This window comes from Enhydra lutris, unplaced genomic scaffold, assembly GCF_002288905.1.
Source record: "Enhydra lutris kenyoni isolate GAN:26980312 unplaced genomic scaffold, ASM228890v2 scaffoldscaffold18, whole genome shotgun sequence".
NCBI classification, from domain to species: Eukaryota; Metazoa; Chordata; class Mammalia; order Carnivora; family Mustelidae; genus Enhydra; species Enhydra lutris.
The window spans coordinates 23783116-23842647 of NW_019154102.1; the positions used below are offsets into that span (position 1 = coordinate 23783116).

Genomic DNA, 59532 nt, shown 5'->3' on the forward strand with positions numbered 1-59532 from the left:
GTGTCTGTCCTAGGCCGACCCCAGGGTAGGGGGGCTGCAGGTAGCAGGGCCTGAGGAGGGAGGTGTGGAGGGAGGAGGCCCACTGCCATTCTTGGTATGGTTCTTCTCTCCAGGGGCAGAGCTGCATCTGGCCTCACTCTGGGCAGCTTATAAGGCCTGGTGTGAGATTTGTTGATGCAAGTGCAGCAAAAAAGGAACAAATCCGCCAGCACCAGAGCTGTTGCCACTGGAGTCCTTTTGCATACATTTTTCAAATGATAATTCACTCTACCCAGCCCCCTTCCCCACCCCCCAAGGCCGATTTATTGAAAAAACCACCTTATATGGTAATATTGTTAACACACCGTCAGCTGGCCTTTTTAGGGACTCTGTTTAAAGAAGATCCGCCTCTGGGGTTTTATATTGCTCCGGTATTTATGCCAAAGACACAGCAGCCCTCAGTCACTGGGAGAAGGACCTCTCGTCCACTCGGTGAGTACTGCACAGCCTCGGGCCAGCCCTTCCTTTCCAAGGCCGCCTGGCCCCCTGGGTGCGGGAGGCGCCTCCAGATTGGCCTGGCTTCTGTGACGCGGGCCCAGATCACACGTGAAGGCACTCCATGGGCAGTGGTGCCTCCAAGCACACTGTTGCCTTCCAGGAAAAGGCATTTCTGGCCACGGGGCTTCTTGGACAGCCCTTTGATCAGGTGGCGGGTAGGATATAACACCAGTGGTCTCTACTCACCCTGCTCACCTGGGCCAGTGCAGAGCTATATGCTCGTGTCCTTTGTCATGACTCTGAAAATCTGAGAGGCTGTTTTAGGGGAGCAGAGGGGAGCAGAGCAGGGGTTTTTAAATCAAAGCCGACAATGGTCCCAGTGTCTGTGAGATGTCTGTGTTTGGAATAGGTGTGTATTTTCTTCAGTCCCCTTTTGGGTCTCACTGTCCTCTGCTCCATGCTTGGCTGAGATGAATGGCGAATTTTCTCAATCCCTGAAGGCTCCAGGGTCACTGGGGGATGTGGGAAGTCAGGGCTGGGGCAGGGGCAAGTGTCCTGTGGCATCAAGCTCTGTTAGCTCTGGCAGGAATGAATGAACAAATTTGAGAGCCATCTAATTCATTCTGAAGGCAATGAAGCCTAGGGAAGTTAAGTGTTGCCTAAAAGTCTCACAGGCAACTGTGAGACCACCCGCCGAAGCCATCATCCACTGCTCCTGTCCCCCACAAACACACACAAATATAATTAAGAGGGAAATGAGACCAGGGGCTATTTCCACTCTGGTGACCAGAGTCTGCTAACATCTGTTTAGGGCTGAGGCAGCTTGGTGCAGTGGTGGAGGCCTTGGAGTCAGACTGCCCAGCTGCCAGAGTTACTGAGTGACCTCAGTTTTCTCTCTTGTACAATGGGAGTACTAGTAATAACATCTACTCAGCAGCACTGTTGAGTAGATAATATGTTTAATTAAATGAGATAATACGTTTACAGGGTGCTCAGCTCAGTACCCTCAGGGCCTGGCCCTGAGAGCTCAAACTTTAAGCACCTGTAAGGCTTGTTAAAACATGGACCGTCCTACCCTCCAGCCCAGATTCTGATTTCAGTAGGCTGGAGTGGGGCTGGGTAATCTCCATTCCTAGTAAGTTCCCAGGTGATACTGAGGCTGCAGGTCTGGGACCACACTTTATACATACAGGGAGGCTGTAAGCACTTGCTTTTACTATCTGAACAAGTTTAGACTTTGAGGTTAGCCCTTAGAGCCAAAAAGAGATGGAACTTCCTCTGGTGGAGAGGGATGGGCACTGGAGAAATTGCAATGAGCAGTGGATAGGTCTGGGACACAAATGGGCAATATGACATCATGACATGAGGCTAGAGTTCTTTCCTCCTTCCCTTTGCTCATTCCAGCAACATTTATTGAGTACTTACTATGTGCCAGGCACTGTTCCTATTCCTTAGGGACAATGGAGGGGCTTCTGCCATCGCTGGGAAAGATGAACAAACAAACATAAAGACAGCCCAAGAGGAGCCCTCACCTAGCCCAGGAGTTATCAGGGAAGGCTTCCTGGAGGAAGGGGTACCTGAGCTGGGTCCTGAAGTAGGACTAGTCTCCGTGTCAGGGAAGCATAGTCTTTGGACTGTTTAAGTGTCTCAATTCCACCGAATTTAGATGTCAAGGCAGGAAGCATGGAGAACTAAGGTCAGAGGGGCAGGCAGGGCCAGATTCTGAGGCCTTCATACACTAAGGAATTAAACAATGGGGTACCACAGGAGGGTGACCGCGAGAGACCTGCCCTTCGAAGGGTCTGCTCTGGCATTTGTGAGAAGACCAGACTGGAAGGGGGCTAGAGCCCTACCGCAGCGCGCTGAGGGTCCCGAGCGCCGGGCCTGCGGTGGTGCCGAGGTAGAAATAAGAACCTGAGCGTTGGTTGGGAGGGAGGTGGAAGGGAGGTGGAAGGAAGGTGGGAGGGGTGGGGTGTTGGGCGTGGCCTCCAGGGGGGCGGTGCGATTCTCTGAGGCGGGATTCCAGGGCCAGGCTGGGGCTGAGGGACGAAGTACCGGTAGGTGGAGGAAGGTGCCGTGGGGTCTGGGGTGCAGGTAGTTGGCTCTGAGGGTCTGGAGCTCAAGAGGCCGGGTCTGGACTGGAGCGGAGCCGGGAGAGCGAGTGAGAGGCCCAGGTAAAAGAACATGCCCAGATTCCTGATGATCAGAAATATTACGAAACAGAAGTCATTTTTCATTTAATTAATTGCCTATCAACCAGGTCAAGATAGCTTAAAGTTGATTAGAGTTGCTGCTACAATTTTCTACCACAGGAGTGTTTTTCGTTAAATTATTTCTCTGTGCCAAGCTCTCTAATTGTGTGGATATCCGTGTGAATGCGGATTGTTATAGGCGGCTGCTTAATGTCATTTAAAGCCCTCACTGCAGAATATTTCTCCAACTATTGTTTGAAGTCTCACCATCTGAGAGGCCTTCCTCTTAGGGCTTAAACTTTGCACTGAAGTGAAAATGTCTTTGGAAGCCGGCATAAATTATCGTCCCTTCAATAATCATTGATTTGTGAAGTGGATGGTTCAGCTCCTTCCAATACGACAGACTTCATTCTGGGAGCAAGTTCTGATGGAGAGGGGTAAGAGAGAGATCATAAGAACCATTTTTTTTTTTTCTTTTTTTTGCAGTCCTTTACAGCAGGGGTTGGCATACTTCTTCTGAGGAGGGCCAGATAGAAAGTATTGTATTTTAGGCTTTGGAAGTCTAAAGGTTTCTGTGGCAACTGCTCAAGTCTGTCTTCACAGGCAGAGCAGCCGCAGTCAGTATGTACCTGAACAGGTGTGGCTGTGTTCCAATAAAACTTTATTTATAGGCATTGAAATTTGAATTTCATGTAGTTTTCTTGGGTTCTAAAATATTACCCTTTGGCTTTTTTTGCAACCTTTGGAAAACGTCAAGGGGGACCTGACTGGCTGAGTCAGTGGAGCACATGACTCTTGATCTCGGGGTCATGAGTTCAACCCCAATATTGGGGATGGAAGTTACTTTTAAAAATAACTAAAATGTAAGAAAAAAGAAAAAATGTCAAAATCATTTTTAGCTGGTGGGACACACAAAAATCAGTGTGAGTTTGCTGGCCCTGATTTACAATTTATAGAGAATTTCCACTTTACTTCCATTATTCCATTTGCTCCATCATCCCAGGAGACAGAGGTTATCCTTTCCATTTTACAGCTGAGGAAACTGAAGTCCAGAGGGGAAGACCAGGGAAGGGCCATGGGAAGGAGGTGTCTTGAGAGAGGAGAAGGGCAAGGAAAGGGGAATTGGAGGGAACTCTGAAGTCAGATCTTATCTCCTTCAGAGTGACAGATTGGGGGGCTAACATCTCTGCCCTCATACTTGCCTGAGGGTCGCCAGGGAGATGAGTGAGTGAACAAATTCTTTGCACCCATTATGTCTTTGGGTTTTGGCCACCTTGAGGGGCGGGGGTGGGGCCATGTTTCTAACTTTATGAAGTCCTCAGTGAAGACCAGATGTGGTACGTGTTCAAAGAGCCAGAACAATTTGATTGACTTTCTCAGAGCAGAAAGTGGTTGTGACCCCAGGAAACCACAGTGACTTTGGCCCTGGTTCAGCTGACATGCTCGAGCCCAGCCACAGATTACCAGCAAGCAGCTGAGGAAGGTCTAGAATTTCTCCTGGCAGAGACATTCCAGGAGAGCCTGGTTCCACAGTGAAAGCCTTCTTCCTGGGCAGCTTGGGGCCCCATGGAGGCCCCGCTCCGGGCCAGCAGCCCCACCCTGCCTTCACCTTTCTCACTTCTCATTTGGTTCTGACTTCAAAAAAGCAGATTTAAATCCACCTAAAGTGCTGCAGAACCACATTGTTGATTTGACAGCTTTAAGTTGCTTTGTGTCTTCTCTCAGCCACTGCTCTGCTTGGGAAAGTCCAACACTCTCTGTGTGAGGGGAGCTCAGGGAGAGACAAAAGGTTCATTGAAAAGCCAGGCAGGCTTGAATTATAAACCACACCAGAGAGAGAGATGCTGAGGGGACCCTTGAGAGAGACAGTCATGGAGGTACAGCCTTGCATCTTGGCCACCTTCTAGATTTTGGGGTTGTTTTCTTCTCACGGTGGACCACCTGCTAGAACAGGGAAGCACAGTTGTTTGCTGAGCAGCTTGTGAAGAGAAAGAAAACCGCCTCCAGGTGATTCTACATCAGGTCCATGTGAGCGAGCTGTCATGAGACTGGACTGTGGGGGCACAGGGATCCCAGGGGCAGAGCGGACCAGGTCTGGGAGGGGCTGCTCAAGTGGTGGGATTGTCACGCAGCCTTTACTGAGCACCTACTCTGTGCTAACACTGAGTTAGGTTCAGGAGCTATAAACATAAATCACAGACTATCCACATAAAACACAGACTTAGTCCTGGCATAGGAGGGGTGCAGAGGCTCAGAGAGAGAAATGAACACAGACACTTTTGTTTAGGGCTTTTGCTGCCAACAGCTCTAGAGAGACAGAGAGGCAGAAGCAAAAGCACCAAACATGGAGAAGTTAGGACAGCTTCACTAAGGTGGTGAGGAAGGTGTAAGCTTCAGGCTTTGGAACCTGTCCTAGTTGATGCCAGCCCTGCCTCTTCCTGGCGAAGAGACCTTGGGCCAAGTTCTTCCACTTCTCTGAGACTAGGTTTCCAAATCTGCAAAATAGAAATAAAAATATCATCCCTTGGGGTTTTTTGTGAAGATTAAATAGATAATCTATATGAAGAGCTCCACATTTTTCAAAATTAAAAAAATCATTTTTACCAAAAATGGAACCATGGAATATTCTGCTATGTTTCCCCTAGCAATGCACCTTGCACCTTTTCTGTCCCATTAAATATTCTGCTCTCTCCATTGCATGAGGGTTTCTGGCAGTTAGTTTACAAACCAATTTATTATGTTTCTCATTTTGGTTCTTTTAAGCTGTGATAAATCAGCTCTTAGCCAAATCTCTGCACCCACCCATGAGTGGTCCCCAAAGATGAACTCCTGAAAGTGCCTTTGTGGAGTCAAGAGATATGTACATTTTTAAGACTTTGGATAAGTTTTCTTGAGTTCCCCTTCTGAAAAGTAGTACAGTTTGACACTCATGAAGGCAAACCCACCTCCCACACCTTTGCCAGCAAGGGTGGCCCAAGAACTGGTTATAGTATTCCAGCCAGAGGTGCTGGTCAACAAAGTACTGCTTACCATCCACAGGACCCCAGGTCCTGCTCACGGAGGCTGAGCAAGAACAGTCACAGTTTGCTCATTTAGACTCACATGCGGAAACTCATAGTTACTCAGTGAAATATCGAATTTCATATTATTTGATTCGGTTCATGTCTCTGTTTCTTGAGATCTTCTTGGGTTTCGATTCTACCATGTGGCATATTTAATATTACACTCTTTTCCAGCTCTGGAAACTTGATGGGCCTGTGCTCCGTATTCTCATGCAATGCATTTATAAAAATGTGTGACAAAGGACCAAGAGCGGAGCCCTGAGGGATATCGCGGCCTCCAGGTTGATGATGGTCCGTTAAATTAACACCTTTCAGTGACAGTAACTCAGGCAGCTGTAAATATGCCTAACTGATCAATTGTTCAGACCACGTGGCTTTGTCAATACAGATATCACAGGAGACCTTGTCCGATGCCAAGATCAAGTTAAGCTCAAGGTCTCCCACCTTCTGCATTTCCAGCCCACAGTGGTCCTGGGAAGAAAAGGGAAGGCTGTTAGTCTGCCAACATTTGTTATTGGTAAACCCTTGCTGATTATAAGCAACTGCTTCTTTTTTTTTTATATAAGATTTTTTAATTTATTTATTTGACAGAGAGAGATCACGAGCAGGCAGAGAGGCAGCAGAGAGAGAGAGAGAGTGGAGGAAGCAGGCTCCCTGCTGAGTAGGGAGCCCGATGTGGGGCTCCATCCCAGTACCCTGAGATCATGATCTGAGCTGAAGGCAGAGGCTTTAACCCCCTGAGCCACCCAGGCGCCCCGAGAAATCACTGCTTCTTTAATAACGTGTTCTCTAACAGTGCCTTCTGGAAACCTGCCTATCTTGCATTCAAGAGTATCTGAGGTTTTAGAAATCCGCTTTCTTTCCCGTTTTGAACATTGGAACAAACTTTGCCCATCTTTCGTCTTCTGATGGCTCTTCATCTTCCACTTCTCTAACATGGTGGGAAGTTACGGATCTTCTCTGCCATCCAGAAACTGCTCAGACCAGAAATGATTCTGTTTTAAGCAGCTAGGTAAGGGTGCTTTCCTTCAGTCTCCACCTCGTTTCAGACCTTGATTTCCCCTTCTGTTTCTTTTCTTCTGCATGTCCTTCTCCTGTACACCCAATGATTAGTTCACTCATTCATTTTGATGACAAAGATTTAAGAACCCAGTCTGTGCCAGACATGGTGTCGGGCTCACTGAGGAATCACTGGGGAACATACCAGGGAGAGCTCCCTTTTAGCTTTAAAGTTGTGTTATGAAGCTTCCGCTCAGCCTTGACTTAGCCTTTCTGACCTCATATTCACAGGTCTGTGGCTCTGTCTCCTCTTCACTTTGTCCACCTTCATCCTGAGGCCATGGAGGGGCCAGGGTCACAGGTCTCTGTAGCATTTATCTCCTTCCCACCTGTGGTCAAATATTCTGAATGAAGCTCCCACGGGCCCTCCTCCTCAGGGGTCACCTTCCCCCTCCTCTGGACTGCTGAAAGTTGGCCTCCCTGAGCCCTAGGCTGGTGCCTTTCCCACTTCCACCCTTTCCCCCCCCACCCCCCCGCCCCCATTGGGGACTCCCCAGGCTGGGAAGCTTCCGTTTTCTCCAGGAGGAGAGGCAGGGGTGGTGCTTCCTGGCTGGAACCCTCTCTCCTCTCAGGAGCTTCCTCCCTGAGGCGCTTCGGCCCTTAGGACTGAGAATTTCACTAGAACCACTGCATCATTTGTCCCTTAATGGCATGTTATATTGTTGATTTTTATTATAAACGATATGCGAATAGAGTGTCCTTGGGAAAAAATGAAAACATCACAGCTATAAGCCAGTACCTCCTCTCCTGGGTCCCTGCCTCCTCCAGAGGTAATCAGGGTGCTCTGTCAGAGACTTCGTTTTTCAGACCTTTTTGCTATGAGTTCATATCCACAAAAAGAAAATGATGAAAAAAACAACATTGTTTCGTTCTTTGAAAAGAATTCATTGCAGAGCGGTCCGGGTGGCTCAGTCAGTTACCCGTGTGCCTTGGGCTCAGGTCATGATCCTAGGGTGGTGGGATCGAGTTCCACATCGGGCTCCTTGTTCAGCAGGGAGCCTGCTTCTCCCACCCCCACCCTTTTTTTGTGGACTCTCTCTCTCTTTCTCTGTCAAATAAATTAATGCAATCTTTAAAAAAATTAGAAAGAACTCACTAGATTGTTTTATAATATAAAACATTATACTCTGCAACTTGCTCACTGAGTAGAATGGTTTAGAAAACTATCCACTTTAATCCCTATAGATTGGCCTGGCTCTTCTCTTGACTTCAGTGTAGAATCCCATAATTTGGACCTTTGAATAGTTCCAAAGTATAAGTTTATGTGTTTCTCGAGTCAGAGTTCCAGTTTCCTCCACCTTTGCCAACACCTATTGAATCTTAACCGTACGATGGATGAAAATGGTCTTATCTCACTTGTGCTTCCCTGAGCACTAGTGAGGCCGAGCATCTTTACACAAACACATTTATTTTTTCACAGTTCTGGGAATTAGAAAGTCTGAGTTCAAGGCATTGGCAGGGTTGGTTTCCTCTGAGGCCTCTCTCCTTGGCCTGAAAATGGCTGCCCTCTTGCTGTGTCTTCACATGGTCTCCCTCTGGTGCGCGTCTGTGTCCTAATTTCCTCACCCGATAAAGCTATCCATCTTACTAGATTAGTCATATTGAACACCAGTCATGTTAGATTAATGAGTTCATTTTAACTTAATTACCTCTCTAAAGACCCTACCGCCAAATACAGTCACACTCTGACATACTGGGGGTTAAGATGTTAACGTATGAATTTGGGGAGTGGGGGGTGAGGGACACAATGCAGCCCAGGCCAACAGGGTTGAGGGAAGAAGTCCACCTGTCCGTTGTGGAACTGGGCCCTGGCTGGAGGTGGACTAAAGCTCCAAAACCAAGAATCCTGTCTCCAACATGATTTCGACAAGTGGCTGACTACTTCTCTTCCCCTCCTGCTCCCAAGGTGCTCCAGCCCCTGGTTCACTTGGCCACACTCACCATGTGTGAAGAGGAGACCACTGCGCTCGTGTGTGACAATGGCTCTGGCCTGTGCAAGGCTGGCTTCGCAGGAGACGATGCCCCCCGGGCTGTCTTCCCCTCTATTGTGGGGCGCCCTCGCCACCAGGTGTGTGCTCATCTGGAGCCAAGGCACTGAGCCACTAGGAGAAAGTGCCACAGAGTGGACACTGGACTGACTGAGCTCTCTGTGTGTGTGTATGTGTGTGTATTGTATGAATGTGTGTGTTGGGGTTGGGAGACCCTCTTCTGATTAACAGAATAAGGCTTTTCAAATATCAATACCCAGGACCAAGTGCAACACATTCCAGGGATGCAGAGATGGTGTTCTATGTGCCTCAGGTCTGTGGGATTGTTAGGTTTGGAAGAAAATTTTTAAAAATACACGCAAGTAAACAAGACCCTTGCCTTTAAGAAATGTATACTCTGTGAGCTAACTTGAGATCACAGGCTAGCATAGAGACAAAAGACTTCACCAGGGGGAGTGCAAAGGAGGGAGAGATTAAATGAGTGGAGGGACCAAGGAAGGACAGGCTTGGGAGAAAAGGGATAAGAGAGCATGAGGATCTCCACATATGGGGGGGTGGGTGGCGATACAGGAGCCAAGATTTGGAGACTTAAAAATGCAAGTATTTGAGGAGGACAAGGACAAGTCCTTTGTGCGGAAGTAGAGGAGGATGTGTATGGAAGGCCTAACTCTCTCAGAAAATGAGGTCATCTTAGGAGGGAGAAGAAAGCCGAGCCCTCAGGAAAGCCTTCACCTTCTCTCCTCACTGCCTCCACGGTCGTGGATGTCTGCCTGACTCTTGTCTCTTTCTGTCCTGTCTCCAGGGGAGTCAGATATCTGTCCTATGCGTGTCCTTCTTCAGAGACCCCTCCTGGGGCCTGGGTCCCCTGAAGTAGAGCTCTCAGCTAACTCCCTTCTCCCCCGTCTTTTGCATTGCAGGGTGTCATGGTGGGAATGGGCCAGAAAGACAGCTACGTCGGGGATGAGGCTCAGAGCAAGCGAGGGATCCTAACGCTCAAGTACCCCATTGAGCACGGCATCATCACCAACTGGGACGACATGGAGAAGGTACTGGCGACCCCCCTTTTAGTGTAATAATGCATCATCATGACCCTCATCTCCCACAGGTCTCTGCCCTGTCAGCTGCCTCTAAAATGCTTCTCGTGTCCTTCTTTCCTTCCTGTCCATCCTCATGGCTACTCTCTGTGGGGCTGCCACCCGCTCTCACTGGGCGCTTGCAGTGGTGTCCTGATTTGTCTCCCGCCTTACGGACTGGTGAATTCTTTATGCTGCCGCAAAGCTTGTCTTTCTAAACACATATTGTGTCACTCGCCTCCTTGGGAATCTTCCGTAGCTCCTCATTAAGGACAGTAGGTCCCTAACCCCCTGTCTGGCATCTGAGGGCCTGTCCCACCCAATGTCCAGCTTCAGCCTCTCAAGCAGCTCCCCCCAGAGGAGGCCCTGATGCCTTGGCTGCCTCTTACAGGCACAAACGGCTTCTCTCCCTTTCATTTTCCCGGTAGTGACCTCAGGTAGGTGCATTGATGCTGGGTCGTTATGCTGATTCTCTAATGAAAATTCTAAGTAGGACTCTCTAGGGGTTTCTGGAAGCTTGTGTGTGTGTGTGTGTGTGCAAGAAAACACAGAAGTGGGGGGCAATTTTTAAATGGCAGTTTGTGATCCACAAAATCACGTGTGTAGAATGTGAATAGAGTCCTTCTAATATTCTTTTCCTAAATTCTGCTGACATTTGTCTGAGAATCCTTGTTTTGGCAAGGAGTGCCTTTTGAAGCATACTAGAGTGCTTATCGAACAGACTGTGACCAGAAGTAAAGAATGTTGCCGTGAAATCTGTAATGCACCCTGCCATTCTCTAAATCCCAGACCCAGGCACTCTGGGTGTGAGATAAATAGAAACGACACCGTAGCTTTCGTTTTGCACCATGACATGGCTAAGAGCACAGACCCCAGAGTCAGTGGCAGGGAGACCTGGGAGTGAGTCCTTCTTTCCGACCCTCAGTTTCCTCATTTGTACAGAGAAAAGAAAAACTTTTTTCATTAGGTTACTTTGGAAATTGAATTAGGTACTCAGTATAATCCCAGGGCATGCAACATACTTCATGCTCAATAAATAGCATATATTACTTGTATGGACCTAACAGTGTCTAATTCAAAAATATAATAGACAAAATATTTTAGTATATGTTTTAGCATAGTAGTAACAATGTGTGAACTCTTTATTTTTTTAAATATGTTTTATTTATTTTAAAGATTTTATTTACTTATTTGAGAGAAAGAAAGAGAGAGTGAGAAAACATGAGCTGCGGGAGGGGCAGAGGGAGAAGCAGACACCCCTCCCCTAGCAGAGCTGGGAGCTGGATGTGGGGCTCGATCCCAGGACTCTGGGGTCATGACTAGAGCCAAAGGCAGAGCCTGATGGACCGAACCACCCACATGCGCCCCATGTGTGAACCCTTTAAAGAAATTCCTGAAAATATATTGTGTGCCTGGTGCACCTGGGTGGCTCAGGTGGTTAAGCATCTGATTCTTGATCTCCAGTCAGGTCAGGATCTCAGGTCAAGATCTCAGGGTCATGAGATCGAGCCCTGCCTGGGGCTCCATGCTGGGTGTGGAGCCTGCTTAAGATTCTTTCCCTCCATGTGCTCCTTACCCCACCTCAAGTGCTCATATGTGTGTGCACTCTCTCTCTCTAAAAAAAAAAAAATATATATATATATGTGTGTGTGTGTATATGTGTGTTAAATATATATATTATAAATATATATCTATAGATAATATATTTATATTTATATAATAAATAAATTTATGTATTTATATAATATATTTCATATATAATATTATAAATATTTAAATATACACATATGTATTTTGTATACTCTAAAAATATACATATATATGTATTTAATTATACTATGTGCTTGAAAGAAAAACACAATAGATGAAAGCTGTGTTTGTTATCATCTTGGGTGTCTTTCTCCCCTCCAGACTTTGAAACCAAGATCAAGGGGCCATATCTGATTCCTACCTGCTCTCTGCACAGTTAGCACCATCCTAGCCCAAAGCCAGGAGCCCACAATTATATGAGTACAATGGAAGCGGATGGCCCTGAGCCCCGCCTCTGAGGAAATCAGAGCCCTATGTCCCTGCCACTTGGCTGAACCCCTCTGAAATACAGACTCCTGTTGGGTCGTCTTGGATCACTGGACACAGTGGGGAAGAAATTACTTCCTCTAAAGCAGTGATTCTCAACAGGAGCAATTTTGCCTCCTGGGGGGCATCTGGCAATATCTGGAGACATTATTGCTTGTCATCGCTGGAGAGGTGCTGCTGGCATCTCATGGGTGGAGGCCAGGAATGCCAAACATCCTGGAATGCACAGGTCAGCCCCCCACATCGCTGAATTACCCAACTTAAAATGTCAAAGTGCTGCGGTTGGGAAACGCTGCCCTAAAGCCCCAGCCTGGCCAGTCACACAGGGGACGGTTCAAGCATAGCTGTCAGCTTCCCAGCAGGAGAGAGCACACACTCAGCAGCTGTCCTGAATTAAGAAAGGACTACTTAGAGAGGTGTGAGCAGAGTTATGGAACCAGAAAGGGGAGTTGAGGCACCCATGTAGTCAGAACAGAGGAGCACTCTTACACCTGTAAACCTGAAGGGTGGGGGTGGGGCAGTGTCACTGGAGCAGGGAGAGGGGCCGTCCAATAGGGGTGGGGCTCATGGAGGACCACACCGTTGCTTGGAGAAACACCCGGACATCTCTCCCTCTTCCCATCCTCTTGCTGGTGTCTTGCATCAGCCGAACATAGCCAGAAGCCGGGAGACAAGGAATACTGAGAGATGCGATTGGCCTGGCCCCCACCCCCAGGGGCAGAAGGTGGGAAGAGACAGAAGAGGGGGGAGTTCAAATGGAAATAATCCATATGCTAAGTATATTGGCCCCAGGCCTGAGTCCTGTCTGGGCCCCTGTTGGAAAGGAACATAATCTCTAAAGGTCAAGCAGAAATTGCCAGGATTCCTCTCCAGAGGTGAGGAGGTCTCCTCTCTAGAACCCAGCCCGTGCTATGAACAAGGTGTCATCTCCCCCACCATGAGCATGCCAGTTAGAGTTTTCTAGGAATCTCCTTGGCTCATTTGACTTTTGTCTCAACCAGATCTGGCACCACTCCTTCTACAATGAGCTGCGGGTAGCACCCGAGGAACACCCCACCCTGCTGACAGAGGCCCCCCTAAATCCCAAAGCCAACAGGGAGAAGATGACCCAGGTAAGAGGCCAGAGAGTCTTAAACATGAACACAGGAATGTAGCATGGATCCCTTCTCCCTTCCATGCATCAGGACGACAACAATTTCTGAGGACATGCTGTATACGTGGTCTATACCAGGCCCCGTGGGAGGCGGGAGTGGGGTAAATAAACACAGCCTCTTGCCTTTAATAAGGTTAAAACCATCCTGTGGGCCAAGAGGCGCTGTGATTTCTGCCAGATCCCCCTGTATCCGCATTGTTCTTTCAGATCATGTTTGAGACCTTCAATGTTCCTGCCATGTACGTCGCCATCCAAGCTGTGCTCTCTCTCTATGCCTCTGGCCGTACAACAGGTGAGTAGCCTGTAATCCCATCCCTTCCTGACTCTGGGGGGCAGAAGAGAAAGCTGGGCTCCCGCAGAGTTTCCTGCTCAGGAGAATCAAAGGGACAGCCAAAGTCCAGGGAAAACCCCGCATGGAGGTAACAGAAAGGAATGCATTCAGGTCTACCCGGTAGAGCTGGCAAGGATTTATATGAACCAAGCATGACCAGTACATCCAGCAGGGGCCGTTTTCCTCACAGCAGTCAGTCCCCGAGCTTACACACACTTTCCAAGAATACTGGAATATTCCTGCTTGTGAACTTGTGATGTGGCTATCTGTGTGCCCTTTGTATGGAAAGATGCTCAGGGAAACAGAGGGAACATCAAGATAAAGCAATTTCTAATTGGGGGGGGGTGCCTGGGTGGCTCAATGGGTTGAGCCTCTGCCTTTGGCTCAGGTCATGATCTCAGGGTCTTGGGATCGAGCCCCACATCGGGTTCTCTGCTCAGTGGGGAGCCTGCTTCTCCCCTTCTCTCTCTCTGCCTGCCTCTCTGCCTACTTGTGATCTCTGTCAAATAAATAAATAAAATCTTAAAAAAAAAAAAAAGCAATTTCTAATGGGGATTTGACGGCTTCCATGAACATAGCTCAACATTCATTCATTCAAGTATTCATTATTTGTTCGTCCATTCATTCATTCATCAGGTATTTTTCCATTACTTCCTACCATGAGGCAAAGACTACACCAGCCCATGGCTGCACACCAACAAGGAAGACAGCCCTGCCGTCACAGAGCTAACAGTCTAGTAGGGGGAGCAGGGCAAACACAAAAGATAATTTCACTGCTGATGACAAGGACAGCGATGGGGAATGTGTGATGGTTCTATAACTTATTTGTTTTACCGTTTCTCTACTGCTGGACTTTATGGTCGTCTCCAGTTTTTATTTTTTATTGCAAAATATGCTCTGATCAACGCCCTTGTACAAGTGTAAGCTCCTGATCCCTGGGCATTTATTTTGCTTCTGGCCCTTACTAAACCATCTTATTGTGCTAATCATGTCTCAGTTGGTTCTCTTGGGTCTTCCAGGTATACAGCCTCATCATCTGCAAACAATGACAATTCTGTTTCCTTTTGATAATATCTCTTTTTCTATTTCCTGTCATATTGCTTTGGCTAGAACATCTAGGACAATATTAAATAATAAAGCAATAATAATAATAATAACAATAATATACTGTTTCTCCATCAGTTACGATATGGCTTTTGGACTGAGAGAGATTTATTATCATATTGAAAAGCTCCTTTCCCTCCATGGTTTATCATCAGTAGAGAATGTTAATTTTTTTTTCACATCAGCTGGTTTTTATAGTCCCTTCCAGATCTAACATTCTCCATGCATGTACATATGGGTTAGTTTAATGCCAGAAGGATATGCAAATTATCCAGTCTCCCTTAGAGAGTCGGCAACTAAGATGCACATTGACAGATATGCAGTACAGTGAAAGTGGTTTTTTTTTAAGATTTTATTAATTTATTCTAGATAGAGAGAATGAGAGAGAGAGAGAGAGCTTGAGAAGGGAAGGGTCAGCGGAGAGCCTGATGCGGGACTCGATCCCAGGACTCCAGGATCCTGACCTGAGCTGAAGGCAGTTGCTCAACCACCTGAGCCACCCAGGCGCCCCAGTACTGTGAAAGTGTTTTAAGGAATACAAGAAGGGAAGATGTTTTACTTGCCTTCCAGAAGGCTACAGTCTCATTTGGGAGAATAAATGAAGTACACAAAAATTATTACTGATGATCCTTATGGTGGGTGAATTTTCTCAGCTGCTGGAGAAAAATATGGTAGTTGAAGACCATTTGGTGACTGGTCCCAGAAAGATGAAAGACAAGAAGTTTTCATAGGTCCTATCCCCTCTCTCCATAGGCATCGTGCTGGATTCCGGGGATGGTGTCACCCACAATGTCCCCATCTATGAGGGCTACGCACTGCCCCATGCCATCATGCGCCTTGACCTGGCTGGCCGTGACCTCACTGACTACCTCATGAAGATCCTCACAGAGAGAGGCTATTCCTTTGTGACCACAGGTATCCAGCCCCTTTCCTGATTTTGACTTGAGCTCAAACCAAATCTGATCTGGGACCAAACGTTCTCTGATGAAAAGTCTGTGGCCCCCATCCTCAAATTCTCTAAAGATAGATGGGGAGGATTCTAGGCTGGAACTGGGCCTCTGGACAAGACAGATAGTCAAGGTGGCCTTATTTATGGCAGAAGATTCCCAACTGAGATGGTCTCGGGATGGGAACAAGGCCTCCTTATGTGCCCTTTCACAGCATTCCTTCCTTCCCCAGAGACCTGCTATCTCTGGTTTTTACGGGGTTGAATGATAGTAAAAAATATGATGATGCATTTTGTTACTGAAGGGAATTTATGGTTTCTCTGAGGACACATGGAATAAATAAGGTCTGAATTTCTAAGAAGTTGTCATGGCTCAGTGCCCAGCCCAGGCAAGAGGAGACTTTAGGCAGGAGCTTTCCTAGATTCTGTAAGATCACAACAAATCCTCCTACGTCTGTACCAGGACTGTGCCCTGTAACGCCCTCAGGAAGGCCCGTAGCTTTGTCAGGGCAGAGTAAAGAAAAGCCCATGCGAAGTTTTGCCTAGGAATCAAGATTTTGGACTTGCACTTTAGGAAGAGGAATGAAAAATTAACATTTGTCCTAAAAATGAATCCAAAGTAGAAGAAGAGTTTTTCATGGAGATCAAAGTAGGACAAACTAACAGAACAGAGGATCTACTTTCTGTCATTTCTTCTCTTTCTAGCCGAGCGAGAAATCGTGCGAGACATCAAGGAGAAGCTGTGCTATGTGGCCCTGGACTTCGAGAATGAGATGGCCACGGCAGCCTCCTCTTCCTCCCTGGAGAAGAGCTATGAGTTGCCAGATGGGCAGGTCATCACCATTGGCAACGAGCGCTTCCGCTGCCCCGAGACCCTCTTCCAGCCTTCTTTCATTGGTGAGGTGCTGCCCTCTGTCCCTGCTAATTGGGAGTGGAGGGGGTGAGGTGGAGGAGTGGGAAAAATACCAGGAGTCATGCACACTTTGTTTATAGTTCATACATAGCCCATATTTTTCCAGGAAGGGCCCAAACATATCAACAATACAACCAGATAAAATCTAACTTTTATTTATTTATTTTTAAGATTTTATTTTTTTTTTAAGTAAGCTCCACACCCAACGTGGGGCTTGAACTCACAACCCCAAGATCAAATGTCATATGCTGTACCGACTGAGCCAGCCTGGTGCCCTGATAAAATTTAATTTTAAATAGAAGGATAGGGAAATCAAAATAAAAGAAAAGCAGAATAGGGACTATAACATAAAACTAAGAATAAGGCTAATACACAAAACACTTCTTGGATTGAAGTCACCGGGGCCAAAACCCATAGCGGTAAGCAGGACGGGTTTGGGGTCAGTCCTGGTCTCAGGTCCTGATTCTGCCCCTTTAAAGCCTGTCACCTTGGACGTGTTACTTTCTTCAAATCTCAGTTTTCTCATCTATAAAGTGGAAATAATGATTAGTGCCAACTAGATGGGGTTGCAACAAGGACTAAGTACAAAACTATTTAGTACAAGGACAACTACTCTCTTGAGGACTGTGTGGGAAGAGTCGGGCCTGTAAACAAATGTTAACAGACAGCAGTAGCGCATAGCAGCTGAACAAAGTGATATAAGCCTAAGAGATCAGTAAAGTCTTCTTAGGGAAGGCGAACATTTGAGCAGAATCTTAAAGAATGAGTATCATTTGATGGTGTCTGGGGGCAGAAGGAGTGCAGGATGGCAAATGGCATCCAAGGCAGATGGAAGGGTACATGTGAAGACATGGAGGTGTGCAAGGTCATATTCTACTTGGGACACGATGAGAGAAGTGTGTGTGTGTGTTTGCACACGGGAAAATGAAGAGAGTTGCTGGACCACACCAAGAGCATAGTGGTTAATCATATCAGCAATGAGATCCCTGAAAGCTGTGAAGCAGCACTGTAGCCAGATTAGGTTTGTATTTTAGGAGATTCCTCTAACCTCAGTGTGAAATTATGTCACATGGAGGAAAGACTAGAGGTGGGGGAGGCCAGGAGGTGGGCATGAACTAGTTTGGCCTACAGGCCTTTCACTGTGGAAGGCCCCGGCGGCAAGCTAAGGTAGCTAGATGTAACCTGTAGATAAGGGGGGGGCTGTCAAAGATGACATGATGAGTATACCCATGCAATGGAACATTTTTTGACAATAAAAGAGATTAAAGCACCAACACACACTCTAACATAGATGCACCTTGAAAACATGGGTTGCAGTGTGAACATGAACATGCCGTTAAGTGATAGGCACCAGACGCAAAAGGCTACATATCGTAGGATTCCATTTATATGAAATGTCCAGAACAGACCAGTCTATAGAGAAAGAAAATAAATTAGTGGTCCCCTAGGACTGGGGGAGGGGTGAAGGGGAAGATCGCAGTGTCTACTAAAGGGTATGGAGTTTCTCTTTGGGGTGTTACAGATGTTCTAAAATTAGATTTTGGCAATGGTTGCACAGTCCATGAATCAACTAAAAACTACTGGACTTTGGAAGGGTGAATATTACGATATGTGAATTATAACTCAATAAAACTTGAAAAAAGATGACTCAGTGAAAGTGTTCCCTTAGAAATATGCCTCAGCTGATCAATGTGAAAGATCAATCGGAATAGGAGGAACCAAAGGCCAGTTGGAGGTCTGATCCTGTAAGCTGTCTGGGAGGTGATTAAGGGTCTGAGCTAAGGTAGTTGCAACAACAGAAGGATCCCTTGAGGAGCTGGAGGTGTGGGTATTTATGAATTGACGGGTGCTGACTCTTACTATGACCTGTGTAGGCATGGAGTCTGCCGGAATTCATGAAACCACCTATAATTCCATCATGAAGTGTGACATTGACATCCGCAAGGACTTATATGCCAACAATGTCCTCTCGGGGGGTACTACCATGTACCCTGGCATTGCTGACAGGATGCAGAAGGAGATCACAGCCCTGGCCCCCAGCACCATGAAGATCAAGGTGGGTCCTGCCCCCCAGATCCCTCCACCCAGTCCTTGGGATAAAGACTTGCCTGCCTGGGAGATGTTCTAAGTCGGTCTGCCTGGCCTGTAGATTGGTGGCCTCCTGGGCTCAGCATTCTCCTGGTCTGGGACAGATTCCATCTCGAGGGATTATGTTCCTCAGGCACTGATGAAATGGGGACATGTAGAGCATGGGATCTCAAATGTAACCCTATGATGTCCTATGACAAGGGTTGAGAGAATTTGGGAGGAAGAGAATATTGAGGGGCTGAGGATGCAATCAAGAGGAGGGAAAGGATGGGAAGAAAAGAAGGAAGCAACGCTACAGTGTCTTCAGACTTTAAAAGGGATGTGCGTGTTCCCCCAGAGACCGGTGAAAGTTCCAGAGATAAAGTTTGGCATGGGGCAGGCTTCTGGTTCAGACTCACAGTGACATCACTTGATTCCTGGACAACCTGTGATCTGTTGTATCCTCTTGGCTCCCGTCCTCCCCACGCCGCTACTCACCAAGGCGGCTCAACGCACGGGCCTCATCAGAATGGGGGCCTTTTATCTTCAGCTTCTCTCCAGCCTCTGGTCCCAAGCAACCATACAGAGCTTTTTTTTTTTTTTTTTTTAAGATCTTATTCATTCATTTGACAGAGAGAGCGCACAAGCAGGTGGAACAGCTGGCAGAGACAGAGGGAGAAGCAGGCTCCCCACTGAGCAGGGAGCCCAATGTGGGGCTCGATCCCAGGACCCTGAGATCATGACCCGAGCTGAAGGCAGAAGCCCAACCGAGCCACCCAGGCGCCATACAGAACTTTTTAGGGTTTCTAGGAACGTTGCAGCTAGCAGGTTTAGAAAAGGAGTTGGGAATTGAATAGAGATAACAAATAGGTTGAGAGTTACAAAGTCTCACAGTAAACTTGGTCTCTGGGAGTTCGATACATCTGAGTGTATTCTAAGAAACTTTTTCACAAAGGAAGGCTGCCCCAGGGCTTCCCGCTGCCTAGCGGATGGTGCTCAGCAAAGGCAAGCAGAAAACAGGTGGGAGCCTGTGGGCCCTTCTCACGGGGAGCCACGGGGGGGAGCCACGCTTCCTGAAGCTGCCACACTGGGGGCATGGCGCCAGGCCCAAGGCAGGGGCTTTTTACCAGGACCATTGACTACATCCCACCTCACCCCCAGATTCTGGCTCACCAGATCCAGGGCGCCCCCATCACCTACACCGATAACACACATACGCATTTCCATGCATATCCCAATTTGTGACCCACTGCCCTGAGTTTAACAGCACGTGCCAGCCTTCAAGCTTTCAGCCTTCAAACTTCAAGGTTTAGAATCTAATCAGGAGGCATGATCGCTGAGAGGGCAATGTAAATAAGACGTGGCCGGGGCGGGGCGGGGGGGGGGGACACCTGGGTGGCTCAGTGGGTTAAAGCCCCTGCCTTCGGCTCAGGTTGTCATCCCAGGGTCCTGGGATCGAGCCCTACATCGGGCTCTCAGCTTAGCAGGGAGCCTGCTTCCTCGTCTCTTTCTCTGCCTGCCTCTCTGCCTACTTGTAATCTCTGTCAAATAAATAAAATCTTTTAAAAAAATCAGAACTTTAAAAAAAAAAAAAGACAGGAGGAGAGGAAAGGGCACTCAACAGGGGAAATTAGACGGAGCAAAAGTGCCTCAGGGTGTGTGTGCGTGCAGGTACGAACAGCCCAGCCAAACGGGACAGCCAGATTTGTGTAGAGGAACTGGGGAGACGAGACAGATGTCGAGGATATGGAAGAAGAGAGGTGAGGTGGGTTGGCATTGAGACGGAGGACCCCAGCCCAGGACTCTTCTCACAGCCCGAGCCACACAGCAATAATGTGACTGTGCTGTTCCTTGAGGTATCAGTCCAAAGAGTGATCGAGTGCCTTTTCTGACTGAATAATAAGATAACTTCTCACGACTCCTCTTCTGCAAATCCATGATCTCCGCAACTTAGGAAAGATGTAGAGAGGGTCTAAGGAGACAAAAACAATCAGTTCTGTGTCCCATTTTTTTCTGGCCCTGGATTCTTTGACTCTTTAGTGGCTGTCCCTCTGGATCCACTTGTAGGTGGTGTTCAAAGTTGTCTAACTGGCAACCAATTTCTAGAAGCTAAGCTCGGGACTCCCAGTGGCAGGGATGCACCACGCGTCACTGAACTTGAGAACTTGTCAGCTACCAGTGGCTATCAACAGATGAGACTCAAGACAGGGTCTGAGTGCTCTAGCCGACTCAGGATTGGCAGAAGCTCAGCCTCAGCTGCCCATACAGCCAAACTCCAGGCAAGAACAGAGAGGTGCTGTCCCTGTCGATGTTTGTCTTGGTCATCTATTGCCGAGGAGCAAGGAACTGTGAAATCTCAGGGACATAACCATAAGTGTTTATCTCGTGTGCAACTGCAGGTCAGCTGGGAGTGAGCGGTCTAAGTCAGGCCTGGTTTGGCAGCTCTGCCGGGCTGGCCAGCTTGGGTCAGGTCCAGAGCTCTCCTGCTGGGGCCCAGGCTGAAGGGCCAGTAGCCTCCTAAGGGAAGCCCTTCTCATCAAGGCAGAAGCACAGTTTCCTGCCTGAGGCACATTTCAAGTTCCTGTTTCTGTCACGTCTGCCAATGTCCCATCCCTCAAAGCAAATACAGAGCCCAGCCCCAAAGTCACAAAGCAAAACAGTGTGCCCTTCCCATGGGGGGAGGACTGAGGGCCGGAATAAAGATTTGAGCAACAATCTAATCTACCCCAAGGTTTTACCCTGTTTGTTTCTGACCGTGGAGGCGGTCCTTATCTGGAGCAGCCCCGCACTGTGATGAGAGGATCTCCTGGACCAGTTCCCTATTCCCTTGGGCACTAATCGTGATTCACCACATTTATTCTTTGCAGATTATCGCTCCCCCAGAGCGGAAGTACTCGGTCTGGATTGGAGGCTCCATCCTGGCTTCTCTCTCCACCTTTCAGCAGATGTGGATCAGCAAGCCCGAGTATGACGAGGCAGGGCCCTCCATTGTCCACAGGAAGTGCTTCTAAAGTCAGAACAGACTCTCTAGGGTTCCCCTGGAGACTGCTCTGTTACCCGTCATGAAACATTAAAACCTGCAAAGCCTTACTTCTCGTGTGGGGCTTTTGTTTTCCCCCTTCCTGGACTTTCACACAGTGCTGAGGGCTTTTCACACCTTATTACTCATCCACACAGTGATCCTGTGAGATGCATGTATTCCCATATTACAGATGAGGAAACTGAGGCTCAGAGAAGTTAAGAACTTGCTAAAGACAAGAGAACCAAGATTAAAATCCAAGTGTGTCTGACTCTAAAGCTAGTACTCCTACTGTATTGCCTTGTTTCCCTTTCCTTGAACATGAGTAAGAATGAGGGCTAGATGACTCTTGATGGCAGGTAAAGAAACAAGGACTTTCAGAGGTGTGAGTCCTTGTACTCAAGGGCAACACACAGAACATAACCCGGAAGGGGAAACACAAGATTTATAGGCTATGACATAAGATGTTTGAAGCACAATGTTTGAATTTGGGTGGTGGAAGGTCATAATGGGCTTAAGATCTCTATGAGGCCTTTGTTATTGAGGATTAGGCTGTATTTTGCCTCAAAACTAACCAAGAAAGGAGCAGCACCCTTAGGAAGAATTTTTTTTCTTTACCTCCTCTCCTCCTCCTCCTTCCTCTTCTTCTTCTCCCTCTCCCCATCTTGTTCTTGTTCTCCTTTTCCCCTTCTTCCTCCTCTTCTTCTCCTCCTCCCTTCTTCTCCTCCTTCTCTCTCTCTCTCAGTCTCTTTCCCTCTTTGTTATTTGTTCCCCACTCCCTGCCCTTAGTCAATTCTGTTAAAATGTCACAAGTATTTACTGAATTTGGGGCATCTGTTATTACTGGGTAAGGCCACATGGGACTTATGTATCCAGCAAAGATGATTCCTGCCCATCAAAGTATCATTGCATAAAAGGGGGGGCACATACATGACAACGATTTAAGGTGAAATAGAAGCACCCATAAAATACAACAAGAAAACAAAGGGTAGGGGCGCCTGGGTGGCTCAGTGGGTTAAAGCCTCTGCCTTTGGCTTGGGTCATGATCTCAGGGTCCTGGGATCGAGCCCCACATCGGGCTCTCTGCTCAGCAGGGAGCCTGCTTCCTCCTTGCTCTCTGCCTGCCTCTCTGCCTACTTGTGATTTCTCTCTCTCTCTGTCAAATAAATAAATAAATCTTTTTTTAAGGGTAATAATAATAGCATTGGTCGAGTGCTTATACTATGCAAGGCCCTAGGTTAAGAGCTTTCCATGGACTTCCTCACCATAACCCTATTAGCAGGTACTAGTATCATTCCCATTTTATAGCTAGTTTATGAGGTAATGTGTTCAACCCAGCTAGTTAATAGCAGAACTAGATTCCCACTTTTGCCTGGTGTACCCTTCACTATCTCTACCCACTCACGTCCCATCCTTGATGCTCCTGAGCAGATCCCACTTGGCTGTGAGCCTTCCCAGACACATCTATTTGGAAACAGTGGAAGTACACAGACCTCAACATCAAGACAAGCTTCCTCTGCCATCCCTGCACTTGCCCTCCAAGGTGGGGTGGAGAAGCATGTTTTACAAAACTCCCTAGTGGACTTATGTCTAAGACAGGTTTCCCAAAAGCAGACCCTGAAGTGAGGACACGCAGGCAAGTGATTTAACAAAGTGCTTGTTGGGGAAACCAGTGAGCAGAGTAGGAGATGCAGGACAAGAATGGGGAAGAAGCCCAGCAGGGAACCTCTCAGACGGAGTTCCACAGAGGATGGCTTACCTGGGTCCCCAGGCATCTCTGGTGTAAAAGCCTGCCTGGATGCAACTGGGCTTTCGCCCTGGCCTATCAGTAATTGGGGAAGGTGCACTCTGAGGGAAGGTAAAGTCCCAGGGACTTTCCACAGGGACTGGGAAAGGGCTCCAGGAGGCCAAGGGTAGTCTTGCAAAGAAGAGCTGCGGGCACTGGCTGTTGGGAGAGAAAGCATGGGGAGGAGGCCAGAGGGCAGCCACACACACACACACACACACACACACACACACACACACGCGCGCGCGCGCTGTGGATGGGGGGGGAATGTGGAGGATGGGGGGAAATGTGGAGCACTGACAAATCCCTACTGTAGAGGGATGCATCAGAGTCTCCATGTGGGGGAAGGTGAGGAGGCTGACCTGTTGTTCCTCACCCTGCCCCCACCCAGTCTTGCCCCACTTCAAGAAGTGCTGTCCTTGGGACACCTGGATGGCTCAGTTTGTTAAGCAACTGCCTTCGGCTCAGGTCATGATCTTGGAGTCTCAGGATCGAGTCCTGCATCGGGCTCCCAGCTCCACCCGGACTCTGCTTCTCCCCCTGGCCTTCTCCCCCTCTCTTTCTCTCTCTCTCTCTCAAGTAAATAAATAAAATCTTAAAAAAAAAGAAAGAAAGAAAGAAAGAAATGCTGTTCTTGAAGTCATTGGAAGTCAGGTCATATGCCGATAGTGAGGAGGACATGGGTGTGTTACAGTGGTCTGAGGAGAGAGGAAGTACACCAGAGAGTCAACTAAAGATAAACAGCAGTAATGTCCTGGGAACCGAGTGTCAAGCTGAAGGCAGCCATTACTGATTATGGAAAGCACATTGGATGGTAGCTTTGTGACAGGAGGTAAGTGCTGCTTGTGGGTTATATTTCTGAACCGTCACTGCCCGCTCTCAGGAGCCCACACCCTTAACTACTCCTTAAATGTCCCTGATGGCAGAAAAGGCAGAGAGGCTTTCCCAATGCCAAGAGCCTTTCTCAAACTTTTTTAGATGAGTATTTTCCAAATCTGAGTTTACATAATAAGAAATGTAGGCAGTATTTTGACACGGAGGTGGCTGTGAGAGTGGGAGCAGAGGATGGGACAGATTTTAACTGTTCCACTATCCATTGGTGCTTCATCCAGGTTATCCTAAATAAATTTATAACATATATTTTTTAAAATGTGTTTAATATATGAACATCATTTCAACCATCCCATATAAACATCAGTATAAGAAGAAAGTCTTGTGCTTTTTATGCAAGACTGGTGTCCCAGCCACGGAACCCTGCCCAACCCCTTGCAATTGCGTCCCCGTTTCCTAAAACCTCCCACCTCTAACAGTGCTGCCTGAAAGCCGGTAACTGTTGGACTCTTGCTTTGACTCTTCTGGTTTCAGCGGTGGGAGGTGGAAATACCCTCTGACATTTCATAAAGCGTTAGTTCTGAGGTCGTTATGACAATGGGGTATGGCAGGTCAAAGCAAGTCAGAGCCTCACCCGGGGGCTACAGCTCAGAACCGACCCTGCCTCTCCTCAGAGCACAGCTCTCCACCCACGGCTGGACTCCAGTTTTAAACAGCGGCGAGTTTCTACCCGGGTTCTGCTCAGCCTTTGAGACAAATCCCATTCGGAAACCCCACATCCCCAAGGCAGCCCAGCTCCTCACCCCCGCCGTTGTTCACGCCCACAGAACCTAATCTATCTGTTTTAAACGAGTTCCACTCGGACCCTGAGCCTCCACCCACTTCAGCCTAATGGGATTTTTGGCTACTATGCAAATCGACCGGGCGAACGCTTATTTATTCATTCAAAAGACAAACTAGGAGGTGGAATGTACCGAACTAATTTGATTAATTCGATAATGTGCCAACATTGTGTTGCGCGTCACGGTTGAGTGGGAAAAAGATAATTTGTGTACATCAACAGATCGTGTCATTTTCCTTCTTGAAATAGTCCAGTTGCTACCCATATTAGAATAAAAGGCAGACAACAGACACCTGGAAAAGCCTCGTTCGCAATTACAGTTACTTTGATTTGTCTTTAGTTATGACTTATTGTAAAGTTACACAAAAATGCAAAGGTGATGTGATTGGTGAGTTTATGTCTCTTTTACGATGTTACTTGTTCGGCAAACACCTAGAGGCCAAGCCGCCGTGACAGATGCAATTACTAATTCTCCCGCACCCCACCCGGCACCGGAGGTCTTTCCATCTAGCTTAGCTTCTGCACAAACTTCGCGAGAACAGAGCCGCCCCTTTGGCCCCACCCCCAGCCTGCTCTACCCCACCCACTTCTTGCCCGGCGATCTCCTGACGTCATAGGCGCGCGCGAGCGCTGGAACGGCTGTACCGAGGGTGGAAATGTTCGCGGCGGAAGTGGTAGCTGCGCAAGTTGTGGGTGGAATGACTGCGGGCCGGCTCCTTCGAAGGCTGTTGCGAGCACCTTCCAGCTCCATGGCTCGGAGCGCAGTCCGTGGCGTGTGCCCCTCCAGGGGCTTGCACGCGGAGTGCGGGCCTCGAAGGCTCTCCATCGAAGGAAATATTGGTAAGGGCCGGAAAGTGGCTGCTAGTCTGAGAAGCTGAGCAAGGGAGCTGGGCCCGGACCCCCCTTCCCTGCAGTCTGATGCCACGGGGCCTTTCGCCTCCTAGAGAGGGCTTTGCTTCTTTGATTTTTAGGGTCAGGCCTCAGTACTCTTCCACAGCCACGAAGTCTGTAGATAGGACAAGAGTTCTACCAGCTTGTTCTGATCGAAATGGATGCGACAAGGAGCAGGGTGTAATTTCTTTGTTCGCCTAAGATAGGGTTACCAGATTTAGTGGGGGGTGGGGTGCTCATTTAAAATAGGATTTCAGATAACGAATACTGTTTTAGTGTGTGTCCTACGCAGTACTGGGGACATACACTAGAAAAAGAAATTATTATTTACAGTTAAAATTTAACTGGTGTCCTGTATTTTCTCTGGTAGACCTACCCTAAGAGTTCCTAAAATTCTTTCAGTACCACTTACACTAATTTTACCGTGTCTCTCTTCTAGTCCCATATAATTTCTTAACGTTTTTCTTAGAAGAAAGTCACTTTTTAAACTTAAAACATGTAGAGACCCAGTATCTTAAATAAAAAGTAATCATACAACGAGATGAAAGCCAAACACTTCAGTTCACTGTTACTAAATTCTGACTTGATGCTTCTACTAGCTAAGGTGCTGAGCCCTAAAAAGGTTAGCAGGTGTTGAGTATTGAAGACATTCTAGCAGCAAATTGAGAATTTCTCATTTTATTCATTCAACAAATAACCGTTTGAGCAACTTCTGTATGCCGGTACTGTTCTTGGCCCTGAGGATACAGCACCAAACAGAACAAATTAAAAAAATCTCTGCTCTCACGGGACTCTAGTAGCGATAAATAATAAACAATATAAAATAAGTAAACAGTGTATTAGGTAGTAATGAATGTGATGGAGAAAACTCAAGGATGAGCGATTGAGGGAGATGGCAGTTATAAATACGGTAGTCATGACAGGCCTCACTAAGAGGGTGACATTGGAACAAAAACCAGAAGAAAATGAGGTAATGAAACCATGTAGGTAACCAGGAGAAGAATCTCCAAGGCAGAGGAAAGACCGAGTGCAAAAGGCCATAAGGTGGACAGTGTGTTCAGGGAACAGGAGGAAAACTATTGTGGCTGGAGCAGAGTGAGCAAGGGGGAGAATGGAAGGACGAGAGGTGAGAAGGTAGGGAATAGCTTAATTGTCTAGGCCTTTAGTCCATGGTGGATTTAAATAATGGAAAGGTGACTGTGGCTGATATGTTGAAAGTCGAAAGTGTCAGGAGGTTACTGCAATGATGAGTTGCCATGAATTGGAGCAGGGTGGTAACAGTACTGCAAAGAGGCAATTGGATTCCAGTTATATTTTAAGGCAGGGCAGACTGGATTTGGTGTCAGATGTGTGGAATGTGAGATAAAGACAAATCATTTTGGCCTGAACAACTTGAAGAATGGGAGTTCCAAATTTTCTTAAATGGAGAAGCATGGGAAGAACAGACTGGGGGCGGGCGATGGTTGCAGGGGTCTATCTTTAGGCATATTAGGTTTTGATGTGCTTATTAGATATCTAAGTGGACATGTTGAAGAGAGAGTTGGATGTTTAAGTCTGGAGTTCAGAGTCTCCCTGCATTGTAGGTATAAATCTAGATAGTATTTGAAGCCAGGAGACCTTGTGTGTTGATGAAAAGGACTAAGCTATGGGGCACCCAAATGTTCAAGAAGTTGGGGAAGGAACCAGGCAAAAGAGACTGAGAAGGAATGATTACGGAGGTCAGAGCAAATCCAAAAGAGAATGATATCTCGGAAGCCAAATGAAGAAGGTGTTCAGGGGGTGGGAATGTTCAACTGTGTAATGCTGTTTAAGTAACAGAGCTTTTTGGTGAACTTGAGAAGAACAGTTTTTAGGGCCAGTAAGGATGAACGTCTGATCAGCACAGGGTCAGGGAAAATGGGAGGTGAGGAACTGGAGATAGTGGATTAAGACAACTGGAAGTTTTCCTAGAAGGGGGAGGTATGGAGTGGTAGCTGAAATGGGGAGAGTTTTGGGGGTTTCAGATTTTTCTTTTTGTAAGAGGAATTAGGTCATGTTTGTAAGCTGGTGGAAATGGTCTAGTGGGTGGGGAATTGGTGAAGCAGGAGATAAGATATAATTACTGGAGTGATTTTAGTAAGCAGGAAGGAGTGGAATCTATTGCTGAAGCGGAGAGAGGTTAGCTTAAGTTAGGAGCGCTCTCTCTCCCTAGTAACTGTGAATGGCAACAGAAATGAGTATGACTTGAGTAGGCGTGGTGGGAACTTGGGGAAGGTCTTTTGGCTGTTTTCTCAGCGAATTAGGATGAAGGCTCAACTAAGCAACATGAGTGTGAAGAGAGAGAAAAGACATGAATTAGTCTAGTGAGTGAGCAAGAGAAATGTAGAGCTGCCAGTTAGCATCAAGGACCCACTTGGACTTAGTGGTCATGAATTTAAAGTGAGAATAATCACCACATCTGTTTTTTGTGTTTCTCCAGCCAAATCAGAAATATCAAAAAGACTGAGAAGGGAGGGTCCTGCTCCCTGCCTCATGGTGTTAAAGATGTCCGTTAGGAAACATGCCTCTAAAGGAAGCTCTGTTCTCAGAGAGCAGAGAAGTACCAAAGTACTTCACACAATAAGTACTTGGACAGACCATCAGGCAAAGTTTGAGCTCCCTCTCCCAATTTTCCTGACCTTTGCTCTTAGCCTTTCTAGATGGGTCTACTTCTTCCTTGCTTTCACTCGGATCAGGACTTACTGAGTACCAGCTATGAAGGTAGACTCCCATGTGGTACAGTTCCTGTCCTTTAAGGAACTCACAGCCAGGTGGGGGACTTCTCAACATAACTCCTGTACCATGTGATGAGTGCCATGATTGTTTGGGCATGGGAACTCAGAATCCCTGGGGTAGGAATTCCCAAGAGGGAGATGAGGCAGGAATGCTCCAGGTACAGGAAGTCACATTTGCCAAGGCAAAGCCTGAAGAGACATGCAGTTTTAAGAACAGCAGTGTGCCTGGAGGGCAGGGCGAGAGGCCGGAAGGGTAGACTTGCCAGATGCTGAATAGCCTCTGCAGCAGGCTATGCTAGGAGTTTGTTGTGTAGGTTGTGAGAGGCTACTGAAGACTTGAGGCTGGCGTGTGCCATGGTCAGATTCATTTTAAAAAAGAAATTGGCCAGAGGGGATGAACAGAAAGCATGCACTTGCTTTTTAAGTCTTGTTTGCTGCAGTACCCATAGTGCTGTGCATCCATCATGAGGAGTGAATGAGAAGGAATAGAATTTGGAGTAGACAGACTAGTTTCGTGGCTGTCGTCGTAGTAGTTGAGAGTGTGGGAAGATGCAGGCCTGGACAGAGGGAATGGAAGGACAGAGAAGAATGGCATTTTGAGAGGGATTTTGGAAGTGGGATTGACAGGACTAGGTGGCCACTTGGAGGTGAGGGATAGAGGCATAGAGGATGACAGTGAGATTGTAGTTTGGACATGGAAAACTGAGGATGGAAATAAAGGAAGAAGTCTGGGGAGGTAAGACATACAGAGATAGATGTTCAGAGGTAGATTAGGACATGTGCCTGAGATTGAGAGATGGGACCAAGATTTCAGATATGGAAGTTGTGGATTGTGGGGGTGGTTGTTGGAGCCTTGGAAGTATGTGCACTTGCCCAAGGGAAATGTGACTAATGGCAAGTGGACTGGGGGCCCTTAAGCTGGCTGTTTCTCGTTTTACCTCCTACTGCTGTCCGTCACCCCACACACGGTGATGACTGTCCTCAGGCAGAATTAGTCACTGCCTCCTCTGTGTGCGCTCATAACATTTTGTTCCCACAGCAGCTGCAGCGCTTGAGTTCTGTGGGGATTGTTTGCACACTCAACACCTTCCCCAGGTTGGCCACTTGGGTCTTGCTCATCTTTGCATCACCAGCACCTAAGCTCCTGCCTGACCCATGGTATTCTTTCCGTGTTTGCCAGATGCCTGACTCCTGTGCTGATACCGTGTGGAAGTTAGTCACTGGTACCCACGGAGCGAATATTTTAAACTGCTTTACAATCAAGTCAGGAGTGATCTTGTTCTCTAATCACAGGTGGTGTCCCCAAACAAAGCAGTACCCCTCCAGGACACCTGAACATGGGAAGGTAAACCCCTGTCCTGACTGAAGTTAGATATGTCTAGAGGGGCTTTTCTTGTAGTCCTGCTGCCCCGAGTCCTGTTGATCTGATCCTCTGAGTGAGACCACAACACGGAAGGAAAATGGGTCTGTGAAGTAGCACCCAGTGGCACCCAGTATGAGTTAGGAAACCATATGCCAAGTGTGATTGAAAATCAAAAGTTTGGTGCCCAGAATCCCTTAAGATCTAAGAACTAAAACACTTAGTCCATCTTCTAAGTGTATTCATGGCTACAATGAGTATTATTGCCTCCCCAGACCAGTTACTTTATAATTATAGACCTCAGGCGAAGAAAGGATTGCTGTATGAGATACTGGCAGTGAGTCATCTCAGACCATTCTCACTTTGATTTTCAAAGACGCAACCGAAAAAGAAGAACTTTGTCACTGTTACAGTCTAGAGACTTGTACATAAAACAGAGGAAAGAGCTTTTCTAATAGCATGTTCCGTATGTTCTAATGTCACTAATGTGCATCTATTGCTTTTATTGCGTATAAACAATTGGGCAAAGAATTTGAGGGAAAAAAAGGCCTATTCTAAACATTGTATATTGGAGTCTTTGTTTCCGTGATTTCACCTCATTCCATCCATCTCCATTCCTGCTATCTGGTTAGATACGTAGGATGCAAAGGGAACAAGTCAGTGTGCGTCTTCAGAAAGCAAGTGGAGAGAGTGACAGGTCACAAGTTATTATAAAGTAATACCTTGGTAAAGTCAGAGCAGGCAGTGGTTCGCTCTGCCTCCCGGGTGAAGTGGAGCTGGAGAGAGTTCCAGAAGGCTTCACTGAGAAGGTGACAGTGAAAGGATGAATCACGCGGTGGGCAGAGTGGGGGTGGGGAGGGGTTCCAGGTCAGTGGGGGTCTCGTGCTGAACAAGAGGGGTTTGGACTGTATACTGTTGTTAAGCATAGTTCCCATGGGAAAGACAGTAAGAGGAATCAGAGCAAAAAGGGTATTAATTATCTTTTTAAGCCTGTGGAGTGATTTTTGTTAAGTTTGCCCAGAATACTTTTGGGCTCAGAGCCTTTCTGATCCTGGGTACTTTGTTTCGCAGGTGGAGTATAAGCTCTTTGAAGGTAGGGTCTCAGCCTAGTTCATCACTGTGGTTACAGTACCTAGTCGGTGAGTGAGTGAGTGAGTGGATGGATACAGCATCAAATGTAGTGCCTGAAATACAGGCTTTAAATGTTCTTTGGAAGACTTTTTTTTTTTTTTTTTAAGATTTTATTTATTTATTTGTTAGAGAGAGAGAGAGAGCATGAGCACAGGCAGACAGAGTGGCAGGCAGAGGCAGAGGGAGAAGCAGGCTCCCCGCTGAGCAAGGAGCCCGATGTGGGACTCGATCCCAGGACGCTGGGATCATGACCTGAGCCAAAGGCAGCCGCTTAACCAACTGAGCCACCCAGGTGTCCCTGGAAGACTTTTTTTAAGATAGTTGTATATTTACTGCCTTAGTTTGCTTTTTGGTACAAGGTTTCAGAATTGGATTTTTGCCCGTGTTTTAAATTTTGTTCAGGAGAGGAACATGCCCGGGGGTATGTTTGAGAGGCTCCCTCAAAATACAGCTGTATTACATTGAAAGTAATACATTCTTGTGGGTGTTCCATCAGATACTATCTAATTGCTAGATTTTAGCAGAATGTAGCAATTGCAGGTATCATCGTTTGTAGAAGAATTTGTGGAGGGAAAACAGATCATGACTTAGGAAAGGATGGAAATTAGCAACAGAATTCTTTGATGCAGCTTGTGGAATGACAGTCCTGGTACTAATAAAAATCAACATGTTGAACTAATATACCCTAGGAAAGTACCTCCTACCCTTTTCCCAGTCATGGCACACATAATAAAGTTCAGTAATAGCTAAGGTCTGAAAGGAAGGTTTGATTCTGAGATCTGATACCTCCCAGATCTCATGATATTAAAAAGTATATTGGGGCACCTGGGTGGCTCAGTGGGTTAAAGCCTCTGCCTTCAGCTCAGGTCATGATCCCAGGGTCCTGTGATCGAGCCCCACATCGGGCTCTCTGCTCGGCAGGGAGCCTGCTTCCTCCTCTGTCTCTCTCTGCCTGCCTCTCTGTCTACTTGTGATCTCTGTCAAATAAATAAATAAAATCTTTAAAAAAAAAAAAGTATATTGAGAGATAACAGTGAACCTGGGATCTAACTAAATGGTGATAATGATATCATAAGAGGCTGGTGTTTTGCAGAGAAACCAGACAAAGGGAGGGCTTTGTTTTGTTTGCCCAGTGTTGTATAAAGAGGAGTGGCTTTCGGTGGACATGAGTGTTCTGCTCCCTAGGAGGAAGCCAATGTAGCAGGAAAGAAGCAGACACCACTCTTAGGAAGCCCCTGGGAACACTTTAAAACATATGTCTTAAAAAACAGAACAGGGTCATGCCTGGGTGGCTCAGTCAGTTAAGCATCTGCCTTCAGCTTGGGTCATGAAACCAGGTTCCTGGGATCGAGCCTCACATCAGGCTCCCTGCTCAGCAGGGAGTCTGCTTCTCCCTCTCCCTTTTGCCACTCCCCCCCCCCCGCTTGTGCTCTCTCTCTGTCAAATAAATAAATAAAATCGTCAAAAACAAAACAAAAAAAAACAGGCGCCTGAGTGGCTCAGATAGTTAAGTGTCTGACTCTTGATTTTGGCTCAGGTCATGATTTCAGGGTTGTTAGACTGAGCCCTGTATTGGGCTCCACATTCAGTGGGGAGTCAGCTTGAGATTCTCTCTCTCCCTCTCCCTCTGCTCCTCCCCCCTTCAAATAAATAGATAAATAAATCTTAAAAAAAAAACACAACAACAGTCAAAACTCAAGCAGGAAGAAAAAACTTCTGCTTAGGTATTATAGCACTAAAAAACGTTATGCCGCGTGTGGTTTTAATATGAATATATAACTTTGAATTATCTTTTAAAATTATTCCATATTTGTGGCTGGTGCCTGGCACAGCTGAGTTCCTTTGGAACAGCTTAAGAAATACTGCCCTATGGCAAATGACCCAGGCTCTCTGAGCTCTTAGGACCTGCCACCATCATTTACTGTCATTCTTTGCTGAAACCGGCTTCTGATTACTAAACCGGCTTTCCAGAAGCTTTTGAATGGGCAATGGGGAGCAGGGTAGGAGTATTGCCCTGGTGTAATTGTTCCAGTAATTAGAACTGTGTATTTCCCATTACATCAAATTTGTTGGCATTCCGGGTTTTGTGTGTTTAAAAGGTGGGAGTTGGTTTCTCAGAGTCCTGACTGCCCTTAGATGAACTAATAGTGTCTGATCTCAGAGGTGAAGCTGGCACTCCCTAACCCTCAGGGCCCTTCTTTTTCGATCTGCAGTAGTTTCTTAGATTGTTTTTAACTTTTAAAAAATGTAATTCTAACAGTCATTCAATCTCAGCAATCTCAATTGCCTTAATCTTTCCCTATTAATTAAAATAACATTTTAGGGGCGCCTGGGTGGCTCATTCTTTAAGCGTCTGCCTTCGGCTTGGGTCATGATCCCAGGGTGCTGGGGTCAAGCCCCACATCGGGCTCCCTGCTCAGTGGGAAGCCTGCTTCTCCCTCTCCCGCTCCTCCTGCTTGTTCCCTCTCTCGCTGTCTCTCTCTCTGTGTCAAATAAATAAAATCTTTAAAAAAACCCAACTTTTTGGCTGGTAGGCAGGGACCATGTTTTAGTTTTAATCGGCAACCTACAATCTAAATTTTGCCTATCTGTGCCAAATATTTTAAAGTAGGGGCTACTCAGATCAGGCAGGCATCTGATAATATATAAACTCAACCAAATTGTAATTCTTGTCAGTCTGTTAGGTTCTTCATGACAAGCCTGTAGGCTTTTATTCGGTAGTCTGGTATGTGGTTTTAGAACCCATATATTTTTTTTTAAAACCACCTCTGTTGATTTTGATCAGATTGCTCTGGATAGCAGCCTCAAATAGAAGTGTGCGTTCTTGAGGCATACTTATAAATGTAGATTCCTAGGTCCCAACGCCAGAGAGTCAGATCCTGTTAAGAAACCAGAATTAAGACCCAAGAAGCAATCAAAACACTTAAAGGCTATAAACATATCATAAGCAGTTAATAGATACTGTTTGATTCAATTGCCCGGTGTGGTGGGAATTCCATGTGTGCTAGAGACATTCTAAACTTCATGGAAGAGGTGGGGCCTTAGGCTTGGTAGGGGGAAGGGATTTAGACACAGGCCAGGAAGAGCAGGGGAAGGCATTTATGCACTGAAGTGTGGGAAGAGCAGAGGCGGGCGGATGTGCAGAGGCACACATGGGCCGGGTGGAGGTGGAACTGAGAGATGAGCATGACTGTACAGAACACAGAGATTCGTGTTTGTTCTTACCCTGTGTTGTTCAGACAGGAGCTGGAGTGCTGTGTAATCAATGGCACCTTATGGATGTGTGGGCTCCTCTGAGACATCCCTTCATTCCTGATCAGTAGCCATGAGTGGCTGATAGAATTGACTTGAAGGGTGCCTTCCTTCCTCCTTTTGGTTCCATTTGGGTTCCTCCTCAGGGTAGAACTTGGCTTGAGAAGATCATCTCTCATAGAAGGGATTGAACTCCAAACATACTCTTGTCATTTTTTTGATTTTTAACAAATATCAGTATCAGAGGGAACTGAAATAGTAGTGTATTAAGTGTTTTATTCAGTCAGGTCATTGTGCTGGGCTCTGGTTCCACCCTGTGTGGCCTAGAGGAGCCCCCGTTCTACCTGGAGAAAGAGAATTACAATTGCAGTGATGAGTTGTTACCCAGGAAGCCAGATTAAGTATAAAGGATGATCAGCTGATCCAGCTCAGAGGCATCGGGTTCTGGAAAAGCTTTATACAGGAAGCACATCTGAGCAGAATCTTGGAGATTGAGTAGGAGTTAACCAGGTGAGGAGAGGAGGTGCTCCAGGAAATGAGAATGCATTGGCAAAATCACATCTGTGGGAAAGAACAAAGCATGATCGGAGTTGTAAAGAGTTTGGTCAGCAAGAGCTCAGGGTGCCTGGAAGAAGCTGAGGCCAGGAAGGTACACGCAGGGGGCAGATCTTGCTGTGTCTCGCAGACCATGCTAAAGGGCTGGATTTTTGTGAAGGCAATAGGGAACTGTCAGAGGGTTTTAAGCAGTGTTATTTTATGTTCACTGTGGCTGGAGTATGAATGACAGATTAAAGAGGGCAAAGCCAGAGTCAGGCAAGAGATGCTTGGAGGTGAGAATGGAGAGAAAAGGACAGATGGGGAAAATTTAGAAGGCAGGTGCAAAAGGACTTGGTGGCTACTTGACATTTGGCAGAGGAGGGAGAAGTTCTGACAGGGAGCGATGCTGCTGCCATCCCCTGAGGTCTGGGTATGGGACGATGTTCAGTCTGCTGGGGACGATGATGACTTCGTTCATGTAGGGAGCAGATTGACTCTGAGGTGTTTGTGGGACATCCAAGTGGAGGTGTCTAGAGAGCCCGTGGATAGTGATCTCGAGGCAGGAAAGTAATGGGCCAGACAATTGGTGTGAACGGGAAGAGATAATTTGTTGTACTAGGTTGGTTTCATCTCCAAAATATTTCTCAAAGCAACCACTACTTTCCACCTCCTCTGCAATCCCTTGGTTCAGGCTGCTATTATCTTTTAATTGGTTTGCCTACTTCTGTGTCAGTCTATTCTTACACAGATGGCAGAGTGATCTTTTAAAAACGAGATGAAATCTTATCATTTCCCTGCTTAACATCCATTGCCACTGACTTCCCATTGCCCTTAGAATAGATTCAAACTTCTTACCATGCTGTGAGGTCGTGCCCGATCTGGCGTGGCCTTCCTCCCTACCCCTACACATGTCTGGAGCCACTCTTCTCCCTCATTTGACTGTGCCTCTTCTAGGCCCAGGCTTTTCTTCAGTCTCATCCTACACCAGGTTCTTTCTCTTTCCTCTGCCTAGATCACCCTTCCCCCACGCCTGTCCTGCTTACCTCCTCACCTTTCAGATCTTACCTCAGACAGCATTTTCTTCAGAGGAACCTTCTCCAGTCTCCTGAGCTGTGTTAGAGCCATCCTGCGTTTTTCTTTCCTAGCACTTATGTTTGTTATTAGTTACTCCGTGAACATATCTCCCATACAAGCTCCGTGAGGGCAGAACCCTTCCTGTGTTTGTTTGCCATCGTACCCCCAGTGCCAGACAGTCCTGAGCCCAGAGTAAGCACTCCAGGAAATACTGGTTAGGTTTGTTGAATGAATGAGGGTCCTAATCTCAATTTTTCTTTGCTGAAAAACTTGGAGTTTTTACGCTGTCACAGAATAGATATGATTCAAGCCTTACGATTTAATTAGCTGATTTCCTCTACTGTGGGTAGTCCTATTACATTTCCAACTGTCATTAAATACCTTGCCTCTGGGAGGTTAGGGCATTACCACTGCAAGGCAGATCTTAAGGGTCTTTTTCCTCCCTTTTTCCCCCGTACTCATTATCGGACTGGTCACCGTGGCCTGCCCCATCCTGAGTAGGACACGGATATAGGGCTGAGGGTTGAAACTGGGAAAACCGGTACTTGTTGCCTTCAGCTGGGCCACCGTGCCCGAGTTTCGTCTCAGCCTTCTGCAGCCCTGATATGGGAAGGGTCCCGACACATGCTGTTTTCATTGCAGCCGTGGGAAAGTCCACCTTTGTGAAGTTACTCACGAAAACTTACCCCGAGTGGCACATAGCTCCAGAGCCTGTAGCGACATGGCAGAGTGTCCAGGCTGCTGGCACCCAAAAAGTAAGTTTTCAGTTGTGGTGGGTAGTTGGCCGGCATGGGTGAATAAACTCATTGTAATAATCTCATTTGCTCAAAGTAGGTGAAACAGTCCAGTTTGAGTCCCTTTTTTTAAAAATCATTTCATTCCAGAAAGCAGACCACATGTGCCAGAGAGGATATGACTTATTTTGAATATGTTTAGTTTTGATTTTTGTGGTTTTTACATGTCTACATAAGTGACTGCCTCTGTTCTTTGTGGTTTCCCAAAGTATGTCCAGCCGTCCTGGCTTTGTCATTCCTACCCTTGAGTGTATTACTGAAGCTGACCCTCAGGATTAAGAGCTAATCATAGTGATTTTTTAACTTATTTATGAAGTGTTAGAAATTGGAAGGGCCATCTTGTCACAGTCTGAGTCAGTGCAGAAATACTAGCTAACACTTATAAAGCATGAACTTTGCCACATGCTGTGCCAAGCGGTGCACATTTCACTTCTGCCCTGTGGCACAGGACCTAGTGTCGGGCCTGCTACTTTGGGAGGAGCCATGGCATTGGTTTCAACACTAGCCATATCCACGTGAGTAGGGAAGGACCAGTCTGGATGTGAACCTTAGGGGTAGCTGCAGGAATTATTTCCCTACGCTCCTCCCGCAGCCTCCAAGAACATTTCACTGAGTAGCTCATTCTGGTTTTTTTTTTTTTTTTTAAAGATTTTATTTATTTATTTGACAGACAGATCACAAGTAGGCAGAGAGGCAGGCAGAGAGAGAGAAGGAAGCAGGCTCCCCGCTGAGCAGAGAGCCTGATGCGGGGCTCGATCCCAGGACCCTGGGATCATGACCTGAGCTGAAGGCAGAGGCTTTAACCCACTGAGCCACCCAGGCGCCCCATCTCATTCTGGTTTTTAACAAAACTCTAATTGTTAGAGAGTTCTTGTACGAGCCACTTTGCATCCCTGTGATGCTGAGTCATTGGTTCAAGTTCTGCTTCTTGAGTTTCTAACTTCTCTACATGACAACCCTTCATATAGTTGAAGGTAATTCATGATTTGTTTGCTCTTTCTCCTCGTGTCTTCTTTCAGATCAAACACCATTTCCCCCCAGACTGGTCCTCATTCTGAAGTCACTTTGTCTAGGCAATAAGCTCCAGTTGGTTAGTTTTGCACTTAGACTAAGAGTGGTGCTCTGAATGGTAGAGAATATCATAGAACTTGTTCTCAGTGGCATTTTTCTGTTATTCCAGCTCAACATTGTGTTACCTCTTTTGGCAGGCACATCATGCTTGTTGTGGACCTATGTTTTTTTAAATTGTCTCTGTGTGTGTATGTATGTGTTTGTGAAGTTAATTTTCCATTTAGAAAATAAATTACATATCTTTCTCTAAGGATGTCACAGGTCACCTGTTGTGGGGATTTGAAAATATGTCCACAAATTGTTTGTTGAACTTTCCTTTAAGAGGTAGACCCTAATTCTGTCCTTGAGTGTGGGCTGGATTTAGCGCCTTGCTTCTGATGAAGAAAATGTAGCAGGAATAACAGTGGGACTTGCTAGGATAGGCCAAAAGAGACATTGTATCTTCTACCTCTTTCTGTCTTGATCACTTTTGGCTCTGGGGATGCTAGCTGCCATGTCATGAAGCATCCTTGTCTGTGAAGAGGCCCATGAAGCAAGAGATTGAGTCCTCCTGCCAACAGCAGTGTGAGTGAGTCTTCTTGGAAGTGGATCTTTTGTCCCCAGTCAAGTCTTCAGATGATTGGCCTCAGCCAACATCCCCACTGCAACTTCGTGAAAAACCCTGAGGCAGAACCAGCCAGCTAAGCTGTGTCCTGATTCCTCATCCATAGAAACTGAGATAATGAACCCAAGCCACCAAACTTGGGTACAATTTGTTATGCAACAGTAGATACCTAATATTCACGTAGTTCCGATATTCAGAGGTAAAGAGTTTAACGTTTTTGTTCTTTTAGATTTCTTTCTACTTAGGAGAAAATATATATATTTACTTACACCTATATGAATATATAAAACATATATACATTTACTTTTTTTAAACAAAAATTGTAATTGTTACCTGCATGGCCTTTGATATATAAGATCTAACTTCCATAGTAATTTTAATGATTGCAGTGTATTGCATAATATGATTCTTTAATTAATATAATCGATATATTTAATTTAATTAATATATAATGTTATATGTTATATGTAGCAATTTCTTCCTGTTAGAAACAGTGTTACAATGATGAATATCCTTGTAGCTACATCTTTTTTCTTGTTAAGAGCTAAATTTTGTGTCCTTTTATATTTTAAGAAAATCTATGGTTGGAATTTTAATGTCCAAAAATTACACATCTTGTTGATTGTTGACACCTGTTGTAGTTTACATAGTTTTCCTTCAGAAAAGGGGTGCCACTTTCCCCGTACTTTTGGCAACACTGGGTATTGCTCTTTTTCATTGTTGCTAACATGAGGGGCAAGAAAGCCGTTATTTTGTTTTACATTTCTTTGATTACCAATGGATTCAACACCTTTTTTATACTTATCAGCCATTTATTAGTATTCTTTAGTGAATTGCCTATTCAGACCTCTTGCTTCTCCCCCCCACCCCCGCAGATCTTCAAATTTTTGTAATGGCTTTATAAAAGCTCATTGTATGTTAAGTATCTTAACTCTTTGTCACATATTGCTGATCCTTTTCCCCAGTTTGTCACTTTTCTTTTATCTCTATATATGATGTATTTTGCAGTATAATACATTTAAGTTTTTATGTAGTCAAATCTGTCTTTTTCTTCATAATTACTGCCTTTGATGTCTTAGAAAGACTCACAATCCAAAATTATAAAAGCATGTGCCTGCATTTCTTTCTCATGCTTTTATGGTTTTATTTTGCTCTTTATGTGACTTTAAAAGTTATAGGAGGCTGATTTTTCCCAAGTCATTATTTTCATTTTGTAGTAGTATTCTTGTTTTATTTTATTCCTGAGTGGTTATTTAATTCTTATTATGGTGACTGGGATCTGTTTTCCCATCATCTTTTTCAAACTGGTTATTATTGTTTTAAAGGAAAACAGTTAATTGTTTAGGAAAGCAGTTAATTGTGTTTGTCTTGTAATTTTTTTTTTTTTTTTGCTTTATTTGCTTGAGGTTTCAGAAAATTATAGTTTTCCCTAAATACTTATCATTTGTAAGAGTTTTCCAATAGCCATACTTCACTTCTATTTTCTTGTTTTCTTTTATTGGATAGAAGTTCCAGAGCAATACTAACTATAATGGCACTGATGGTAGTCAGCCTTAACTTGTTCTATCTTTAATGAAACTACCTCTAATATATCAATATTAAGTTTTGTGATTGTTAGTCGTTTCAATAGATCATGTGGAGGAAGTACCCTTATAATTATTAGGACAGGAACTATTTTCCTCAGGATCAGATATTGAATTTTCATCAAAAGCCTTTTTAGTATCTAGTGAGATAACCACAGGGTTTTTCCTTTTTTAATCTCTTAGTATTAGTAGATTTGATAATGGTGCCATCTGTACATTCTAGAATGAATGAACCCTTTTGATCATGGTACATTAGCCCATTAATTTGCTAATAGATTGTTTGAAATTTTGCATGTATATTTATATATTTAATTGGTATTACTATTTTTTGACAGGTTTTACCTTTGGGGTTATAAAATGAATTGGGAAGTTTTATACTGTTTTAGTGTAGGAATTATTTATTCTTTGAAGGAGGGATAGAAATTTTTTTTTAGATAGTATGGATTCACTGCTCTTTGGGTGGAATAGTAAATGGACAGCTGTTTCTTCCTCAGCTATTCAGGGTTTGCGGGTTTTGTTTTGTTTTTTATCCTCTTGAATCAATTTTGATAACCCTTGTTTTCTTAGAAAATTTCCCTTCTATTGAGATTTTCAAATTTAATAGTATAAAAGTAGTACCTATATTTTTTTATGCTTCAATCCAGAGTGACTGTGTTTTTTGTCTAATGTTACTTGTTTGTGTTAATATTTGGGGAGGGCTAGATTTGATAGATGATTGTCTCTTTTCTTTTTAAAAGACCCAGTTAATGGGTTTTATTAATTTTGTGGAGACTTGCATTCTAATTCATTAATTTTGGACTTTAAATTTACTCATTTCTTTCTAAGAACTTCTGTGTATTTTTAAAGTTAAATGATTAGTTTGTGTACTTTTCTTTTTTTCTTTCCTTAATAATAAAAGCATTTGCAGCTGAAAATTTTCTTCATGGAATAAGCTTTGGCCTTGTCTTGTAGAGTTTGACATATAAGATTTCAGTTTGACGTACAAGAAATACCAAATCTGTAATTGTCGTTTTTGATTTGTTTTGTAGTTTTTTATTTATTCTTTGCCCTAGAATTATTTTTAAAGTATTTTACATTTTCTGGGTAGATTTTGTATAGATTTTTTTACTCAAGTTTATTTTGTTATGGTTAGACAACATGGCTTTTGCAGTTTCTAATTGGGGGAACTTACTGAGGTCTTCTTCATGGCTTATGTATGATTGAATTTTATATATGATCAATTTTGGTAAATGTGCCATGAACTTCTGAGAAGAATATGTACTATCTCTAAGGTATGGAGTTTGATGTGACATATATTATAAATTCTAAGATGCCATTGATTCTAAGACACATAATCAATTTAATAATACTTCTAAGGAATAATTAAAATGTCTGTTAAAGTTTAACTTAAGGGGCATCTGGGTGGCTCAGTCATTGGGCGCCTGCCTTCGGCTCAGGTCATGATCCCAGGGTCCTGGGTTCAAGCCCTGCATCAGGTTCCCTGCTTGGCGGAAAGCCTGCTTCTTCTTCTTCCATTCCCTCTGCTTTTGTTCCCTTTCCAGCTGTGTTTCTCTCTGTCAAATAAATAAAACCTTAAAAAAAAAGTTTAATTTAAACATTGTAAGATGTACATCAATTTCAGATATGTGAAAAATAATAATGACTTAATAATAACAATTTAAAATAAGCTCTCATTTTTGGGGTCTACTTTTTATCTTAAATTCTGAGAAAAGTGTGGTAAGGTTTGTGCTTTTATTTTGTCCATTTCTTCTTGTATTTTTAATTGGCTCTACTCTTACATTTCTATATTTCAGGACTTTATTATTGCATGCAAAAAGGTTTGCAACTCCTTCGTGTAGTCTTTTTTGGTTTATTAGTATTAAAAAAAAACCCTCTTGTAGCATTTAAGGCTTTTTCAAAATAGCATTTTGCCACATCTGCTTTCTTTTTATTTGGATCTGTTTGGTGGATTTTGCTGCCCTTTGTCCTTAAGTAATACACGTCATCTTGTTTTAGGTATTTTTCTCATGGGATTTTTAGTTTTTACCCAATGTTAGGGTTTGCCTTTCCTGGAAATTTTTCTCTTTTATTATAATTATGCTTAACTTATTTCTGTCACCTTATTTTGTGCTTTCATCTCCTTTTTTTCCCCTTTTTGCTATATTTAATATTTTCTTTCATTTTTCTCCCCTTTATTCATATGAGAAACTTACTGTTTTTATCCTAACAGGGGAAACATGTAAATTAAAAATGCACGTGTGTAGACCTATCTTTCAATGTTAATGGAGTGTCTGTTACAGAGAAAAGAAGCCAAAACAGAATTCTGTTACTTTTTTATTACCTTCTTTGCCAGGTATATTGAAATTATCTGAAATTTTGTAGATCCAGAATGTTTTTACTTTGTGAAATTTCTCAACAATAGAAATGTGGCACTCAATTTCACAGCCACATAAGTAATGGTTTCTCAGTTACACCCATACCTACACTTAACTCTGTTCTACTGGTTGATCACTGACCACTGTTTTCCCCTTACCACATCTTCCCATTTCTTAATTTTTTCAGTTGGTTGAAGTATATTTTAGAGAATTTTTTCAAAAAGGGCATGTGGGTGGTATAATTTGAGTGATTACTTGTCTAAAAAAGTCTTCCTTTTGCTCTGGAATGTAAAAGGTAGTTTCTGTTGTAGGGAAGCATTATATAGTTCTGATCTTTTTTTTTTTTTTTAATAATTCATGTGATTTCCCCAGCATTAGGTTTTTGTTTTGTTTTTATGAATTATCAGTATTTTGGCAGGATACGTCCAGTTTGGGTTTCTTGTGTGCACATGTGTGTGTTTATGAAAGCTGTATATGTAATCTTTTCTGGTACTCTGAATTTTTCTGGTGGAAAGTCTCGGGTCTCAGAGATTTTCTTTAATTTTTTTCTTTTGTTTTAGCTTTTCTATCAGATCAAGTCTTTCTTACTATAACTTCTAGTTTTAAACTTTTTCTTGAATACCTAGAGATACTACATGGTTCTGTCAGTGATTCTCAGTGATGATGAAATTTGATGAGAAGGAGACACACCCCTCATGAGTAATGGTCTTCCTGTGCTCATCTCTTGTTGGGGATGGCATTTCCCCTCTCTGTATTGGACTCTTGTCTAATGAGAAGGAAAATTGTTTCCTTAGGTAGCTTTGTCTGAGCTACGGGTACTGTCGAGTTGTGGGTCATTTTAGCTCTTGTTTGGAAAGTTGTTTGATATAAAATTATATTAATTACTGTGAGGTGGAACACAAGTGACATTACATCTTGATATATCTTTCCAGAGGAAAAAAAAGAAAGGCAAAAAATACCCTAGCATGATACTACAGTGTACACTGGATCTCCTCCTTCTAACCTGTATGTCTTCATTTGTGTCATAATTTACTGGGTGGTTTTCCCTCCCTTAGTTTAAGGAACATTTCTTGAGCTGATGTTCTGTATGACATTGACTAATTAGGTTTACTGTAGTATACAGTCTGCTAGTTACTGTCTTCATAGGGTGTTTTGTTTTCGCAGTTGCATTTTTTCTCCTCTAAGAATGTTCTTTTCATATTATTCCTGTTTTTATGACAGCCTGTCCTTATCAATGTAGCAGTCTCTTGAATCTCATTGAGATTTTTCTGTTTTGTTTTGTTTTATTTCTGTCAACAGCTCTGTCTCTTAAGGGGCTGCTTGTCCTGAGCAGATGCATTGGTTTTCTCCCTTTGAATTGCTGAATATTACTATATCCAGTCATTGTCCCTCTCTCTGCTTATGTATTTGAAGGGATGTTTGCATTTGTTCTGTAGCTGAGATGGTTTCTTTCAGAAATTGTGTAGTCCCTGTACAGTTTTTGTTCCAGAACAGTCTCCCTTGGGTAGCCCAGAGGCCACTAGTACATCTGTACACATAGCCCCTCACTCTCTTCACTGGAATTCCATGCAGTCTCTAACCATGCTGCACCCCACGGGCACTCTGCTATCTCTAGTGACGCCATCAGAGACTCACATGGATTCAGATTTGTCCCCCTGCCTCTACTTCCAACTCTTAACCACCAGTTATTTGTGAGACTGCTGGTCTGTGTTTGTGGGTTAGAAGATTGGAAGGGGGGAGAACATGCTGTGATCCATTCTGCTCTCCCTGCGTTGCTCCCAGTGAAGCCTTTCAAAGGGCTGGAATCCTTTTTCAGAATCTGTGGTTGATATTTAGCCAAACGGGACCACTTGTGGTTGTCTAACCTGTTCCCCCTCCTCTATCTTTTTTTCCACCCCAAAGGTGCTCTTAGTCCCCGTTTCATGTGTCATTACTTCCCAGCTTGTCTTTATATGGAGAAGCATTAGAATGAAATTAGAGGAAGCCAGGTTTGAGTCCCTGTTCTGCACTTACTCACCTTGAAACCTTGGACAAGTTACTTAACCTTTCTGAGTGGATTTGACCCTCTCAAGAAAATGAGCATGACAGCAGTGCCCTCTTCATGAAGCTGTTTTGAAGATTAAATGACATAACAGCACAAGTGAACATGGAAAATAAATCTTAGTTTTGTTTTCTCTACCCCTTACAGCCTTGAGCCTGTATAGCGCCTCATCCACGGGGGCCTTCGGTTAATGGAGATGAATGAATTCACTTTTGTGCTGGGTCAGTGGCAGAGTCCAGGGCTCCCAAGTATCTCATGCATGTTCCCACCTACATATGCTGAGGAAGTGGGTCTTCAAATACTTTTCATAACGTCTCCAGAATGGAGGAGGAAGGTTGCGTTTGTTTTAATCCCTTCTGTGTGTGAGAGAGAAAATTCTGTTTGGTTGGTTAGTTGGATTTTCAAATAATCCGTTACTTTCTTATCTGGGTTGAAGTTTTGTAAAGAAGTAGCCACAGATGGAAGTTCAAAAGAGAGGCCACATAGTGTTATAATGGGAAGATTCGATTCCAAGTAGTCTTAGGTGGTTGTCGGTTAGCTCCTGGTCAGACAGACTCCACAAACTGGTCAGTGAATGTGCTAATTGTCTGGTGGTTCTTCCTCTGCTCTTCTCTGGTATGTTGAAGGTGGCATGTCCTCTCCTCTCAAATTCTTGTTTTATCGTGTAGGAAATCTCTTCCTCGATTAAATAGCTTTGACTCAACTGGGAGATAGGATTATATCTTTAGGAGAAGGAAACTTTTGTTATTGCTTCCCTCACTGATTATTAGACCATGGTGGTGGGGAGTAAACACCATGAGGTATATAAACTTTCTAGGAAATTCTCCTCTTTTCTAATTTCCCTCTAGGCCTTCACTGCCCAGAGTCTTGGAAACTTGCTGGATATGATGTACCAGGAGCCAGCTCGATGGTCCTACACATTCCAGACGTTTTCTTTTATGAGCCGCCTGAAAGTACAGCTGGAGCCCTTTCCTGAGAAACTGTTACAGGCCAGGAAGGCGGTACAGATCTTCGAGAGGTCCGTGTACAGTGACAGGTAAGACCCTGAGCCCTTCACTGGTCACAAGCCCCATGCTCAGCACTGCGTGTTTTCCTTTCTTGCTCCCCTGTGGTTATTGATAATTGTACTTTTTCATTGCCCATTTACTTCTGAAGATGCTAAGTTGGTTACCCATTTACTTCCAAATTAGACAAACTAGTTCTACTTCTTAGTGTTCCCATAAATCCTCCCAGAGGGAAAAAAAGAAGGGTACACTCACTTGGAAGTGTCATATAAATTTCTTCTAACATTATCTCAAAACCAAGCAAGATACGTAGAACAAGTCCTGTGGGCTACATATTCCTTCTCTACCCTAAGAGAGAGTTTACTCTTTTTTTTTTTTTTTAAGATTTTATTTATTTGACAGACAGAGATCACAAGTAGGCAGAGAGGCAGGCAGAGAGAAGGAAGCCCTGATGTGGGGCTCAATCCCAGGACCCTGGGATCATGACCTGAGCTGAAGGCAGAGGCTTTAACCCACTGAGCCACCCAGGTGCCCCGAGAGTTTACTCTTTACAAAAGCTAAATATGTGAATTATAAGTAGTTGAGCTATAGATGTGGGTTCTTTTGTTGGGTACACAGTTGTTGGGTACACTACTGCATGTTTTTCTCTCCTGTTTCCCAAGCCATGCCTCTTAGACTAGGAAGATGAATTACATATAACTGTCCTGGTTACCTGGAAACAATTCACCATGGGTTTTTTTGATTTAGCCCTTTAGTGAAGTAGGCATGTGAAAGACCCCTCAGAAAAAGAAATACTTCGTTGAGAAGTTACAAGATCTTAACGTTTTCTTGTAAAGGAAGAGATAAGAATTGATTTTGCTATAGGCAGCTGCACATTCTGGGTATTTTCTTCAGAGGGGGCATTTTTGAGATAGAAAGGACAATTCATTATATATTCTAATTGTGATAGTAATTTAGACCTTTTGCCTTCTTTAAAAAATTCATTCATTCTTTCCTTTGCTCAGCACAGACTTACTAAATCCCCATATGTTCAGGCACTGGGCTAGACCCTGGGGTGCAGCAGTGAGCAAGGCAGACCCAGTCCCTGCCTTTAGGGCCACCATAGTGTAATGGGGACTCTGAGACAGCACACATGCTCACGTGTGTGATGTGTGTCCCAAAGGAGGAACACAAGTTGTTCAGGAGAGTGGATGACTAGGAAGAAGAAATCTAAATCTTTTCTGTTGGAGTTAAACAATAGTGTGTGGTTTTAGAACGGGGACCCTGCTGCTTGGGTTCTGATGCTCCTTCTGTGCGGCGCCTGCCTGGAGACTGCAGTGGTTCCCTCCCCTGGTCCTGTGCACCCCAGAGGTCTTCCCCCCTCCGCCGGTCACCACTAGCTGTGGAGAAATAGAGAGGTGCTCATCCCCAAGAAAGAGGAGGGCCCCTCTTAAAGGGCTTCTTAACAGATACATCATTGCTCTTTGTGGGATTTTAACTTCTAAGTTGCCTGTGAAGAAGCTGAAACTATTTTTCAGAAATTGAGTTACAGACGTCATCTTTCTGTGTTGCCTTCAGCTAGACTATAGATAAACCATCCCAGACTGAGAAAGTTGACTTAGGGAGCCCCTAGGTTAATTGCTTCACAGCCCAGCAAAGAAGTAGGTATAATAGCAAAGATGTCCGACTCCTCTGCGCCTAGTCACTCCTCCAGGCACCTCGTGAGTGCTCCCTGCAGTCGTCACCACAGTGCTGTGAGTCAGGTTCTCCCATCATCTCTTTGTACAGAGGAAGAAATGGCCTGAGGGAGTTTGAGGACTTGCCCACGGCAACCCAGTTTGTGAATTTTGTGGGCCAGGCTCACACTCGGGACTGTGACGCTGCTGCCCATTCTCTTCCTCGCAACACTTGCAGCCTTGTGGTGTATACTTTTCTGGACCATTCGTGTACAAGGATTCTGAATTTCGTTTTCCCAGAAGTGGCCAGTTGCTAAGCGTTGCCTTAGAAACTAGTGTTCATTGTTTAGGATATAAATTGTGTTTTGTATCAAGATGCCTGAGGTTTGAAAGCAGAATTGCCCCTTCTGAAGCAATGGTTTCTTCCTAGCTCTGATTTCCTATTTACCAGATGCTCCTTTAGTTGTGGAAGTAAGCAAGGGGCAAGCTCGTTTGATTTTTAGATTTAGCTTTCTTGTACCTGGACTAGAAGCTCAGTAGCAGAGGAAGCAAGTAAGGGCTCCTGTGTGCTTTGGGGAGGGTCTGCTTTCTGGGGAACACTGCTGTGAAGAGGAAATGCCTCCCCAGCTCTGTAGGGGACACCACTTCCCTACATTGCCTTCTGCACTTATTATCCACACGAGAGGATGGCTCAGCTGCCTGGAGGCTCAGAAGGCCTCATAAGCCCTAGATGCTTTGTTGGTTTGGGGGCTGGCTGCAATGATGAAGAAACCTCAAAAGTGTGAGTTTGCGTGCACCGTAGCTGCATGTCCTGCGTGGCCTCCAGCAGGGAGAATCGCTGGCAACCGCTGGTCGTCTTTTCCACTGCTTCTGTTCCTCCAGTGGATTAATCCAGTTGGAGAGCTGTGGTTTGGGCTTCTAAAGTCGACATGCTATTTCCCATCTTACTGCTGAACAAGGAAGGAGATACAGGCTAAGAATTCAGATTTCTTAAAGATTGAGCCAGAAAGGTTAAATGGCTTGCACAGTCATGGAACAAGTTGGTTATTGATTTTTCTGCTTCTCTCCCTTTTACCTTTCATTCCCTTAACCATTCTGATCACCTCCCCTGATCCCACCTGTATTTCCAACCAGGTATATCTTTGCGAAGAATCTTTTTGAAAATGGTTCCCTCAGTGACATCGAATGGTATATCTATCAAGATTGGCATTCTTTTCTCCTGCGGGAGTTTGCTGGCCGGCTGAGATTACATGGCTTCATCTACCTCCAGGCTACTCCCCAGGTAATGTGGAATGTCAAGCCTTAATCCTCAGTGTTGTAGGAAACCTAAGAGATGATACTCTCCAACACCCAATTTTCTGGTTGGAGAAATTGGAGCGGATATTATGTGGAGCATGGAGAGCAGTGGGGGTCACACCCTCCTGTTCTGGCATCGAGCACCCCATTTCCCACAGGCTTTCTGCAGCAGAGGGCTAAAGCAGTCGACTGACAGAAAGGGGCCCTCTCAATGTAACAACAACGTAGAGAACATCGGGCATTGCCCTTCTTGGCCAGGGTTTGCACATTGGCTCCTCTGGCCAGGTCACCTGTAGCCAACTGTCTTGGCTTTCCCTTTCCTCCAGCTGGGTCCTTGGAGTCTGATGGTCTTGATGGTTGCCTGATATTAGCCTAATTTATAGTTGCCTTTTGAACCTTGAGGGTGTTGCTGGTAAGTCAGGGTGGACTACAGAAGTTACAGTCTCTGACTTCTCTGACTTGGACCCTGGAGCCAGCCTCATACACTATAGGGTGATGTTGCAGGAGGAGCACCAAAGTACTGACTGGCAGTGACCATGGACAGCCCCTAGATACCTCTTCCCTGGAAGTGTCCTTGTCTGTCAGATTTAGTGGCTCAGGCTAGTGGTCTCTAAGGGCTCTTCTGGAGTGGGATTCTGAGTCAAGGCTGTAGGTATTTTTCGAGAGGTGTGTTGATCTCAGCTTTTGAGACATATGTAATGGGTGGTCACATGTCAGGTCAGGTGTACAGCATAATCTCAGGAGGAAAGCTCCTTCTGACCAGAGGCTACGCTTTCTAGAGACAAGACTGAGCCTTGTGGACGGAGCAGGCCAGAGAGTAGACTGAGCAGGGTCAAAAGATAGTGGGGAGCCCAACACGTGGACTTGCAGGAGCGGGAGAGGAGAAGGCCAGCAAGAAAGGCTTCCTCACTTCTTTGTGCACTTGGAATGACTGTGAGAAGGAGACAGTGATGATGAGGCTGTGACTGATACATCTTTATGCAGAGACTAACCGAGGTCTTTGAGCTGGGGGAACCTGAGGGGGTTTGAGGGGTTCTTGCAACTTAAAGGTAGAAAAAGCAAAAAAGCTTTGACTGGATGGGGATTTTGATGCTCTTCCGGTGGTTTTAGAGCCAGAGACCCAGGAATGCTTCCCCAGAGCCACCCCGACCCCTTCTGTGAGATTCAGAGGTGACGCTATCCAAGGGAAGAACAGAACAGAAGTGAACCACATCTCTGTGTGAAAAGCCATGTAATTGCCCTGTACTCTAGGACAGAGCCCTGGGAAATACTGAGTTTAGAGCTTGTGAGATGGACCTAAGGAGGGCATTTTGCTCCTTTCTACCTGCTCTTCCCTAAGCTCTAAGAAGCAAGCAGACCGACATAAAAAAATCAGTCAAAAGAGAGATGTGGGCCTCAGGGTCCCCACCCAGCCCTATGGAATCACGAAGAGAGTGCAGCCAGCTGGGCCTTGCTGGGGACTGTTGGCGGCGTGGAGACGGCGTGTGGGGATGCCTGGCCCAAATGGCATGTGGGTTTGGGCCTGGGAAACACAGTGGCGAGACCCACCACCAGAGTCGCAGTCCAGTTGCCGTCACAGCAGTCCTTTCTCCTGGGTGGTTGCTGAAGGGGGCAGGTCAGCAGGAGGGTCCCCCCCTTGCCGTTCATAGCCCACTGCCTTTCTTAGTCATGTTCAGGTGTACCCTCCCCATGATGACTGATAGCAGACACAGGTCTAGAGCACTGCTTGCACAGGACTTGTTAAAAAAGAATTTGTTGTAGCTGTACCAGTAAAACAAGCATTATGCCAAATGCTCAAAATAGGAGCTTACCTATTAATCATGCTCCTTAGAATTTACTCCATAAATACGCTCCCACACGGGCAAAGTGGCTCCTGTGCCAACCAGCACTGTTTGTAATAGCGGGTCGTTGGACACAGCCCAGGTGGTCATCGGTAGGGGCAGATTGTATTATGCTCTGGCCCTGCGCTGGAAAGCTCCAAAGCTGTGAAAATGGGAAGACACCATACTAACGTAACAGTCTCTAAGACATTGTTAGGTGAAGAAAAGCTGGCACAGAGAGTATGGTGGGACACCTTTTACAAGTATGTTTTTTTAAAAGGTGGGGGTAAGGTGTATACGCGTGGACTGTTTCTGCAGGCATACAGAAAGTTACTGTCGGTTGCAGCGATGGACAGCTGGACCGCTAGAAGTCAGGCTGGAGGGCTGTGTGATGGGGAAGGGAGGCAAACAACGGGAAATGTTTTGAAGCCATCAGCAGTAAGAGTGGGGTGTGGGGACAGAGAGGGAAGAAAAAGCAGATTGATGGTGAAGGAAAGTAGAAAAGGAAAAGATGAAGGCAGGAGACAAAGGTGGATGGAGCTGGGGGACGGGATCAGAGCAAACCATGAATGAAGGCAGCAGGTATGTACTGAGCTCGGGCTCTGCCAGCCTGGCTAGCGCTCAGGCCTGAACAACACAGGCTGTGGTCCTCAGCCTCTGTGCCCCCTGTGCACGCCTCCCTCTGTCTCCTGCGGCAGTGGACGTGCCACTAAGATGCTGGGGAGCTGGTACGAGAGATAAAGGGGGAGCTCCTGCCGCCTCCGGGGAGTGCCTTTCTGACTGTTGGGGCCCGGTGGCTCCCTTCGTTGTCTGCACTGATGCCCTGAAGGTCCAGACCTCACAGTTTAGCACTTGATTCACTGTTTTGCTTATTGTTTTATTATCTAACTAAATTTTTTTTTTTTAAGATTTGTTTATATGACTGAGAGGGATCACAAGGAGGCAGAGAGGTAGGCAGAGGGAGGGGGAAGCAGGCTCCCCGCTAAGCAGAGAGCCCAATGCGGGGCTCGATCCTAGGACCCTGAGATCATGACCCGAGCCGAAGGCAGAGGCTTAACCCACTGAGCCACCCAGGCGCCCTATCTAACTAAATTATAAAATCCCAAGGACAAGGACTTCATCTACGTTGGGGATGATAATTGATTAGGGGAAAAGGCTGATGAGAAGGAGTAAGTGCTAAAAGTATTAACCTGTTAGATCTGTCCCCATTAATCAATCTGAGAAGCTGGACATAAGCTCATAAATGAAATTTGTTTACATGATTTTGTCTCCTTAGAGGAAAGGTGGGATGCACAGCATGGACTCTGCATCTTCGGGAATACCGTGCAGTTCATTTGGGCCTGAAGTTTACATTGGGAATAAAGTTTTTCAAGCATTCGAATGAGGGTGGTCCTAGCTCAGTGAGTCAGTCCAGCTCTTCTTCCTAGGACAGATGACATTGAACGATAAAATGTTTGCCAGGTGGAGAGAGGAAGGGAAGCAATCAAGCAAAACGAACATTGGGAGCAGAAGTCTCAAGGTGGGAAAGAGCTTGGTCTGTCACTCGGGTCCCATCTGGCTTAGTCCAGAGAGGTACTAAGGAAGTTGAAGGTGGAGGGGTTGGAGGAGTGGCCAGAATCCCGGATGGCTTTATGTAACAGGTAAAGGAGAAGATGACATTCTCTGAGCCAGTGTGTTTTAGACTTTTCTGCCAGCTGAAGGCAGAATGGAATGATGCCCACTCTGGAAAGCGGGAAGGAAGGAGAGTTAGTCTTAAGCCTCACTTTTTTTTTTTTTTACTTCTTTATTTTTGACCTATACAAAGTTTGCCTTCTGCTCCAGAGTCAGTGAGTGACAGGTTAAGGCATCTTTCAGATAACTTACCATTTTGTAACTGTGATGCTCCTCATACTTCCTTGAACCTGGGGCTTTATGGCTCTAGGCAGTAGGGAGCCTGGGAGGTGTTTGCAGCAAGGAGAGTTCTGCCTTCTCTTGCGTAACTATGGAAGGGCTGGTGGAGGCAGCTCACTGGGAGGAGAGAGCAGCAATGGCCAGGATCTTGACACACCTTAACCTTGGTGAGTCCTCACGGCATCCCCCAGAGTTAGTGGAGGGCAGGAAAGAAAGCCCATAAAGATTGCACCACTGGTACATGGTGAAGACAGGAAGTGAATCGTGGATTTTCTGACTTTAAGGCCTGTGCTAATCCCATGCACTTCACTGCCTCCAGAAAGCAGAGAGCCAGAGGACTCCTGCCATGGTCTAGGTGAGAGGTGAGGCAGACCTGACGAAGGCAAAGGTGAGAGAGATGAAAGGGGATTTAGTGACTTCCTGGATGGGATTGGGAGGAGGAAAAAGCAGGGTAATTACAGCTCCCCAGGGTAGATGAAGTTTGCCATTAACCTGTGATCATAAGGAAACAAGAAAAGTAGAAGCAAGGTCAGGGCTTATCATTCCCAGGTTGGATGTTGTCAGGAGTGGGTCCTAGAGCCCCCGAAGAGCACATCGTCACAGCCAGGATAATGCTTGAGCTCAGCATGGCCTGGGGGTTGTCTTGTAGGTTTGTTTGAAGAGACTCCACCAGAGGGCCAGGAAAGAGGAGAAGGGAGTTGAGCTGGCGTATCTGGAGCAGCTTCATGGTCAGCACGAAGCCTGGCTTGTTCACAAGACAACTGAGTAAGTGGAGAAGACATCACACACAGACACCTGCCTTCCTACAGCCAGGTGCTCAAACACAAGCTCAACCGGCAGCCCCCTGAGAAGGTTCAGGATAGACCAAGTGGTTAGAAATCGGAGAAGCTCAATATTAGCTATAATCTGTATATTTTAAGAGGCATTTTATTAGATTTTGTTTCTCCAGCTTTTTTGTTTTTTAACATTTCCCTAGATTGAACATTGTAATGATGGGGATAGAGTTGACACAGGGTGAAAAATTTGAGAGAAATTGTCAATTTTACTAAGCTGACAGTCCTAGTTTTGGACTTTCCTCCCTCCAGGCTTGGTATGTAGTCCACTTGAAATGTTTGGGGCTCTGACCTTCAGTATCCATCTCAAGACTAAAGAGAAGTTTTCAGCCTTCCTCTTTGTAGCCAACTTTATTAAATTCTTTTTTTTTTTCTTTTTTAATTGTAATTTACATGCAGTTCTACTGAGAAGCCTTGTGACTTTAGGTCTGTTCTATGGATTATTAAGACATGGTGAGTATGTGAAGGGTCAGCTGTGTTTTTTCTTTTTTTTTTTTTTTTATAGATTTTATTTATTTATTTCACAGACAGAGATCACAAGTAGGCACAGAGGCAGGCAGAAAGAGAGGAGGAAGCAGGCTCCCTGCTGAGCAGAAAGCCCAATGCGGGGCTCGATCCCAGGACCCTGAGATCATGACCTGAGCCGAAGGCAGAGGCTTTAACCCACTGAGCCACCCAGGTGCCCCAACTTTCTTTTTTTCTGTTCGTGCTTCTTACAGGCTCCACTTTGAGGCTCTGCTGAACATTCCAGTGCTGGTGTTGGATGTCAATGAAGATTTTTCTGAAGAAGTAACCAAACAAGAGGAACTCATGAAAAAGGTGGAGGAGGACCTTAACTCCTGCTTCTAGTGATTTTCCTTTATTGCACTTTAATCTTTGCTTCAGACTTCAATGTAATGGGCCTTGCGCTTTGTGCTTCAAATTGCATTTCACACTCTAAAGCCTACAGGGCCTTGTACAAGTCACAAATACAGTCCCTATTCTCTAAAGCATTTTGGGCTAATAATTGTTAAATAATAGACTTGCTCCCTAACTTCCTCCTCAAAGGTATTTTTGGACTGGGGAAATGCAATTTCTGGATTCTCTTTTCAGCTCAGCCACTTCCACTACATGACCCTGTGCAAGTCCCATTTCTTCCCCTTTCCAATTTTTCCTAATTTATAACACCTCATGGGTGTGGCCACGTACCAGTGTGGGTGGACTAATGTAGAGTCTGCTGAAAATGTGAAATTTAACTTTTGGTTTTTCTCTTTCCCACAGGTAAACACCTTTGTAAAGAATCTGTAACCAGTACTGGGATGTTCTGGCCATGACCTGGGCTCTCTGACTTTCTAAAGCTGGAAAAATCCTAAGTCCTGTACCTTGCCATCTCCTTTTACCCCTAGAGTCCTCTGACCCTCGGGTCCCTGGTTTGTGTTAGTCTTTGACTTTGCAATTCCCGTCTTTTATATCTCAAGGACTTCTAAAATAAAGTGGAAGTTTTGCTTCTTTTGCTAATCCGGTTGTTGGTTTCTCTCTGGGTCCCTACTCTGAATTCCCCTCTAGATGAGCCATTTTCACCTGAGGACAGTCAGAGCTTTTCCTCTTGAATCCTTTGCCACCCAGACTTCCTTATGTCTGCTTATTCCCTCTGACATGCCCAGGCAGGGATTGTTCAAGCCCTACCCTGGGCATGAAAGGGAAGTACGGTGGCTCAGGAGAGGGTGGACACTCTGTGCGAGCCCCAGAGCTAGGGTTGGAATCCAGACTCTAGGATGTTCCTTTCTCTCTTCCCATCCAGCACTCTTGTTAGGGGGGCATGGGGCACTCAGACCTTTGTGCTAGAGCTGAAGAACATGGACCAAAGGGGAGAAAGAAAGGGAGAAAATAAATCCGGAGCCCCATAGTCCAGCATCTCACATTTAGGGCTCGGTCATCCCGGCACGCTGGCCTGTCCAAAGTATTGTACCCACTGAGTGTCATGTGCTCTCAACGGAGTGACTGTGCTGGAAGGAGAATCTTTCGTGCTGCACTTGAAGCTCCAAGGACATTCATTAGTAAGGGAGAAAAACACATGGCTCTATAGACTTGAAGTGCTCCATTGCAAGAAGCCTGCAGGTCCCTGATTCCCTGGGAGTGGATTTCCTGCACTGAGCCCTTGACAGTTGTGCGAGCACACAGGAAAATGAATAAGCTCAGGCAGCAGTGTCCTGGAAGACAGAAACCTGTGTTTTCCTTTATGCTTGGGAAAACGGGTGTGAGCTTGGCTTCTGACAAATGCATGCCATTGCGAAATAGAAACACAGCGTTTCTTTACCTTACTTAAATTTTCAACAGCTTTATTGAGATATAATTCATGTACCAAACAATTCACCTAATTAAAGTGTACAGTTCAGTGGTTTTTAGTACAGTCCATAGGGTTGTGCAACCATGATCACAGTCAATTCCAGAATGTCTTCAGCACCCCAAGAAAAATCCCCAGCCAACTGGTGGTCACTCCCCATCCCCTGTCACCCCTGCTTCTCCCACCCCAGGCCAGCTCTGGGCAGCCACCAGGCTACTTTTGTCTCAATCTAGATTTGCCTTTTCTGGACATTTCATATAAATGGAATCACGTAAGATGTGGCCTCTTGGGAATGGTTTCTTTCACTTTTAAGGGTTTCAGGGTTCAGCCATGTACCATACATCAGTACATCATTTCTTTTTTATAACTAAATATTTCATTGTATGGCCATACCACATTTTGTTCACCCATTCATCTACTGATAGATGTGGATTCTACTTTCTGGCTATTGTGAATAATGCTAATGAAAATTCGCATACGAGTTTTTAGATTTTAATTTTTCTTGGGTATATACCAAGGAATGGAATTACTGGGTCCAATGGTAACTCCATGTTTAACTTTTGGAGGAACTGCTAAACTTTTCTGAAATGGCTGCACCATTTTACATTCTCTGGAGCAATATATGAGAGCTCCAGTCTCCCCAGGTCCTTGCCAACACTTGCTGTCATTCTGATTATGGCCATCCTAGTATCCTGTCATGGTTTCGATTTACATTCCCTGGTGGCTGTAATGCTGTTGAGCATCCTTTCATGTTCTTACTGGTCATTTGTATTCTTTCTTTGGAAAAATACCTCTTCAGTTTAATGGACAAATTCCTTGTCCATTTTTTAGTTCGGTTCTTTGGCTTTTTATTGTTGAGTTGTATGAGACTTTAGATATTCCGGATAAAAGTTTTTATCAGAGACATGATTTATAAATATTTTTTTTCCATTCTGTGGGGTGTATTTTGATAGTGTGCTTTGAAGCACAAAAGTTTGTAATTTTGACAAGGTCTAGTTTAGTCACTTGTGCTTTTGGTGGCATGTCTAAGAAAATTTTGAACAATGCAAGGTGACAAAAGTTTGCTCCTACATTTTCTTCCAAGAGTTGCATAGTTTTGGTTCTTACATTAGGCCTGTGATTGATTTTGAGTTAATTTTGGTGTGTGGTGTAAGGAAGGATTCAGTTTCATTCTTTGGCATGTGCATATCCAGTTGTCCCACCATTAGTTGGAAAGATTATTCTCTTCTCCCACTGAACTGTCTTGTTACTGTTGTGGAAAATCGGACCCACTTGTTCTTGCATCTGTTGACCGCTACAGGCTTTGGACAAGACAACATGAACATAGGATGTTAGGTATGTTTTAGAAACTCAATGGTTTGGGTTCTTTAGCTTTGAGGGGCTTAAATGTTTAATTTCTATTTCCATATCCAGGAATCACTAACGTAGAAATCTGTAGACCCAGAATAAGAGCATGAGGCCCACTCCTTCACTCAGTTAACCAGTCATCAAACACTTGTATCTGCTCTCTGCTAGAGACCGAGGAGAAAACAGTGAGCACAACAGAAGGCAGACCTTGTCCTTACCCTGCAGAATTAATCTAATGGTGAATGTGAAAGACCCTCAGCGAGTAATTGCAGGTATGGTGGCCATTCTGAAAGGAGAAGTGCAGATGGTGTGGGGGCCTAGAGCAGAAGGAGCCAACATAACCTAGGATAGCCCCCCTAAGAAAGTGACAGCTGTTCTGAGTTCTGAAGAATGAATGGGGCAGGTCATTCAGGCAGGGGAAAAGGTCACAGGCCAAGGCCTCTGTATGAGAATGAGGCATTAGGCTCAGCTTGTCAAAACTGAATGAGGTGGGGCGCCTGGGTGGCTCAGTGGTTAAAGCCTTTGCCTTCGGCTCAGGTCATGATCTCAGGATCCTGGGATCGAGCCTCACATCGGACTCTCTGCTCAGCAGGGAGCCTGCCTCCTTCTCCTCCTCTCTCTCTCTGCCTACTTGTGATCTGTCTGTCAAATAAATAAAAATTAAAAAAAAAAAACAACTGAATGAGGCTAGCGGGTTTATAATTTAGCAACACACTGCTATCCTTCACATTTTCCACTCAGCCTGAAAACCTGGAAATCCAGCATTTCTTTCCCTGTGTACCCTTAGCCCTTTAGAAAGAGAATGTTCTGTAGGATAGTGCCATCAACGATCTCACCTGGATGAAATAATGTGCCCTTTTCCAGACTGGTAGCAGAGAAAGTGGTTTAGCGAGGAGCTGTAGCTCTGGACCTTAAGCATCTGAGGAGGGGTGCTTTGGGAGGGGTGTTTAAACACGGAGACCAGCTCTGCACAGTCTAGCCGGTCTGGTGGCCATCCCACTCCTCATTTAGGCTGTCCTCCAATGTCACAGAACTTGGATTAACACATAAAAGTAACTAGATTTCATTCTCGTTTATGATGTGGTAAAACCTGTTCTTCTGGAACCAGAATATTACCTTGATGGGTTTATAATGTGAACCAAGATTGCAAAAGTTCTCAAACTCTCAGGCTTTCGACATGAAGGGAGAAGGTGATAATTTCAGGTGAAAAAGGCTGCTTGTTAAATGCAAACACTAGAACCCCAGGGACACTGAAGCAAGGGAAGAACAGGCACTTTAAACTGAAAGACTGCTCAACCTTCAGCCTTCACTTTAGGGAGTGGCCGGCTTACATCTGGACCACTTTCTCCTCTGTTGGTCTCTTCTAGCTGTTCAATTATTTGGTGTGTCCCTTGGTTAATTTCTGTCTTTACCCACTGTTCTGAGTGATTTCATGTTCTTTTTTTCTTTTCTTTTCTTTTCTTTTTTTTTGTGCTGCCATATCAAGTTGCCACAATGTAGCTTAAAGTAGCACATTTAACTTCTAGTTCTACAGTCAGAACTCTGACATGAGTCCCACTGAGCTCAAATCAGTTTATCAGCAGGCCTGCATTCCTTTCTGGAGATTCTGGAGGAGAATCTGTTTCCTTGCCTTTTCTGTCTTCTCGAGGCTGCCCATATTCCCAGACTTGTGGCCCCTTCTCCTGCCTTCAAGACCAGCAAAGTCTCTGACCCTTCTTCCGTGGTCACATTTCTTTCTGACTGCAGCCAGGGAAGGTTCTCTGCTTTTAAGGACTCACGTGATTATACTGGGGCCAAATACTCTCCCCATCTCAAGATCTTTAGCTTTAATTAAATCTGTGAAGTCCCTTTTGCTATTAAGATAACATACAAGTGTCAGGGATCAGGACGTGGATGTCATTGGAGGGCTGTTATTCACCCTTGCAGAGATCTCAACGTCATGGCTCCTACTATCATCATGGGGTGAGGACCTCTGAAGAACCTGCAAACGTGGAAAATGTGAGTCATTAGTAATAGCAGAGGGAATAGTCCAAAAAACCCCTGTATCCCCATTACCCACACCCTGGCCCTATCAGCCTAGGATCCCTAGGAACAAACCTGTAGTTCGACAAAATCCGATTTACTAATTTATTGCAATGAGGGAGGCCACACGGGAGGAACTAGGGGTATCTGACCAAACAGGAAAAGAGAGAATTATAGGATTTGGGGGAAGGATAAAGTTTAGGTCAAAATGTAAATGAAGCAGTGCTTTGACAGGCTCAAAGCAAAGCAGGTCTATGTATACAGGAGCCAACACATGGTCTGAACTGCACAGTAGACCTGGGTTCATTTCCTGCAAAAATACAAAGTTAAGGTAAATGTGGACTGTTGGGTTCAGAAGCCCCTTATCAGAAGCTCTGAACCTGAGGTGCAAACCGAGAGCGCTGCTCAAAGTGACTTAGATCCATCCTCCTGGCAACAGAAGAGGGTTTCGTTTTTACTGATAAAATTTCAAACAGTGAAATTTCTTATGGTCCATCGTTTTAGAGAACAAGGTTTCTCAGTGAGTCAGAAAGCAGCAGTTCCGCAAAGAAGGGGATGGTTATGACGCCTTAGCTGCCCTTGGGAGGAATATTGTTCCACAGTAACTTTGTAGCCCTCCAGCTTTGGTTTTCTTAGTCTGAGCTAATTTTTACTTTCTCATCCACTTTGGTTATCTATTCAGAGCAAATCTGGTGTCACTTAGGACCAAATCACCACCCTCTGATTGTTTTGAAGCAAATCCCAGACAGGAGGATGACTTTGAAAGCTGCTCGCAGGTGACCACAGGAGGAGTCCTCCCCGTCCTCCAACTCTCTTTCTACACCCTTTCTCCCCAAATTCTGCTTGTTCCTCTCTGAAAGCTCTCAGACCTTCCCTGCACCTCCGTGTCTGCCGCTCTAGCTGCAGGTGTGCCATGCACAGTGCGGTCCAGTCCCCCAGATTCCTCGACTCCACCTTCTCTCTCGCAGCAGACACGCAG

At 45.3% G+C, this 59532-nt stretch overlaps 2 protein-coding genes across 5 annotated transcripts; both read left to right on the plus strand.

The window, feature by feature from the left end:
• Positions 1–374: 374 nt before the first annotated feature.
• On the plus strand, positions 375–21530 carry LOC111147986 (actin, gamma 2, smooth muscle, enteric). Of its 2 annotated transcripts, none has more exons than XM_022504323.1 (9): positions 375–471; positions 8697–8858; positions 9696–9824; positions 12929–13039; positions 13288–13372; positions 15269–15430; positions 16167–16358; positions 18249–18430; positions 21309–21530. In XM_022504323.1, the coding sequence occupies exons 2-9, from the start codon at positions 8733–8735 to the stop codon at positions 21450–21452; spliced, it is 1131 nt and encodes a 376-aa protein (XP_022360031.1). In that variant the 5' UTR covers positions 375–471; positions 8697–8732; the 3' UTR covers positions 21453–21530. The 2 variants fall into 2 exon arrangements, with proteins under 2 accessions (XP_022360031.1, XP_022360032.1); XM_022504324.1 differs by lacking the exon at positions 375–471 and adding an exon at positions 4121–4201.
• A 4029-nt stretch (positions 21531–25559) lies between these two features.
• LOC111148172 (deoxyguanosine kinase) lies at positions 25560–54358 on the plus strand. 3 transcript variants are annotated; one of them, XM_022504618.1, is made up of 7 exons: positions 25560–25758; positions 36559–36671; positions 45212–45399; positions 48157–48304; positions 52678–52793; positions 53581–53680; positions 54122–54358. In XM_022504618.1, the coding sequence occupies exons 1-7, from the start codon at positions 25575–25577 to the stop codon at positions 54146–54148; spliced, it is 876 nt and encodes a 291-aa protein (XP_022360326.1). In that variant the 5' UTR covers positions 25560–25574; the 3' UTR covers positions 54149–54358. The 3 variants fall into 3 exon arrangements, with proteins under 3 accessions (XP_022360326.1, XP_022360327.1, XP_022360328.1); XM_022504619.1 differs by lacking the exons at positions 48157–48304; positions 52678–52793 and having other exon boundaries at positions 25582–25758; XM_022504620.1 differs by lacking the exons at positions 48157–48304; positions 52678–52793 and having other exon boundaries at positions 25582–25758; positions 45212–45381.
• Positions 54359–59532: the final 5174 nt, after the last annotated feature.

Excerpts from the sequence above, each read along its gene's own strand:
- LOC111148172 (XM_022504618.1), top strand. The coding sequence starts at position 25,575 with ATGTTCGCGGCGGAAGTGGTAGCTGCGCAAGTTGTGGGTGGAATGACT. Across the intron at positions 25,759-36,558 it reads CTCCATCGAAGGAAATATTG|CCGTGGGAAAGTCCACCTTT; the intron begins GTAAGGGCCGGA and ends TTTTCATTGCAG. Across the intron at positions 36,672-45,211 it reads AGGCTGCTGGCACCCAAAAA|GCCTTCACTGCCCAGAGTCT; the intron begins GTAAGTTTTCAG and ends ATTTCCCTCTAG.
- LOC111147986 (XM_022504323.1), top strand. The coding sequence starts at position 8,733 with ATGTGTGAAGAGGAGACCACTGCGCTCGTGTGTGACAATGGCTCTGGC. Across the intron at positions 9,825-12,928 it reads ACTGGGACGACATGGAGAAG|ATCTGGCACCACTCCTTCTA; the intron begins GTACTGGCGACC and ends TGTCTCAACCAG. Across the intron at positions 13,040-13,287 it reads ACAGGGAGAAGATGACCCAG|ATCATGTTTGAGACCTTCAA; the intron begins GTAAGAGGCCAG and ends TTGTTCTTTCAG.